Genomic DNA, 71,268 nt, shown 5'->3' on the forward strand with positions numbered 1-71,268 from the left:
GCAGAATCTGCCACCTTTTCGAGCATTATCCGCACACCCCTAGCTGAGACACTGCATGCTGACACAGCTTATCCTGACCGAAACTATTTCTTGACCGAACGGAAGGGGAATACACGATTTCTTCCCCAGCAAATATGACGCCACTTACATGCATGCCGCGCTGTCTGCACGACTCCATGATCCAACCAGTTACCTAACTCCTGACCTACATGTAAGTCCTTGGCCTTGCAGACTGCAGACAGAGAGTGCAGAGTCTGTCTGTGTCACGTACATGAGTCATCAGAATTCAGATGGATAGCAGTCAGCAGCGCAGGGGAACATGTAGATCTACCTGGGCTAGGCTAGAGCCCTTTTCTTGTGCAGGCATTTTTGGGTTGAGCGTGCAGGGACGGACCGGTATTCCCCAGGCATGCAGCGGATCGGCTAGATTTGTTTGCCTCGTGCACAACGCAATGATGCCCGCGGTAGCTGCAGCGGATAGGCTAGATTTGTTTGCCTCGTGCACAACGCAATGATGACATTGTGACTTTCTTGTTTCGTTCCTTGCTCGCTTTCGCTGTCAGGTCAGTAATCAGCTCGAAGCAAGCTACGAGTCGCTCGCTCGTACACCCTAGCTAGGTAGCTGATGTGAGTGATGAGGTCAGAATCGTCAGCGACGTAGCAGGTGCCCTGGCCTGGCCTGGGCAAGCGATTTTCTCATCTGCGCTAGTGCGAAAGCCGTAATAATTATGTCGTCCTTGGAATAAAACGCTGCACAGACTAGGAGGTTACACGGACATTTGTTGCAGTGTTATCAACGTCTGGAGCAGCAACTAGGACACGGATCGCTATGTCCTCTTCTCAGAAGAAATGCAGACCGCAGGCGGCTAAGAAAGCTGAGTCTGGATGATCAATGGTTGAAGAAGGTGCTGGTGCAGAAATATCGCATGGATTCGTTCCGACCAAATTAGCAGCTGACATCAAAGAATCCAGGTGTACACGGCCAATTGCCTGTGTTCAGAATTGCTGGACCGATATATTGGATGAAGTCACGAAGGGAACCGGCGATGTGGCTTCAATCATTGACAGATTGAAGGAGTTCGGGTTCTTTGAGTTAGCAGTAGGGTCGGAGCATGAAGCTACCCAATGTTACCTGAAGGCAAGCCATAAGCAAGACACTAGGATCGATCATATGCGTATCTTGCTGGGACAAGTGGAGGAGAAGACCCAAAAGCTGATCGAAACGGACGGTGAGAATGCGTATAGTAGCAAGAGTCCACTTGTGATCTTCCTAGCTGTGCTGTACAGATGTCATTTTGACGGTCTCGCACGACGTCTACAGTCTGCCATTACAGAACCCCATAATTGCCTTACTGAGCATCCTGCTCTTGCTGCTGCTACTACTGCTGCCAAGCAGCACTCCAAAGCTGACGAATTAGTGTTACTGAGCGACCCAGAGTTTAAGAGCATAGTGCTGGAGACGATGAGAAAATTGAGAGACCACCCACCAAACCTCAGCAACGCACGGGAAATAACCGTTCTCATTGAAGGTGGTGACCTCGGAACGGGACGGTGCGAACCGGCGATCAAGAAGAGAACGAAGAGAGCACTATATTCGCTGCTGAGGGAGAGAAGCATTTTGGAAACAGGTGAAAAGAATGGCAATTTGCACTGTTACAAGTTGGCCCTAGATAATTGAACCGAACAAGTCAATAATACTTGTGTAAGTGGCTGCGTTGGAGTTTGCGGACAATTGGAAAAATCAATAATAGTCAATAATATTGTGCCATACAACATTAGACAAGTTACATGTGCAGCATTCATTTTTATTTTGCTCGGCTAAGTACTGCACGCTTGATTGTGTATTTGACCACTGGATAGTTACTTGTTCAGAGTTAGTGAGGTCCTCAGCCGCTGAGGACATGTAAAACTAGAATTGGAATCAACGGCTACTGTACTTGACAATGCGTAATAGTTGCAGCAATTCAGAAGTAGCGTTTTGCTGGACTTCATGCCACTCATTCGGTTGCTTATGACAAGCAGTTACATGCATCTGCTACCTGCTACGTATCTAATATTGACTGAGTACAAGGCCTTTATTTCGTATACTGATCAAGTACGAAGTCAATATTAGATTTATCACGACAAACAGCCGGTATTTCAAATTCCAGAACGATTACCTCATGAATCCTGGTTTTATGATTGCACAACGGTTGCACCATCACCATGATCACCCTGATCACCTACTCTGAGTACTCATACAGTGACCATGCTGCAGGCACCGTTCAACTGCGCAACCCATGAGCAGTCAAATATAAGAAGTAAAAATTTAATATAGCCCTAAGGAGTGAAATATGCAGGAATATTTGACTGCTTAGGTATACAAATATACAAATTTTCGGCAGCTATTTAATTTCGGCTTTATTCGGCACCGACCCAAAACGCCTAAATTAAAACGCCGATGAATTTTTTCACAGCATCTGTCGCACTATACCATGCCCTCTACCCCACGCCGAAAATAAATCGCCGCCGAAATGCCAAAAATCGTGAAGCGCCGACATTTTGTATATTTACAGTAGCGAAAATCAATGGGAGTCTATACTAAGAGAGTGATAAATTTGTATAATATTTTGATCACTTTGTACTGAGTTTGTAGTCAAGTACATTTTGGATACCAGGCTAAAAATAGTGGCGGTCAATTCATCAGCCTTGCAAGCTGTAGAATGGTGCGATCCCAGCACAAGTTGCTATGTCTAACATAGCTGTTCGCTATCATCGCTTCCGCGATGGGCAGGTCTGAGGTCTGAGGTGGTGTGTGTGTGTGTGTGTGCGTGTGTGTGTGCATGCGTGTCCGTGTATGCGTGTATGCGCGAGTACAGTTGAAAGTGTGAACACATTCTGTAGTGCTGGCCTGATTGCCATGACACATTCTGCACATACTGGTACACGTACACATTCATTCTAGGTGGGTGAAAAGACTTTCTGCTACCTGCCTGGTAGAACATCTGACCACGGAGCGAGATTCCCGATGGAAACATGGGTTCTTAGTAAACACAGCCTACTCTGGCTGGAGCATGTTACTTGCTGTGACGGGTGCGGAGTGGTCTCAGCAATGAGTTCTCCTTGTTGGTATGCTGCCGTGCCTCAACTACACCGTCAGTTAAACTGAGGTTAAGACGCACTGCTCGGAATCATTGTTGACAACCTGAGCTAAAAAGCATTCCGCTCAAGACAAGTTGGATGGCCTGCGGCATGACATAGAGAAGTGACAGCGGCTCATATCCAGGAAGCAATGCCCACTTCCCGCTCCTGAAAAGTCTGCACAGAAGCAACCCCCATTATATCCATACATCCTCACAGCACTCTACTACTCTACTACGGTCCGCATGCCGGGTTACAACAATTAATTGTAACTCAAAGGAAAAAAAAGGTGCTCGTATACTCTAGGTTTGTGCAGTATTGTGGGCTGAGTGCAAAGAGAATTGAAGTAAATGAAATGTTGTGCTCTTGTTGTGAATGTCATTTTCCATTCTAGGGAATTTGAAAGCAACATGTTGGTATCCAATATGCGTACGCTCTTGGGGTTTTGAATACAACTAAGAACACAACTATGAACAGTTTCACATGCCACCTCATGAATACATGTATGTGCATACATGTAAGCAAGGATGCCGGTCTTGTGTTTCCAAGAATGTTTTCTTGCGATATCCGTCCGTTGGAATAAATCACAAATTCGCAATCAAAAAACGAATCACAACGGAAACGTCCTCAGGAAACAGAAGACCATCCTTGCTCACTTTTGCACATTTTTATGAGGGCACATTTGTTTCTGTTCATAGTCTTATTCAAATGATTGTTTCCATGCCATTTTTTATAAGGATTTAGCTAGCTTCGGACAAATAGTGAAACCCATACAGATCAAACTGCATGTACTGCACACATGTCTGAACGGTGTAGTTATCAGTTTTACACTGTGCAGCATTGTAAAAGGATCCTCAGTGTACAGAAAGGCATGCACAAAGGTGTGCACACCTTTGTGGAGTGCATCCACTATTCTAATGTCATGACTCCGCCATGAAAGAGTAGTAAAATTACAATTGAGCAGGCTTGAAACGAATCCAAGGCCCTGTACGCATAATCAAAGCATAGCAAGATTACGACTGAGCCGGGCTTGAGTCATTTGATTTGACCCTTGATGGGAACTTTGCTGACTGGTCATCTCCTGAACAATGATGTTGACCTCATTCTAGAAAGGTGTACATGGTGTGAGGGGCATACAGAGAATACTGTAGGCGCGATGAGAGAGTGAACAAAAAGGTGTTGCCTTCCCCTCCAAAGTATCATCCAAGCCGCCACACAAGCTTCAGAGTTCAGAGTTCAGAGTTCAGAGTTCAGAGTGACGACAGCATTACCCTTACACTAGTTTAAAGTGTATAACGAAAATGTTTGGCAATTTAAAACTACTTGGATCGTCCTGCTGATCGTTCTGCTGCATCGACACATGAGTGAATGGGACAGGAATGTAACATTCACCTTCTCTTTTTTTTTACTTCAGGTACAATGGGCATATACATGTATATGATGAAGTTCTTGAACTTCACAACTTCGGAAGAAGCAGATGTGAAGCCATGTCGAATAATATTTCGACAAGGCGGATGGCTTGAATCTAAAGAGGAGTATATCTTCATGCTGTGAGTGGAAAAATAGTCCAGAGTCATAGGCGGAGCAGCGTTATCACCAGCAATGAACGGATCTTGCTTGGTACAATCACGTCTGTGTTTCATGGTGGACGTGAAGTCTTTCCCATTGTTGGCAGAGCAAACGAGCAAAAAGCGAGACTGGGATGTGCTGAACAGTGTGTAATGTGCCCACAATCCATGTTCATCACCAGTCATCACATATCTCAGAATTTGTTGCAGGTATGAGATCCATTGCCTCAGGGCTAGGTGATTGACAGTGTGCAGGTGTAGACGTCACTGCCTCGCGCACCTCACCAAGATCAACGTCACCCGAGCAGGCATCGTCCACAGCTGCAAGTGCAGTGTCAGGCACTGGTATATCCACCTGACCAGGATCACTGGCAACAGGGGACTCGGACTGTTGCAAAGCGGCTTGAGCATGATCCTCCACTGCTGCCTCAGCATTTCCATTCTGATTGCCAAGCTCTTCGGCAGGCTGCTCAACATGGTGAGTCACATCCGGTGGCTCACAGGAGTTGCAAGGTTCAATATCGTCTTCAGTTCCGTTGGCCTCTGCTTCCTGAAGAGAGTCATGGAATTGGTTTGTGAGGGACAGAGATCGCGAGTGATTCTCATTCTCCGATGACTCGGTGTTTGTGGTGCTAGTGTTTGAAGCATCTGTTACAATTAGCAGGGGAATATTGCCAGCTCCTCCGCTGACCACTTCAGCTACTGTTGCTGCTGCTTCGTCGTTTAAGGTGTCCTCGGTATCTTCAGACAAAGCAGTTGGTGCACTTTCAGAAGTTGCTGGAAATAATCTAAGAGCACCCAAAAGAAGCAAAAGAAGCGATAGAATGTAGAATTCAGTACTGCGGCGCCGCTAGGGTTATAACGCTCCCTGCAGAGAGCTTGAAAAACCCAGCACAAGCAGTACAAACAGCAAGCAAACCCTACACCAGTCAAACGTCTTTTTTTGCCTTTGACGATGGAGTGAAAATAACGGGGACTGTTTTCTCGATATGTCCAATACATGTAGATTGGATCTGATTGGATTGGTCGGATAGCATAGATTCTCACGAACAGTTCCAAGCTTTTTGCTTTGGAATTGTGATCCTACATGCGATAGAACACATCACCGATTATAAAATCGAAAGTTCCTACCACAAGCACATCCACGAGGGTTCACGGTTTACCGGCTGGATGGTCATCTTTACGGTCTCCATCTCACTTGACTAAGGTAGTGGTTTCCCTAGTGATTCCTACCATTCATTCTGCGCGTCCCTGGGCACAAGTTATGGGCATATGGGCGCAAGCTTAAACCACCCTTGCCCTATCAGGATCTTATCTTTCCTAGGTAGAGATATGCTTGGAACAGGGTTAGTCACACATGGTTCAACCAGTACAACCATGGCTGTACCACTTTTCGTCCAGGACGGTCCACCCAGCCCGCCAGAGTGCCTGAACCTAGAGTGCTCAGTAAACGCGCCCTGTTGGCCAAATATTCGTTTTTTTCCCTGAGGGATACCCTGCCCCCCCCCCCCCCTCCCCCAACCCCAGTTGTACAACTCCCCTCTGCCTGATGACACCCCCGTGGAAGCAAGTCAGATCAGTCTGTAATGATATCATGAACTGCGTACGGAACACCCTGCAATCCCAGAGCAAAGCGCTCAGAGTTGTTAGTGTATGGGGATCCGTGTAACCGTGCAATCCAGCCAAACCAATCCCAATCACAATCCCTATTCAGCAAATCGAGATAATTTTCGTTTGTGGCTAGTACTGCGATTTTCCATTACACCTTCCCATGGCGGCAAGAGTACATAACCCCCTAGAGTGTGCAACTCCAGCTATGGGGTCTGCGATGGCAGAACTTCACATCGCGTCGTGATGAACCTGTACACATTGTTTGCACTCTGTGCATGATAGATACAGGGTTAACTCTCTTGTGGTCACTTTGCACTGTTTCCACTCTGTGCATGATAGATACAGGGTTAACTCTCTTGTGGTCACTTTGCACTGTTTCCACTCTGTGCATGATAGATACAGGGTTAACTCTCTTGTGGTCACTTTGCACTGTTTCCACTCTGTGCATGATAGATACAGGGTTAACTCTCTTGTGGTCACTTTGCACTGTTTCCAGCATAACCTTTTGAACCATGTCACGTGATGTGAAGTTCTGCCGTCGCAGCACAGCATAGAGGCTGTGCAGGCAGTTGCACACACTTGGGGGATATGTACTCTTGATGGCGGCCAGGATATAGTGTCCAATGTAGCCTACGGTGTGGAGAGGGGGGGGGGGGGGGGGGGGCGATAGGCAACAATGGTAAACATAACATGAATAGAAGAATACAACAGATACACAGAGGCAATAGGCTTAGGTGCTGCGAATAGAACAGACGGATATCGAAACATGATGGTTATCTCCCCCATTTCCTTGCCCACATAGTTGCTGTTAAGGTCACTTCACTATTTCTTGTATGAGCCCATGATGAGAAAGGAACGTAAACGTTTGGTTCCTTAATAAATATATTTTGTGTGTTCTTTTAGACTGGTTTGGACGGCGTGGATGCATAGACTTCATTAGAGGATTAGTTGATTGTTTGGAATTATCGATCAACTACTGAGTAGGCGGTGTGGAGATAACAATCTTAGCATAGCGATGAACCGTGAATATCAAATACACACTCGTATCACAAGCATTGCAACCAAAATAGTTTTAAGTGTCCAGAACGTTTTCTTGTCACAATCATCAGTGGCATAGGTTGTTTCCTCTTTCCCTTTAAAGGGGAAGTACATCGATTTTTCGAGTATGGTCCAGAAGAAAGACAATTTGATATCGGTTCGAATGGCATATCTCTCGCTTCCATACGATAAGCCAAACTTGCCAAATCGCCAATTGTATACTCGCGTTGCCATAGCGACCAGCGCAGTGATGACGTACGAAAGGCTTAGCTCCACCACAGAGAAGGTCGATCACTGCAGAATTTGGTCATTTTCAATTGGTTTATTGTATTCACGAAGTGAAAGAAGGGCTGTGTTCAATGCTGTTAGTGCAGTGAACTGTTTGTTAGTAGTCCTCTCGATTGTGTACTGGGACGTGACACCGATAGGAGAAAGCTGGAGTGCGGAGACACCAGCAGACAAGCGAAAATAGTGACGAACAAAATGCTGAAATCTTGGTTGGGACAAATCAGACGTTCAGCATTTCCCCCAACCAAGGACCATGCCGTTTGCTCTTTCCACTTCCTGAAGATGAATGTGATGCTTCCTGGCGACTCTCCTATCTCTCGTAACATCTTCTGAAGCCAGGTGAGACGACGGATGGTGGAGATTGACGAATGAAATAATGTCGTAGGTTTGAAAGTTTGCTGAAAATGTCTCAGGAGAGATGCCGAATTCCAAGCATCTTGTCCTGGAGGAAACCATTTCCTAGGCACAGTCAGCCTAGGAAAATGCATGAGAAGGGCGATAAACAGTTCACGGCACTAACAGCATTGAACACAGCACTTCTTTCACATCATGAATACAATAAGACAATTGAAAATGACCAATTTCTGCAGTGATCGACCTTCTCTGTGGAGGAGCTAAGCCTTTCATACGTCATCACTGCGCTGGTCGCTATGGCAACGTGAGCATACAATTGGTGATTTGGCAAGTTTGGCTTATCGTATGGAAGCGAGAGATATGCCATTCGAACCGATATCAAATTGTCTTTCTTCTGGACCCTACTCGAAAAATCGATGCACTTCCCCTTTAATCACGATGTGCCACTGATGATTGACAAGAAAACGTTCTGGACATTAAAGGGGAAGTTAAGGCAAAAATTAAAATTTCACCAGTTGTAGTCTTCGGGGTGCTGAGTCGAATGGTCTTGGTCCGAGAAAGCTGAGACGCTCCCTTCCTACTTGAATCCCAATCGAACTCGCGCACTTCCACCGAAACTGGGTGACTGCGCCCTACTAGATGGGGATTTGTATGCAAAATGTCACTAAAAGCGCCATTTCGTTCTTATAAAAGCACGGATGACCGCGATTGGCCCATATGTTGTAGTCTTTTGGACGCTGAGTCGACTGGTTTTGGTCCGAAAAAGCTGCGATGCAGCGTTCCTCCTTTATTCCCAATCGAACATGGTTGAACAAGTGGTCACGTGCTCCTGGGTGCCCAAATCACCTGGTCACCACGCCAGCAGGCGACAACTTTCACACCAAGGTTCAACTCGAGTGACAGGACTGCACCCAAAAAAGGTCAAACAGGCTAGTAAGTTGTACCCTGCAGGCACGGTGACCAGCTGACTGGTGTACGCAGGAGCACGTGACCGCTTCTTCAACCATGTTCGATTGGGAATAAAGGAGGAACGCTGCATCGCAGCCTTTTCGGACCAAAACCAGTCGACGCAGCGTCCAAAAGACTACAACATATGAGCCAATCGCGGTCATCCGTGCTTTTATAAGAACGAAACGGCGCTTTTAGTGACATTTTGCATACAAATCCCCATCTAGTAGGGCGCAGTCACCCAGTTTCGGTGGAAGTGCGCGAGTTCGATTGGGATTCAAGTAGGAAGGGAGCGTCTCAGCTTTCTCGGACCAAGACCATTCGACTCAGCACCCCGAAGACTACAACTGGTGAAATTTTAATTTTTGCCTTAACTTCCCCTTTAAACTATTTTTGTTGCAATTACCGAGTAATCCGTACAATCGTTTCAGCCCTATACTTGGCATGAAGAGAGATTTCGGAGCATTATACATGATGTACACAATTGTGAACATAACAGGGTACAATGTACTTACTCAGCTTGCTTGTAGCCATTCTCCTCATACTTCGCTCCCTTTGCTATTTCTATGAGGGTCACTGCTTGATCTTTGCTCTCGTCTTCAGTCTTCATGACGTTCATGTCACTGGAATCGGCGACCAGAGGAGTGTCCACGTCATATTCTTTGCAGTTCCCCTGGTCGCTGCGTGGTTGCTGACACTCTGGGTTGGTAGCATGTGTTCTCTCCACACAGACACCAGCAGAAGTCATGCCGTGGCCGCCGCTGTCTTGCGCTCCCGGTCCCTCACCCTCTACGCTGCCCGTACCCGTCGTTGCTCCCACGTTGCAGCTAGAACTTGAAGCCGAGGTGGACGGACTATGCTTCGGTCGAGGACTGTTGCTATCTCTACCGCCAGTTCCAGTATCATTATCACCACCAGCAGCAGCAGCTGTCCCTATGTCAACCATGCCACTGGCAGTGGGGCTACTGGCGCTGGCAGTGTGGTCCAAAGTTAGACTGCCGTGACGCTTTGACAAGCAGTTCCCCATTGCTACCAATTTTAGTACTGATACTAACGTTCGAGTTTGTCACCGTGTCACAATGTGTTACAGTATGCGATCTGATCGCGGTCCTTGGCCGAAGAGTCGGCGAGGACCGTGGCAGCTAGGCCTCTCACACAGCACAGTAGCAGGACGTAACGTCGTTTCGTCGCAGTGCTTTGAAACGTTGCACTATCGAACTCAATCAGGCTTTTCGACTTTTGGCAGCGGAGAGGAAGAGGTTGGCAGACTTTCAGACTTTTTCTCGTTCCCGCTCATGCAGGTAAGCTGACGACACTAGAGCGAAAGGCTTGAAACAGCCCAAAACAAGCCTTGCAGGCCGTACGTTTGAAGGCTGGTCAATATCTTCAGTTATCTTCACACAGGCAGCAGACTTCGCTAGTGCTCTTGTGTGACCGTTCAAAACGACAAAAGCGGGCCCGTGTAGTGCATTGTGGGGCAAAAGCAAGGACAAGAAAGAGCTAGTACTAGTAGTCCAGCACAGTGCCTGCGGTGGGTATGCACCAAGCCAGACTATGCAGCGGGGAAGCACGTCGTTGCTGCAGTATTGTGCAGGTCAGTTCCATCCTGAACTAGGCTGAAGTGATCGCCGACACTGGGCCCTAATCATGGCAAAAAACCTCGCCCAACGCACCTTTGAACTGCTGGCCTCCACGACCCCAGTGGCCCCATGGGTGCATGCAGGCCAAGGTTTGGCACCGGAAGTACACGAACATGACATGCACCGTGGACGAGTGATGCGTGCCCTGCGCTCCAGGCATGCATGAGCTAAGGACTTAGGTCTTCGTAGCTGGCCTGGATGATTACTGTCGAGTGTCGTGCGGAACTCTCTATTCTGCAAGCACAAACAGACTGATCTCCTCTTGTCAAGTCTCGTCTTGATCTGGTAAGTAAGTAAGTAATTAGTTAGTTCAATAAAGAGTATCTACTGCACGACTGCACGTGTAAATTTTACCCTTACTTTTGCCTGCCCGCTAGGGCCCTGGTTCCTATGGAAATACTCAAATAGCAAACTGTCTAAAGCGGCCTGCGTGGAAATGTACATGTACATGTACATGTACATGTACAATGTACACGACAATGGTGACGGAGCGAGAAAATAAAATGTGACCTACCGTAATGATTGGCTGCTTAGCTCTCTTCATTCAGCAACCCAGAACAGAATATTATACAGTGATACTGCACGTAGCAAAGAGACTAGAATTGATAGTGAATCGTGGGTTGCAACAGATTGACATGAACGTCTGAGTTGCAACAGATTGAGAATATTCCCCGTTCCCATTGTGGCACTTGAAGTTGGGCTGTTTTCGTGATGCAAATTAGTAACATCTGGAGATGATGGCCACTGCCCTCCAGGATAATATTACATCACCACCACACTCAGCCATGCCTACTCATATTATATTATACGAGTAGGCATGGCTGAGTGTGGTGGCGATGTCAGCACTACCTTGGCAAGTGAGGAAGTGTTGGCATTATGATGGTGTTTTTCTGAGTTCTGTCGTGTACTTGTATGATTTACCAGCGCTTGGCTTTGGGTCCCAAAATTCAGTTGCGTTTTTGGGCACATTTCTAGGTATCCCCAGTTCCAAGGTGTCCGCAAGTAAGCTGTGCAACGAATCTGTTGCATGGTTGTTGCATAAGTAGTAGCAGAAGATAGAATTATGTCAATCCAAAATGATTCAATCTTCCTGCAAATTTGAGGAAAATCGGAGAGATTAACGAGCCACCTTTGCAGTTTCCCAGTTTTCTCCGTAATCAGTTGAGATTGCACGGTATTGGCCAGTGACATGCAGATGTAACATATTGTGCTATGCCGGACGGTGTGACACTACGAAGCACCTTCTAAAAGTCGTGCAGATACCCCTAGAGCTTGAAAGTGTTACATAACAGCCAGCTGGGAGTCATGACAACGATGATTTTTGTATCCACATTGATCCAGTTTTTGTATGGATCAATACACGTTTGGGTGGTTCAAATTCCTTCACAGCAGGGTGATACATCCGCCTGTAGTGACTGGACTGGGCCCTCCCTGTCAGGGACCCACTCCTGGTACAGAAACACCACACAAGGGGCCCACCCACCACACCCTGTACTTCGCCATGGGCGGAGTGGATTCATATGTCCGTATTTGTCATTTAATTTATTATTGATGAATTTAGATTTTGACTTCTGACGTCATAGCTTTTGAGCCCAAATATAATTGCCGATGGCAATGATGGCGATCATTTGTTGTGTACGTTCATTCACTATCCAGCCTGTACAGCCAATTGGTTCTGGGCCTTGACAGATTATGCTAATATTTTCATGAAATTATGCTTTTCGCATTGCTGAAAAAATTGCAGAATTATGCTCTTTTATGCTAAAAGTCATCATATTATGCCGCATTATGCTCACATATGCTGCTAATGTACATGTATAATGGTTCTGTGCAAAATAACAGGGGAATTTTTTGTAGAGGGCGTTGTACTGCAGTAGCAAAAGTTCAACGGGGTCAACGCACCGTCCGACCTAGCTACGACCATCACTGATTGTAGTGGGCTGGACATGTTTTCAAGGGAGTCGTAAACCTACGACTTCCTGGTGCATCTACTTGTACTTGTAGAACATTGTACAACTGTATGGAATTTGATGCGAACAGGCGGATTATTCCAATTTTATGCGATACGTATGCAATTTGCCTCGAATTATGCGAGTATTCGATTTTGGTAGGAATTATGCGAAGAATTATGCTAGCATAATCTGTCAAGGCCTAATTGGTTCCAAGTTCTGTCATGTGGTACTCTGGCATGGCAGTGTGGGCCAGTCATGGGTATCCTGACCTGCGATATCCAGCCCAGTCATGGGTATCATGACCTGTGATATCCAGCCCCGTGATTAGCCCTTTCCCAAAGGTGCTCTTTTAATTCGCACTTAGTGCTTTTCGCGTTCCTCAAAATAATTATGCTGAAAAAGTGCTCTTTTTTCAGTAAAAAACAGGCAAAAGTGCTCTTTTTTCAGTGAAGCATACTTAGCATAGCCATGATACATGTACATGTTCAGATACATGTATGAACCCAACCTGAGAAATGAATACGAACTCTTCCATTTATGGGTCCACGAAAGGCAAAACAGGAAGTAAAGTTCAAAAACCCCAGCATTGTGTACACCGGGTACAAGCTTCACCACTTTGTTACTTGTTGCCCCCCAAAAATGCGGCGTGCCAAGGCCCATCGAGCACTCGAAAACTGTGATCGCATGCATGAGCAAACAGATTTTAGCACTTTTTCAGCTCAAAAAGCTCAAAAGGGCGATATTCACCAAATAACGCAATAAAGGACGAAAGAAACGGGCCTTTCCAAAAAGGGCGAAAAAGGGGCGAGGACCTTTGCTTTGGGAAAGAAAGGGCTACCTGTGATATCCACTATAATACAGACCAGTAGTATACAGACCAGTGTTAGAACGTTGCCTACGGCCGCGTACGGAGGCCATGTGAGCCTCTGCACGCACGCACGGTCTGGATATTACAGGCTGTGCACAACTGGAGGATTATGGAACAAACCGGCAGAGTGCACAGCGTACAGTGACTACAGTCCCACCACTGGCACCAGGTAATGGCAAGTTCAAACTAAGATTAAGAATTCTTCTTATAGATAACGTTTTTATAATGTGCATGTAGTGCAATATGTGCGAGACTGTCCTATAATATTCATTGGCTCGTATAAGCTTACCATTATTGACGTACAGTAAGTTCATGCACAGTCAGAAGAAGTAGAGTTGCTCTCACAGTCACAGTCTCAGGACATACATGTGCATTGTACATGTATGAGGCTGGCATTCCGTCATACACTCTCAGTATCCATTCCAGGTATCCTCACTGACACTGACACTGACAAGTGATACTGCCACGCAGACCTGTGTGAGGTACACCAACAGGTACATGTACTTGACTCGAAGCTCTATACACACCAAAAATAGCAATAGGTACAATGGTTCACAAAGCCAATTGTGCGGAATCATGAGCCTCAGTGAGAACCAAAACAGCTACCGACTGCTAGCGTTACAGGTTTTGTAACGCTAGCAGTCGGTAGCTGCTTTGGTTCTCACTGAGGCTCATGATTCCGCACAATTGGCTTTGTGAACAAACCCGTTCTCAAACAGAGTCTGTAGCACAGGTTGAGCTGCTAACTAGCAACAGTAACTTACCGGCAGACACTTCCTTTGCTCCAAACTAAAAGGACCAAAGACGGCAAGAGTGACCAAGTAGTCGACGATGGCAGTACCCAGTAGTCTCTAGCACCATCTACCACTGATGAGTGATGTACACCGCGTACCGCCTGTGCTCCTCCTAACCCCTTACTCCCTTACTAGCTGACTGGCCTTAGTACTAGTAGTAGGCCTTACAGTAGTCAGTACACCATGCATGCATGGTGTACTGACTCACTTCACATACACATGATACAGCCTATTTAGGCTTACACTAGTGCACTGTTTACAGCTACCTGCTGCAGTCGTAGCGACCAAAGCCACAAGTAACCTTGGTAACATTCTCAGAACCGCTTTTATTTGTGCAACGATGAGAAAAAAGCAAAGCAAAGAAACACAGTACAACTAACTCAACTAACTCGAAAAGCAAGCCTTCAAACCTTACAGGCCTTTCAGCTCTTACATACAATCATGTACTGTACTACCTACATGTACATGATAGTACTGCAGAATGCAACATACTACTAGTTGATATCCAGCCCTGCCCTAGCTTCTCCTGCTTTTCAGTTCCCCTTTCATTCTTTTTCTTTCTCCCCTCTAGCTCTATTACCGCCATGGCTGGCTATCGCCCACATCACCATTTCATTGGCTAGTGCCACGTGATTGTGAATAAATAAATAAATAGTACATGGTATTATTATACATGTAACAACCTAATACATGACATTGTACTACTACTACTAGTACTAGTTCAGAACTAGTAGTATTAGATAAACCTTGTTATAGTTCACGCATATTGTTAGATTGACAGCAGTGTCCTCTGTGACCTCCACCTTGTTTCATGCTGTCAATCTAACAATAATTATGATAGTACATGGACAATGTACATCGATGTATGTGCTTGCGGAACACCGTCCATAACGAGTTTGAAGGACCCTAGTGTGTAGCCTGATTTAGATAGTTTTAGATTCCCTAAAGCAAGTGCCGTAAAACCTGCGTTTGCCGGACCCTGTACCAAGCGGAATCCTTTATTGACCGGACAGATTTGCATGCACCAACGTGCTGTGGATCAAAAGTGCCTCCTTGAATCAATTATTATTCTTTTATTCCACGATGGCGTGACGCCAATTGTAGTGACTACACAGTCACCAGCACACTCAGTCCATTACCACTCGGATGTCTCGTTTAGACAAAGAACCATGAAACTAAAGATGAACAGCAAGATATCCATGCATGCCAGAGAGGCAAGGTGACCAAGCCATTACGGGCACCAAGTAGGCCCAGTTAGGGTAACCAGGTCATGCACTCTGGATGTGCGGGTAACCCCATACGGGTAATGTGTATACTAAATAAGGTGAGTGCATAAAGCATCACTACATCTCCCTTCTGAGACAAAAGGCTCATACAAAGTAACCTAAAAGAAGAAAGAGGGAAAGGAGAAGAGAAAGGTAGGTGCAACAAAACAAATAATGTAGGTAGTCGGAATGATACATGTGCAATAGGTTGTCTATGTGCACAGTAGCCGGGATACGTCAGCTGTAGAGAGTCAACACTCTTCGATGAGACGCCGCGCTGGCTGGCCACGATTGTGACGAATTGGTCGATCTGGCTCGGCTGCATTTGGCTGGGCATTACACACAGGGCCATCAGTGTCGACCGGTGGTGCTGATGGTTGCTGGATCAAATGGTGCCGATTCCTTCGAAGCGTTGCTCCCGAAGACCCGATGCGTACACGATACGAGCGGTCACTGAGCTGTTCCAGCACAGTGCCTTCCGCACCAGTGTCAGCTAGCCAAACCTTGTCTCCTGGTTGCAACACAGGGAGGGGGAGTGTTGCATGCCTCCGATCAAAGTCTGCTTTCTGACGGTCTTGTTGAGTTGCTTCTTTCTCAGCGACGGCGGTCAGATCAGGCCATTCCGGTTTTAGCTGCTCTGCAGTGACTGGCAGTGTTGTCCGGAGGCGGCGACCGAATAGAAGCTGAGCTGGTGCGAACCCGTTTGCTAATGGCGTAGCACGGTAAGCGAGGAGTGCGTCTGCTAAGCTGGTATTCTTCTCCAGAAGACCCTTGGCGGTGCGTACAGCTCGTTCCGCTTCGCCGTTAGATTGCGGGTACTGCGGGCTTGACGTTCGGTGTGTGAAACCATACGATGTGGCAAAACTTCGAAATTCGGCACTGCCGAATTGCGGCCCGTTGTCGGAGACCACTGTGTCTGGAATCCCGTGAACGGCAAATAGACTGTGCAAGTGTGCGATGACACGAGCAGATGTGGTGGACGTCATGGGGATTACGTCTAGGTAGCGAGATAGGTAGTCAACGACGACAAGGTACGACTTTCCTCTGTGCTCCATGAGGTCACAGCCAATCGTGCTCCAGGGCAGAGCTGGGCGTGGAACCGGCTTGAGGGGCTCCCGGTGCTGTGTGCGGTGTTTCGTGCAGGTGGGGCACGTGGCAACCATGTTCTCAATCTGCTTGCTGAGGCCAGACCACCAGATGGAATCTTTGGCGCGTGCCTTGCATTTGGACACTCCCAGATGCCCGTCATGCAGGGAAGCGAGAACAGCGGAGCGCATGCTGGGTGGAATGACGATACGTGGGCCATGGTAGACCACTCCGTCCACACACGACAACAACTGACGTTCGTGGTAGTACGGCTGTATGTCCTGCTCGAGACCTTTCGCTGAGCTAGGCCATCCGGTGCGGATGTACTGCAGGACACGGTTCAGGACTGGGTCGGCAGCAGTGGCAGAGGCAATCTCCCGGGACTTTCCGGATGACACGATGGATTGAATGGAAGCCGCAACGTTGATCGTAATCTCGGCATCGAGTGACGGTGTCTCCGTGCATGGCTCAGGTGATCGTGACAGAGCATCCGCCACAACGAGGTTCTTCCCTGGTATGTGGACTGCTGTGGGGTTGTATGCCATCAGTCTCATCAGCAGACGTTGGCAGCGGAGTGGAACTCTGTTGAGGTCACGGGTATTAATCAACGGAATCAACGGCTTGTGGTCCGTATGCACGACGAGAGATGGACACCCGTATACGAAGCTGTGGAAACGCTCACATGCCCACACGACTGCCAGACATTCTTTCTCTATCTGGGCGTACTCGCGTTCGGTATCGGTGAGAGAACGAGATGCATAGGCAACTGCTCGGTAGTCTGTACCGTGTTGCTGAAGCAGAACTGCGCCAAGGCCATAGCTGCTTGCGTCGGCACTGACAACTGTTGGGCGGCTTGGGTCATAGAACGCCAGACACGGGGCCTCTGTGGCCAACTGCTTCAGACGATTGAATGCTTCCTGCTGTGGCTCGGCCCAATTCCAGACAGTGTCGTCGCGAAGTAAGGTCCGCAGAGGAGAGCTCACCTCGGAAAGGTTGGGTATGAAACGGGCCAGGAAATTGAACATTCCAAGCAGGCGTCTCAGGTCAGAGACATCTTTGGGTGGCTTTAGGCTGGTGATAGCTGAGATCTTGGCAGGGTTCGGCAATACTCCCTTGTTGGTGATCAGGTGACCCAGGAACTTCACTTGGCTCTGTCTGAACCGGCACTTCTCCTTGTTGAGCGTAATGTGTGCGGCATCCAGAACCCGCATGACTTCTGCCAAGTGACGGTCATGTTCCTCCATTGTGCGGCCGTAGACGATGATGTCATCCATGTACACTGACACGCCGGGGAGACCATCCAGGAGACCGGAGACTCGGGCCTGGAAAATCTCGGGCGCTGATGTTATGCCGAATGGCAACCGGTTGAAGTGGTACCTTCCAAAAGGCGTAATGAACGTCGTTAGCTTGGCAGAGTCCGACGACAGTGGAATCTGCCAAAACCCATTGGCTGTGTCAAGAGTGGTAAATACGGTCGAGTTCGACAGCGTGGCCAATGTGTCCTCAATGGTCGGTAGCTGGAACGCTTCCCGCTTCACGGATGCATTTAGCCGTTTCAGGTCGACGCATATCCGAACCTTTCCATTCGGCTTCAGTACCGGAACCATTGGCGAGCACCATTCTGTGGGCTCCTTGACTTTTGTTATGATGCCACCATCCTCCATTCTCGCGAGCTCTTCGCGCACCTTACCAAAAAGGTGGTGTGGGACTCGTCGGGCTGTCACACAACGGTATGGCGTCGCATCGGACTGCAGGTGGATATGTGCAGGCGGTCCCTCCATGCATCCGACCAGCGGCTTTCCAGATGGAGGTTGGACCTGAGCACGGGTGGCACTCACGCGCTTGACAAGTCCAAGTTCATCACATGCAGAGCGGCTGAGTAGGCAACCACTTGCACGCTCCAACACGTACATTCGAACATCGGTGGCCTTGCCCTTGTACTTCAGGCTAGCTGAAAAAACGCCACACACAGGTAGAAGCTGGTCATCGGCACCACGCAATTGTACCTTTGTTGATTGGAGTGTGGGTTGTGGACTAATGCTGAGCCATACAGTCTTGGACATCGTTGACACATCCGCCCCTGTGTCCAGCTTGAAGCGTACCATCGTTGTGCCAACTTGCAACTCTGCAAACCAAGGCGAGGTGTCTGAGTTGTCCGCAGCGGTAGTGCCAACAAAAAACTGCTCTGGGTCGTCAGATTCGTCCGGTGCAAAGCCAACTGAGTTCATGCCGACGGCAGACGATTGATGGGTCGCCCTGCAAACTTTCGCAAAATGGTTTTTCTTTCCACACGACCGGCACGACTTGCCTCGAGCTGGACATCGATCTCTTGGATGCGTCCTACCGCCGCAGTTGGGGCAGCACGATGAGGATGGAGCAGCATGCGTTTCTTGTTCGCGATGCCATTGCCTGCTGTCGGGTCGTTTCTTTTGGTGTACACCAGCAGCTGCGAGTCCACCAGGTCCAACAGAGGATGCACCACGACTATCTGACGACTGCTCTGCAACCTGCTGTGCAACACGCTCTGCCTGTCGTGCAAACTCGAGAGACTTGGCAAGTGTTTGCTCCGAGGGGGCTTTCATCTGCAATTCTCGGCTGACACGTTTGTCACGCATGTGTGCGATCAGTCGATCTCGAATCCGGTTGTCTGTTTCTGCTTGAAACGCACAATGCTCCGCACCTTTATACAAGGCACGCACAAACTCGTCAAGACTCTGGCCGGGCTGCTGGATAATTTGCTCGAACTTGGAGCGTTCGTGAACTATGTTGACGGATGGGGTGAAGTACGTGTCGAACGCCTTCAAAACTTCATCAAAATCCTTCTTCTGGTCGTCCGATAGTCCAAGCTGGTGCTCAAACACCTGATCAGCGTCCATGCCCATGGTGTACACTAGAGTAGCTACCTGTACCTCATCCGAGGACTCGTCTAGTTTGCTGGCGATTCGAAACCGATTGAATCGCAGCTTCCACGCAGTCCATTGCCCAGGATGGGTAAAGTCGAACGCAGAAGGTGGGGAAAAACGCAAAGCCGCCATGAGGACTTATCGTCTGCCACTTCTGACACCATGTAGTGACTACACAGTCACCAGCACACTCAGTCCATTACCACTCGGATGTGTCGTTTAGACAAAGAACCATGAAACTAAAGATGAACAGCAAGATATCCATGCATGCCAGAGAGGCAAGGTGACCAAGCCATTACGGGCACCAAGTAGGCCCAGTTAGGGTAACCAGGTCATGCACTCTGGATGTGCGGGTAACCCCATACGGGTAATGTGTATACTAAATAAGGTGAGTGCATAAAGCATCACTACACCAATAAGGACGATTGATAAGTGTGATAGAACTGATACTAGCCAGAAACAGCTAGATGGAAATTAACCGGGGAAGCAAGAAGCAATGAATCATGAAAAACAAGCGGGGGCAATAACGTTAGCAGGGGTGATCGAGATAGTTATGTACACGTTCGAGATATCAGAAACCAGGGGGGGGGGGTGCGCGGAGCAGGAACAGGTACTGCTCAAAAGAAGACTGGATGCATTGTTTCGGAAAGAACTTCTACGAGGTTGGGTTGTGATGTCGATAGGGAGTGAGTTGTAGAGGGTGGGGGCACTGTTGATGGGGGAATCTCGGTGCCTGTTTTGTGTGTGTGTGTGTCCGATGGAGTAGGTCCTTGTCTGTCGAAGGGTGTATGGCTGGTGTTGACGTTGTGGTGCAAGATGTGGTTGTTGCAGGTGTGGTGGGGAGGTTTGGTGGTGAATGTCCCATACTAGTAGGACTTGTTTAACAAGGAGTTGTGAGCTAAGGGTGGGAAGCTTTGCGTAATGGAGGAGGGAACTGTGGTGAACTGGTGCAAAGAGGGGAATCCGAAGGCAGATGCGTATAGCACTGATGCTTGAGTTTAATACTGCAAAGAAGCTGTTGAGTCATCCATGGTCGCATCAAGCGGAATCCTGTCATAGCAGGACAGTTTCCGCTGCACACAGGCATCCGGACGGGTAGAGCACGTATTACAGATAGTATGTACATGTACATGTATGTTACAAGTGTGTAGTGCAAAAATGGACCTAGAAAGCTGTGGAGCTAGGCCATACGACAGTGTGAAACCAAAACTTAATACCCGTATGCCGACAATACTAGTCTTGCCATGACCGGTCACCTGGTCACGCAGCTAGCAGCACACACATCCAATTACTTTTTAAAAACAAAATTGTGAGTTAAGCAAAAGCAATCACCAGATACCTAGTACTGTAGCAGGCCTTGTACTTTTCATATTCCGCGGCGCCCACGGCGGTACGGGTCTTGTGTAAACTAGCCTATTTCGAACTACTAGCTGGTACACTGTACATGAGCATAACGTTACTACGGTTTACTGTTTACTGTTAGTATACTAAACTATTAAAAGGTTTCCTCCCCTATTAAAAGGTAAAAACAAAAAAAGGTCGGCATAAATCACTTGTTCGTGAGCACGCCCTCTACCGCGCTCCATGAACGGTCAATCTATGACAACGTGTCAAACCAGTCGTGATTCTGTGCTTGAATGACAAGTGCTGCTGAGCATGTCCGTGCTACCAAACCGAAGTCGTCATTCAAACAGGGCGATATAAAGTTGAAGAGATCTCGACTTCTTGTTATAGCATCGAAAAAGGCTGGAGACGTCCCTGCGGATACTTTTTCGCTGAGTCGGCGTGTGTTTGAAGAGGAACTGCTGCTGCTGCTGTCCTATTCATGCGACTCGCAAAATGACTTTAGTCGTTTCCGCGCACACAGTCATCACTGCTTGTGTGATCTGTGCTATACGTCTTGGCAGTGGAGTAAACAGTGAATCAGGTACAAGCCCTTCGATCGGATTTGAGAACCTCCCTGCCGGATTCAGCCGGCCCCAGGAGCAGCTTAACATCCATGGTTCTATTCCGAAATGGCTGAGTGGTTCGTTTTACAGCAATGGCCCAGGGTATTGGAAAGAAGGTGATCATTGGTTCGTTGGCCAGTCCTTTCTCAAGGTGTTTACTTTCTCCAACGGGGTAGTATCTTTCATGGCACGCTTCACCAACACATCTGAGTTCCATCGAGTCCCGCAACCTACGGCCGAGCCCATTAAGCAGTCGGCTGATGGAGCATCGCTGGCTACTAGCATGCCGCAGTCTGTGAACACCCAGATTGGCGTGCTTCGCATTGATGATAGCCTGGTATTAACTACTACGTATACATCAGTGAGTGAAGTGTGCCCAGTGACCGGAGAGACTTTGCAAGCACAATTCCTCTTTGATGACGACATCCCTAACACCCTCCCCTGCGCATCCATTCACCAAGTTGATGCCAGTGGAAACATCTACAATTTCCACTACGTACTCGGAGAGATGCCAGGCTACCAACTGTACCGCATTGCTAAAAGCACGAGGAAGAGAGTAGCGCTCGGTCCGGTGCTACCAAGTCGTTCTGATGCACAGTCACCATTCTTTGTCAACAGCTTTGGTCTAACAGAGAATTACATTGTAGTTCCTGAGACTCCAAGCCTAGTTGATGCGGACTTTTCAGGGACATTCTTGAAGGATCTTGGTACGCGCTGGTATGTACTTAATGGCACAACTGGCGGGCTAGTGAAAACATTTGATAGTCCTGCATTCTTCTGCTTCCACGTACTAAATGCCTATGAAGATGAGGATGCTCAGGGCAATGCTGAAATTGTGATCGATCTCCCTACCTACCCTGACATCGACATTCTGCTTGCCCTGAAGATTGACTTGTTGCGTGGCGACAGTCCAGACGCAATGAATGCTGTCAGTGATAGTGAAACACATCGCTATAGGCTCTCTCTTAGCAGCACACGAACATCTGACGCTGCGCAAACCCAGGTCTATGGGCAAGTGCTGAGCAAGCCAACTATCGAAATACCCACCATAGATTACGAGCGTTTCAACAGCCGCAAGTATCGTTTCGCCTATGGATTATCCAGTACTGATGGCCAGTCTATCTTCCTGGACAAGATTGTCAAATTGGACATGGGCGCAGCTAACCTACAAGAGAATGGCGCTAGGTCTGTGGTATGGTCGGGTACGAATCTCTACCCGAGTGAGCCCATGTTTGTTCCCAGGACATCAGACGGTGATGAGGATGACGGCGTTTTGCTAAGTATAGTACTGGATGCTGCAGCCAAGCACTCTTTCCTCCTCGTACTAGATGCACCATCATTCGCTGAGCTTGCACGCGTCCCCATTGACTTCGCAATTCCAATCGGATTTCATGCTAGATTCTTCCGGAGCGGAACATTCAAACCACTGTCCATCAAATCTGATCCCAAAACAATGCCGAATCATGTAGAACTGTAGTTTGACTTTCTTGGTAAGGAGGGAGGGAAGTCCGTTGCAACTCCGAGTTTCACGCTCGGACAGGATCATCACGTATTATACCGGTACTCAATTGTAGCAACCGAAGCTAAATATCCTGCCAAACATGAAGTTCGAATCAGTGAGTGTGTGTGTGTGTGTGTGTGTGTGTTTTGTGTGCGTGCGTGTGTCCCTGTATGTGTGCGTGTGTGTGCGAGAGGGGGAGAGAGAGAAAGAGAGAGACCCTAGGAGAGGAAGAGACTGTGGTATCAAGAGTTTAGTTGTCAGTCTTTCTTTGATAGTTTTACTACTATTTTTAATGATATGAATGTTTTCAATTGCCCCCATGGCCCATATGTTTAGAGTTGAGAAACGGTGTTACTAATCTTCGCCCATCACTTGCATATCATGGTCCAACATCAAATGTCGTCACTATTTCCAAGTAATTTGTTCCCTTTTGAATTCGCCATTTTTGTATTTTCATCACAAGAATTGCCATGTTTCAGTTGCCTGTTCAGTTCACAAACGTTCATGGGTGAAACACTGAAATTTATGAACTGAGCCCAAATGTTTGAATGCCCGAATGTCTAAACACCCAAATTACCTGGATGCCTGAATATCCGAATGTTTGGATGCCCTGTGTACAGGTAAAACGTGGTTTCACCAATCACTGGTAGCTATAAACTGGAATATGATGGGCATTCTGTAAGAAGATCTTACATGTACTTGTAGGGTCTGTTGGGAATGCCCAGGTATAATAATACATCCAAGAAAAAGAGAAAACAAACGCAAGTGAGTTGTCTGTGTGTCCAATGCACATTCTACACGTTTCATTCCAAAGAGTACTGGTCTTGCCTGAGAGAAGGGGATTGTCGAAAGCAGGTGGTCTCATCGCCGTGTGTTGCCTAATATGCCTGGAACCCATAGGGAATTATGACCTCAGCGCTGCCCCATTTGTCTTAGGGTGTGTGCGAAGGCACAATCATGAACTGACTACGCGTCTAGATAGCGGCGACTGGTGGTGCATGTGGTCTTTCCGTATCGCAGCCAGCACAAGAACTCACTGCCGTACGTCCAGTACGACTTTGTGACAGCTCCAATAGACACAGTGTCTCAGCTTGACTCAAGGTCGTAAGTACAGACAGTCTACTACTGTACTAGGTCCACCTGAATAGCATTATACAATCATGTACATGTACACGGACCGCCCATCCAGAAATCGACTTGCATAACTAAACCATTAGGCTACCATACTGATTATATAATTATTGGTTTGCTTCGAACAATATTGGTTCTCTCTCGGCACGCAAGGTTCTAGTATCGTTACCACCAGTCCTGCGCGCATGGTCTGGGGCACTATGGACAGGCTTTGTTCGTTTTACTCTGCACGGACTGTGGCAGGCATACTTCTCATATTGCTCTTGTCTATAGAAGAGTACGGCATAGAGGCTTCTCAGCTGTCGCCTAATGCCGCCAGCCCGGCAATAGGCTTTCAAAACCTACCAGACAACTTCACGGAGACCAAGGAAAACCTGAAGGTACGTGGCTCCCTTCCAAATTGGATCAATGGCTCGTTCTACAGCAACGGTGGTGGCTGGTGGAACACTGAACTGTTTCACTGGTTTTTGGGTCTTTCAGTGGTCAAAGTATTTACTATTTCCAATGGCAGCGTGGCAATGCATGCACGCTTTCTCAATTCATCCGTATTTCGTCAGTTTGTTCATATCAATCACTCTCACGGGTTAGATTCAGATCGAGTCGGGCACCATCGCCCCCACCAGCGCTCTTCCATTGATCCAGAGCGACAGAGAGTGCAGCATAACATTGTGCAGTCGATAAACACTGCAAGTGGAGTGACAAGAGTTGGTAGAAACCTATTGCTCATGGGCTCCAGTACTTCACTGAATGAAATATCACCAGCAACGGGCGACACCTTACAAGCACCGTTCATGTTCGAAGACAGCCTGCCAGCAGCGCTGGACAGTCCATCTCACTGGCAGAGAGACCCCGACGGGAATATTGTACACTATTACTTTGTGGACGGTGACACCCCTGGCTATCAATTTTACCATATACCCAGCGAGACGGGCAAGAGAAGTCTTCTTGGGCCGGTGCTGAGAAGTCGATCAGAGGCAAAGACACCATTCTTTACTGACAGCTTCGGCTTAACCGACAAGTACATCCTTGTCGCCGAGCAGCCTGCCCTCATCTATCAGAATTTCTCCGGCAGGTTTCTGAAAGATCTCGGTACTCGCTGGCATGTGCTTAGCCGTACAAGTGGCGAGGAATTGACCATTTTCGACAGTCCGGCATTTTTCTTCTTTCATTTCATCAACGCTTATGAAGACACAGACGATGAAGGCCACACCATGATTGTTGTTGATATTCAGACCTATCCAAATATGGACGTGCAATCAGCTATGGACATTAGGCAATTACGAAACGATAGCCGCGCCGTGATGCATGCCTTTAGCCAAGGTGCACCCCATCGTTACAGACTGCCACTGTCGCAAGCTAGAGGAACGGTGGTGAAAGGCGAGCGACTATCCGAGCATTCCATTGAAGTTCCCACGATATCATATGACTTGTTCAATACTCGCAAGTACCGCTATGTCTACGGTATTTCGGGAACAGAGGAGAAGTCTGTATGGTTTGATAGGCTGATAAAACTCGACCTGAATACACCGAATCCCCATGGTGAAGGTTGCTTGTCCGTGCACTGGACGGGGAAGGACCTGTATCCAGCTGAACCAGTATTCGTTCCCCGAAGTTCGAAAGGTGCAGAGGACGACGGCGTGGTGCTCAGTATCGTGCTCGATGCTGCTGCTAAGCACTCTTTTCTTTTGGTGCTGGATGCTTCTAAGTTTATAGAAATTGCTAGCGTTCCCCTGAAATTTGTAATTCCGCATGGTTTTCACGGCAGATTTTTCCACAATGCCACATTTCCTGCAATGAGTAGTTCCAGCTCAGAACCCTAGGCTCTAGCTGATCATAAAGGTTGTTTCCAACCATAAACACCTGGGAATAATGCTTGATGATCGTCTCTCTTGGTCTTACCATATTGATGTTCTTTGCAGCCGTTCAAGCTCTGCCCTAGGTGTTATACGTCCCCATTGTTTCCATCTTCCTGTCAAATGCAAAATTTTGTTTTACAAACTCAGTACATCCTCAGACCTGCCTCTTTTCATCTACGCTACTGTTAGCTGGTGTGGCTTGTGCTCGGTTCTCGCTGAGCGTCTCGAAATCCACCATAGAACACTTCTTCGTATCCTGTTTAGTCTACCCCCTCTCTACTCTTCTGCTTCCCTGTATGTCCTTGCAAATGCTTGCCCACTGTCGACCCACCGTCAAAAATTAAGTTGCACTTTTGCTCACAAATTTAAACTAGCTCTACATCCTCCTCATCTTAGCGTGTATAACTGGTTCCGAATCAGAGATGGCTCCCAGACAAGATGCTCTGTTGCCCTCCCCTTGGCTAAAACGTCCTCCCTTGTACACTCTCCACTCTTTGTTGCCTACTCTGCTTGGCTTGCGCTGCCCGCTACTACGCGCAATGCCAGTACCCTGGACGCATTTAAATCTGCTCACTAGATTCGCCATCACCTGTCCCTCCCATGCTTCTCCGTCTTGACCATTACTTTTCTTCTTTTCTTCTTTTCACCATGGTTGGTTAACACCCACATCTCCCGTACTGGCTGATTTTCTTTTCATGCCATGAGGTGTTGTCTATAATAATAATAATAATAATAATAGAAATAATAATAATAATAATAATCTTCCAACAATACATACATTACATGACTGTAAATAACTGTGCAGACTCATGTACAAACATACATGAGTATGTACAATGTAGTACTGAAATATACCATGCATGGTTTGTGTTGAAGCTTCCTACTGTGAACGAACGGGTTGCTTTTTTTATTTCATCTGCCATGTCTTTTGTTTCGGCTCTTGATATTATGATACTGTTCGTCTCAGATATTGAAGAAAGTGTTTGTCTCGATACCGTATGTTCCATATCTCATCTCTGTCGACACTAACAGACTTGAAGTCTTCTACTGAGAATACATCTACAATGAACAAACGCACAAGAATGCAATATACTTCATGTACTAGTAATCGTCGATGTGACTGTGAGTCATGTGACTGTGTTCCAGTATCTCACCAAATGCCCACAGCCCACGAATAACGCTGGCAATTCTAAAGAGCGTGAGTACATGCTGTACCAGTACTTGTCCTGTAAATTCTCACAAGCAATGTCACAGTGTTACACTGCTGCCATAATTATTACTTCCCCCCCCCCCTTATGCACTGTCCTAGTACATGTACATGTACATGTATATGTTAACTCACCTCAGTCGGTAGAGATGGAGATGACAGAAGGCTCTAATAATGAAATACACAATCAGTTTTCAGCGAACAATTCTGATAGTTCGGAAGAGTTCTGCAGGAAACTAGAAATGCAGCGGCTTTTATAGCTACCGGTAAGTATAGCAGAGGAAGGCAGGGAACTAAGGAAAGGTTACAATAGAATAGAAGAGCGAATGATTACGAAATCATCTTTCTTGACTAGTGGAGGAGGTAAACCTACATGTAGATCATCAGTGCTAAATAACAACGAGCATTGCATTACATACTAGTACACTATACAGGTATGACTAATAGAGAGATTCTAGAAGGAGAGATACATGCACATGTATCTGTATCTACTATCTACTATCTAGCTACTATCTACACAATCTACTATCTACTACCTACTCAATCTGCGGACAGAACAGTTTCGTCCTTTGTGGACTCATCAGCGCGGCACAGAGGAAATGAGGCCAAACCTGATAGGAATGAAAAATAAATTGTATCTGCATCTACATGTACATGTACATGTATAAGATGCAATTGAGTTGAGTCACAAACCCTATTCATCTCATAATGACGTGGAAGGTATGGAACAGTCCGGAACTACTATAAGTATAACTAAAAGGAAGTGGTGAGAACTACTAGTTCTAGAAGTGATGACAACATGCATGGGAGATCTACTAAGCTGATGAAGACCTTACATCACTAGTGATGTACTAGTGATGTAATCAAGTCATGTACTGTACATGTATGCATTCCTAACATATCGTATTTTTCGGAGTATAGTGCGCACCTTTGTATAACGCGCATCCCTAATCTTCATTGTGGGTGCGCACTTCAATCTGCATTGAAGTACATGCATTTCATATTCGGAGCATAGTGCGCACCTGCGATTTAGGGTCTAAAATAGCACATCTAAAGTGCGCACTATACTCCGGAAAATACGGTATCACAATATCAGGGTTGTAGCCAGGGGGGGGGGGGGGGGGGGCTGCAGCCCCCCATGGAAAAAGTGCCGCCCCTCCCCCTACTCATTTCCAATTTTTTTTGTTTTTTATGCCATTCAACGAAAATACAGTTGAAAGCCACTACGGCACTAGCAGAGGTTTCAAAAGGCACACTTGCCTGGGGTAAAGTCGGGATATAGCATTTTGTAGAATGGATTGATGTTCAGGCTGTTCAGCTATCAATGTTTTTCTTAACGAAACCAGTCTCCTCGAACCACCCACTCATGCATGTGGAAAAGCCTCTTGTACTCGTACGGGCAAAGCAGCAAATGTGCTTACATATGACACAATATCTCAATACAAAAAAAATGATCAAAACACCAACTTAATGCCAATAATCTGAAACGTTAATGCCATGACCGAAACTTTCTCGTTTGTGTAAACATACTTGTGATCGTTTGCACGTGTGTCCCACGAGCGGTATCGATGCCTGGCTGGACTCAGCCATTGCCAAGACAGATCACAGAGGTGTAAACCATGTGTGAGATGACGATCACGTCACGACCGGAACTTGAGGGAGTTTAGTGTTGTGTATGTGCCATACAATCCAGCATATACCGTAGAGATCCTATTGTATGTGAATACGGCCAGCAAAACGAGGGCCCATCACCCGAAGCTCTCTTCGACGACTCGTTGCACCTTCAAGAATAGCTACTACACCAGTACGAATAGTCTATATAAACCATGAATACGCAAAGTTGAACTCGAATGGTGAATATGCAACAGTAATTTCTTCTTTTTTGGGTCCGCACAAAGAAAGAAAAGAAATGTATTACAAGTCAAAGATTTATCTCAGTAAGAGGAATTCAAGTTATTCTCAGATAAGCATGTGTTAATTTGTGTGCATTAAGCATGGGGGAGGGGGCTAAGCAGGGTATTTCTGGTGTGCAAGCTCCACCGTGGTTGTGATGCTGTAAGATGGATCAATTCTATGCATGGTAGTAAAAACAGGAAGACTTGCATCCTACTCATCATCACACAGCCTCCAAGCCTCAATAAAGCTCTGTACTGAATCTGCATCATCAATAGTTGTTTTTAAGCCAGATATAGCACATTTCATTCACTTGCTGTAGCTGTGGTGTTGAAATAATGGCGGCCATGAAAACCAAACGGTACAGCATAGGTCAGTGGAACGGTTGCAATTTCTGTAAAGCTTTTGCCATCTAAAACAAGCAAAAAGGAGTGTTCTTCAGCAGCATTAAGGACGAGGCTTAGGATAACACCATCATCTTCAGCAGCACTCTGAGATCTGGAGACAAAGACGGGTTCGCCTGGGTAGCAGTTATCAGCTTCCCATGATGCAGATAAAGCACCATTGCTATTGCCCTGCCGGCTGGCGGCGTCCACGTCGACTTTTACAAGCCTGTCAACGAATACTGATTTCCCTTCGGTGGCAGATATACCATAGAAGTATGTGTATTTCTTAGTGTTGTACTGTTCATAGGCGATAGTCGGTAGCTCTATAGGACCATCCCACAACTTCTCACCTTGAACTAGTGTGCCACGCTTCTCCGGACTTAGTGGCAGCCGGTAGCGATGAGGCGCCCCTCGGTAGAACGAGTCCATGAGCTCTTCTGGTCTATTTATCAGTGAATCAATGAACATGGCCTGAAGAGAGTCCATATCAGGAAAGGAAGCGACATCTACAACAATCTCGGCTTCCCCATTCTCGTTGATGTCCTCATATGCATTGATATGGTGGTACATCATGAATCCAGCACTTTCAAGCTGAATATCGAGCTCCTCTCCGGTTTGACGATTCACAATGCGCCACTTTGCATTCCATGTTGGAAAGAACTTGGCTTGGTGGAAGTCCATAGCGAGGAAAGCTGGGATTTCCGAAAGTATAGCATAGTGTTCAGTCAGAGCGAAGCTATGCATGAAGACCGGAGCATTAGCGGCATTGTTAACTTGAAGAGGTGCACCGAGGCGCTGTCGACTCATTGTACCTGCGGCTATTGTGTAGAACTGATATGCTGGTTGAGGCCCATCGATGTAATAGAAATGAACAATAGTGCCATCCAGGTCTGTATGGGCATGTGATGAGCTACGAAACAGTTGCATGTCATCTTGGAATGAGAATGGAGCATGCAGGGTGCTAAGATCTTCAGCATGGAATTCATTGCTGCTCATACTGCCTGCATTAGCCAGCAAATGACCAGCAACACGTCGAATTGTCACGGCGGTGTTGATAGACTCAGGCTCCGACTTTTCGCCTCTGTTGCACTCTTGTTTGGCCGGCTGCGTGCCCTCATCCTGGGACATCATGTGACTCTGTGAAGGATGTTGCTGCTCATCTGAGCACTGGTCCGAAACCAAGAACTGGTTGTACACAGACGTACGCAGATACTGGTTACGATAGGAAATCTTCCCATCAGATATATGAAATGCATGCACCATAGCCAGGCCAAAGAACCAGTGGTTTAGACGTTGTTCATTCCACCAAGCTGGCCCATTGCGATACAGAGATCCGTTTAACCATCTTGGAAGCTCACCATGTACATCCATGCTGGCGATCGGTGCACTAAAGTCTGCAGGCAAATTTCCATAACCAATGGCTGCTGGGTTTTTGGCCTTGCTCCCTGCTGGAGTGTCCGTCTCCAAAGTGTCTGCACTCGCCGCTTCACTGCAGGACATCGCGAGTACCAGTGTCACAGTCAACACTAGCTGCAGCGACGAACGCCACGGGCACTTCTGCCAGTTCAAGGTCCCTGTGTGCCGGGACATTACGACGATTCCTAGAATTTATTTCAAGATTGGCATAAACTCAGCATTGGGCTGCTCTGCCGATCTAAATACTTGTTATGTTTGCCTCTCGTGGGCTCAAGTCGACGCTATTTGTAGGATTTGTAGTTGTACCCAATTTTCTGTCGAGCACTATGTATGCCTAATGGTACGAGTACCGGCATGAAAGAAAGTGAAAGAAACGTCGCGCTGTAGTTGTAACGTTAGCATGCACTATCTTGCGCAAGTAGATTCTACGCAACTCGTTCTATCTTGTGTGCTGGCTCCTAGATGTGGATCCTGCACGTGTGACCAAGCCAAGGCATGCATTGTATAGTAAGTAACAGTACTGTTATAATAGTTTGTAAACACTCTTGTCAGTCCGTTCCTGATCAGGCTGATGTCCTGTGCAGCTAGCTACATTGTATCTAGCTGTGCATGTACATCATTACATGTACATGTGCTCGTCCGGAGACATGCAATGACGATTGACGTAGTACTATTATATTGGCAGTATTGCGTAATGTAAGTATTGCGCAATTCATGTATTGTGATTTCCCAATTCACTTCGTGGAAACTGGCTAATATAACTAGAGAGAGAGAGTCATCGGATTACAGAATCTAGCAAAGTGACCTTCAGGTTCAGTGCTCTGGTTGATTGATTGAATGCATTCACGGGATATTTTGGTTCAACATTCTAAAAAACATGACTGTGCAGACAGAAGTCACAGTGTTTCGCCCTTCAATCATCACTGACATCACTGACCGATCAGTGCATGGGCACAGAATGAGGCCGGGCCTGATAGCAACTAACTTACTTGTATCACAGTGTGGGCCTGACTTGTTTTATAATTATCATAGAGCATGTGTCAGACATCCTAAGGTCAGTCAGTGTGAGCATCACTCAGCAGACAAAGAATTGATAGCTTGCAATAAGTGAATATGGTGGTAAAGACACACCTGGCAATATGGCGGTAAACACACTTGCAAATACTTAAGTGCTTAATAATAAAAACGCAATTGGGTTATTATTTTTACACAGTTGCGCGTAATGCAACATTAATATTTTGCAACACTAATGTTCGGTCCACTGCTGTCTGTTGATGAATCTTTCCATTGTTCCAGTTCAGCCTAGTCAATAGTTGTAGATCATCATGCGCTCTCCTAACCAGTGCTTACATGTACATGATCAACTAAGTTACTTTATTATTATAAACTAAATTAGTATGGTACGCTGTACGGTACGCTGTACGGTACGCTGTACGGTACGCTTCTCAAGTCGTATACTTCAAGTACATTATAATTATCGTACACATTTTGTAATTGCACAAATTCGTGATCGGGAGATTGTATTTGTCGGTTTCAATCAGGAAGTCGTAAAATACCGGTATTTTACGACTCCCCACTTACATAGGCCTCTCACACGACGGTACGTGTTCACGATTGCACGCTTCTATGGTTCTACGATGCGCGGCATGACACTTCACACGCGCGACGACTAGCTCTGCCCGGCGACACATTGCACACAAACCAGTATAGGAAATGCGAAATAAAATCGAAAACGCACAAACTGGGGTCAGGGTGTCGTGGACAGGGCTACGGTTCTGCGATTCAGATTTCCCATTGATCCTCACGCTAGGCAGAGACGACTGCATGACTTTTTTTCGTCGGGTGAAAGCCCTACAGGTCAGACCTCGCTATAACGTAATCTCTGGGGTATGGCAATTTGTATGTTATAGCGAGGTTTATGTTATAGTGAGTTGGGTCCACCAATAATGGCATTATGCAACAATACATACAATGTACGTATTGTCATCAGCAAGCAAAGAGCGTCATTTTGACATATCATGTCAAAATGACGCTCTTTGCTTCTCAGCCGGTTACAACTGTAGCACTAATGATCCACTCTGATCGACTCACTTACTCAGCCGGGACTGAGTGGGTGTATGTACAATGTACATGTAGATCTACACTGTATGTTCTAGTGTGTCTGCCGCATGTGTTGACAACACTACTTCAAAGTACACATCATGTGACCAAGTCCACACAACTAGTGGCGACTGTAGACTAGTGTAGTGTTGACTGTAGTGTCAACTGTTGCTTGAATGCCAGTACATGTACATGTACAGTAGAGTCGTGTGCTGAAGAACGTGGAACCTGGAACTTACTAAGAACGCCACAGCCTAAAGTTAAGAACGACGGTGTTGGTTTTCTGGCAGCTTGTGGGATACATATGATCCAATACGGATAGAACGTGCCGTATAAGAACACAGCCAGATCACCGAAAAAATAAGAACGTCCCAGGCTAAGCCCTTGGAAACAATGTTCCTGGGGTTCTGTCGTTATTCGCGAATTGTCGTTATATCCGCAGTCGTTATTAGCGGCGAAGTTGCCATGCGGACTGGCTCCGATGGCACATGGCAGGCCATGGGTGCCGTGTCGAAGGGCTTTCCGCAGGTGCAGTGGCGGAGACGGCAACCGGGGAGGGGTCCAACCGTATCCCGAAAGCCAGCCTTGTGGATGGTGAACTGGAACCTGCGAGATGGCCGACTCAGTAGTGAGCCAACTGGAGGCATCTTTCTCTGCGGCGAGATCAAGCGTCCGCCTGTGGTCATCACTCAGGGTATCCCTGGGGCAGGAGACTCAGAGGGCCATTGCCTGACTTTTTCTTGACGATTAGCAGTACCGGTATGTTGGGCCACCTTGGCTGCCGCAGTTTGGTGGCAGCAACAACTTCCTCTGGAAGCTGGATTCCTTCTGTCAAAGGAGATGCTCGCTTCTATGCACTCGAGTCGTGCTGTACTCCTTTCCGGAGAACCAATGAGTCGTACAATTACGACTCCCGGAGGAAAACATTGTACTTTCGAATTTTTGTACAACATCACGTCAGTCAAGATAATTATTATATTTTTATTCATTTCATGAGTATTTTGATATACCATGTCGATGTAAAGATATTGTGGTGCGCTGAACTGAGGCTTACCTTGTCAGTTCCGAAGAGGCGAGTAAATACATGATAAGGATTCGCAACGTAGATCTAGGACGCCTCGAATAGCAGTCCGTGTGGCGTGTGTAAAACTAAGTAATAGTTACATGTACTTTGTTTGTTCAACATTGGATCAGAGATTAAGCACTGTACTGTTAAAGCAGTATTCTCATGTGGAGTGGTGGCATCTTACCTCCTTGGAGTCATCGTCTTGCTCAGTAGTCAACAGTCCATCAGCCTCAATCGGGTTTGGGACGCACAGACCGAACCTAGCTCAAGTACAGTGCAATTTATCTTGTTGCACCTGCTACGATTCGATTAGGACTACTAGTTTCGTTGGACAGAATCTGGGGAATCCTTGACATGGCTGAACCTATTCACTCTGCCTCAACTGCTGCGAGTGGCACAGATGCATTGTACGTCGCCCCTGAGTACATACAGGCCCTGGCAACAATGTCAGCTGGCGTACTTCCAGTAAGTGCTAGCTAGTGGGGAGGCTGAGTATGGAGTGAACCTGCTGATTTTCAACGACTATGCTCTGAAAAACATGTCATTTTAAATAGTAAAAATAATTGATTATGGCTGTATCAGGATGTACCGTATTTGATACTGACGGGGTCTTGTAACTATCATGCATAAGTAGTGTAGCTGGAGACATTAGAAATGCACCCATGAGTATGGCTTGTGCAGGATGGGAGATGGCAAACTTCGCAACAATTTGATGCATTGCAATACTTTTCGAAATGCGTGTATTTTCATATTCGGAGCATAGTGTGCATCTGCGATTTGGAGCCTGAAATAGTCCATCTAAAGTGCGCACTATACTCCGGCAAATACGGTATATTCATGTATCAGGATGTATGGATAATATTGATTGGCTACAGTTGAGCCTTGAGTTAGAAGAAGCGCAGATAAATTCTTGGTTTTGCCAATGAGATACTTGCACTGCTGCTCGGTTCCATTTACTGTATCGGTTCACCGAATTTCTTCTAGAAGTGTGTGTGTGTGTGTGTGTGTGTGTGTGTGTAACACAGCTAGAAGGACGAGCTTTAGTACTGCTGTCAAATCTCTTCAAGCTACCACTGATGTTCATTTGACAAGAATAACTTTTGTACAAATATGTTCTGGTATAGCACCACTGCAAGTTGAAGCCATCTCCCTCTGAAGTTTACTTTGTTTGTCAGGTCAGTGCCTGAACACTCAGGCAGCAGCTGCAGCAATCTGAACATGAATATTCTCTTCTTTCCAGGGTCTGCAGTCGTTTTCAGGGGGTGGTGGCATCCGCCTTCCATTACAGTCCAGTGATATTGCCATTGAAGAGGAACCTCTCTATGTTAATGCCAAGCAGTACTCAAGAATACTGAAACGACGCCAGGCACGAGCTAAGCTTGAGCAAGAGGGGCGACTGCCGAAGCAGCGGAAGGTGGGTGGTCTTGGAAAAAGTGCATGCTTTGTGTGTGTGTGGGGGGGGGGGGGGGGGGGTCATGTGTGTGTATACGTGTGGGCATAATTTGGGACAATATTTCAATAATTATTTCAAAATTTTAGACCATCACTGATTCCCAGTTTTCCGAAGAGTGCTTGAGCTGAGGTACGCAGCAGTAGGCAGAGTGCACATTTAGAAAATTCTAATTTCACTCGCTGGTGGTGATCATGGTGATGGAATTCCGTCATGTCGGCCTCCTTGGAAAGCTGCCGGTCTCCTCTTTCTGGACATTGCCACTAGGCTCTCAGCAGCAATAACAACGTCACCTTCACGCCTTTTGAGTGCTGCTATGGCCCCTGAACTAGAAATTGTGTCCACCTCCACAAATTCCATCGGTTTGCAGGTTTTACTTCTTGGTTTTAGACCTGTTGGGGATGGGGACCTAACGGAAGTATACCTGTCTTCAGGAATACAGCTTGTTTCCTCATGATGAGAGTTGTCTTGTAATTGGTCCTCCAAGGGTTAATGCACACTCATCTTCATGCTGGACCGGATGTTTTGTGTGTGTTTGCCCAAGTTGTGTACATGTCTTATCGGAGACTCTGCAACCAGTCAAAATCACATTCCCGCACCTTCACTCTTTGCATGGAGGATAGTGTGCTTTCCAGAGTCCTACTTTCTAAACGGTCACCCGGTAACACCTGTCTTAGTAGAGTGTGTACTAAAGGAATTCGACTCTGTGGCCGTGTTGTTGGATTGCAGCCATACCTGCATGAGTCACGGCACAGGCATGCTATGAATCGTAACCGTGGTGATGGAGGACGCTTTAACAAGAATCGTCAGAAAGAGCGTGGTAAAGCACAGTCGTCAGGAGCGACTGCGTCATCTTCAGTATCAACAGGACAACAGCAGCAGCAGCACCACCACCACCAGGCACAGCAACAGCGGAATGGCTTGAGTTCAGCTACATCTCACTTGACACCTCTGAGTGCTAGTGTAACAGAAGATCTGCGACTGGATGTGCACTCCGCTGCAGGTGGTATTCTCGTCAATCAACTGCCATCCTCACTGTCCATCCCTGCTCTTGATCCGGAACGTGTGGACACACACGGAATAGCAGCGTTGGGAATTCCTGACCCTATTCCGAGTATCTATCAATCACTTCCCAGGACCAGTGGTCATTAGAAAGATCACACAGTGTTGGGGCAAGGCTCTCCTCTTCTCATGCTCTCTGCTCTGCACGCTTTTGTATATTTCTGACTTTTCTGTACATGCTGTCGATATCTACTCTACAGCCTTACTTTTCGTACCGTTTATGCTGCTGCTGCTGCTGTAAATATATTTGGCTGTCTTGTGTTGATGCCACGCACGGGTGTAATATTTCCGACTATTCTGCACATAAGTACTGTACAGACTTGCTTTTCATGCTGTTTATACTGCTGCTGCTGCTGCTTCTGCTGCCGATGTAAATACCTTCGACTATTCTTCTTGTCGACCAATCAAGTTAGTTTTCCTCTGGTGTGGAGTTGTAAGTTGTTACCCCCCCCCCCCCCCCCCTTCTTCTATCCTGTTCCCATGGACCTACAAAACGTGTGAGTGCACACAAGCAACGTGCGTTGGGATAGCATGGCCGTGCATCACGGATCAATGCAGAATCCTTTCATACAGCGTGTGCACATAGACATTGTGTGCATCGCAAGCACACTGTCACCCAAGCCAGCCAGCCAGCCAGCCATAACAACTGTACACATGTACATTGTATACTGTATTATTATGTATTCATAGTCACACTACTCCTGCTATTCCCATCTTATTCTCTTTTCTAGCAAGCAATGCTGCACATATGCCACGTTGTCACGGGTTGCAGCATCATTTTAATCTTATTCTACAGTGCTCTATTCATAGTAACAGTTCATGTCATAACTTGTTGTCTGGTGAAAATGATGTCTCGACCCGCCGATGACTATGTACCTCTATTGCTTTGCGTAGTGTGTACACAGCTGTAGTTGCTACTAAGGAGTGTTTGGCTGGGTGTGTTTGGGAGGGGGGGGGGAGAGAGAGAGAGAAAGAGAGAGAGAGAGAGAGAGAGAGAGAGAGAGAGAGAGAGAGAGAGAGAGAGAGAGAGAGAAAATAGTTGATGGACTGATGGAGACTGTTCATACTACAATATACTTGTACACACAGAGTGAAGTGAAAAAAGAAGGAAACATTGATGGCTTGTGCATTCAGATGAAGCATTCATGGTTTTGAAGATCATAAGAGGCTTTTGCTAGTGTGGCATCGTCAGGCTTGGTAGTCGGTCAACACTAAATATTACAAGCAATCAGCAACGGTTGATTATCTGTAGTGTGCATTCCAATGATGGCTTTGAGACCAAAACAGTGGTTACAGACCAACGGAAATCGAGTCACTGTCCTGCCCATCACCTGTACGCAACACGCACATATAGCTTGGGGCTGACTTTGCTGCACATGCTGATAGATGCAGGTCACGGCCTATCTGGAAGGCATCGATAGGGTGAGGTACCCACTCGGCTACAGCACGCTCGTTGCTACTCTCACAGAATAAGGTCATCTGTTGATTGTCCACGGCAAACGGTGGATCAGAGCGCACGGAAACGCCAAGGTTCACGTCTGCACCAACGACAACACACAGGAAATCGGAACTCAACGACGTTTGAATGGTATCATAATATTTGGTATTCTCGTATTCCAGAGCAGAGCAGTAGAGCAAGTAGAACAAGGCTATACTGATTATGGTACTCTGGTACTCTGGTACTAGTGTTATTCAGAGTGTGAAATACTATGATTGTGATGCCGCACTCACTCCAATGGTATAACTTCAAACATGCAGGTCATAGCTGAAAAGCTCACAGTAGCATTGCATTTGTGAATGATTGCTCCTGGTAAGGGATCACTACTAAACACGACAGCATACATTTGTGAATGATTGCTCCTGGTAAGGGATCACTACTAAACACGACAGCACACATTTGTGAATGATTGCTCCTGGTAAGAGATCACTACTAAACACGACAGCCATTTGTGAATGATTGCTCCTGGTAAGGGATCACTACTAAACACGACAGCATACATTTGTGAATGATTGCTCCTGGTAAGGGATCACTACTAAACACGACAGCATACATTTGTGAATGATTGCTCCTGGTAAGGGATCACTACTAAACACGACAGCATACATTTGTGAATGATTGCTCCTGGTAAGGGATCACTACTAAACACGACAGCATACATTTGAAAATGGTAACTTACCGCTAGGTGATGTGCACTGTGCCCTGTCCGTAATCCGTGGTAGATTGTTGCATTGCAGTTCTCCACTATTGCACAGGCACTCCTGACACAGTGGTCGTACTCGTTCAGCTGACAGCTGCTCAGACAGGCACGCCGACAGTGCTGCTAGGAAACCCGGCCGTCTGCCAGCGTTACGCACACTCAGCACATCAAACACACAGCCACCAGTGTCTTGCGCCAGTTCAACGTAATCTTGCTCCGTTGTTCCAAAGCCAGAGTCTCGGATAGGACCACCCGTACCAGGAGGTGTGAGCTCAAACTCTTGTCCACCTCCAGCAATGATGAATGTCTGGCCCTTGCTGTCCAAGCCGTATGCATCTTGTCCGGTGACAAAGTTACGGTACTGCTGCTTCACGATGGCTGAGAAGCGCGCGTTAGCCGTGCGCAGACTCTGCACTATTGTGCTGTACGTGAAGCTCTCTCCAACACCTCTCAGAACATCCCTGTCCTCATCTGTCATGATCAGTATCATGAGCTGGGAGTTTGGACCAGTGTCGCACTGCGTTGCATCCTGCAAAGCCACATTGATACCCGAGTAGCCATCCTCTGTTCTACCATCTCGTCCAAGAGTACTGGCCAGCGCACCAACCTCAGCTGCTCCGCCACAGATACCATTACCAACAGGAATGTACTTTCCACCGGGAGCGGCACTGCCTGCAAAGCCCACTAGGGAATACTTATTCTCAATGCTGACACCAAAGCCAGCTGCCATTAGAGCAGTGTCAAGACCAGTGATTATATCCGGAAGTGCTCCTCGCTCCGTCAGCATGGTGCGGGATTCGTCAAAAACAATCACCAAGTGCATGTTGTCAGCAGGGATAGATGCATCTGGGCTGAACTGGCGGCGCCACGAGTTGTGATGAATATTACCTGGACATGATGCTGGATTAGCAGCAGCACACCATCAAAACACAGCACACCATCAAAACACAAGGAAATCGTTTAGAATTTCAACACCCAACGGTGCCACATGAGAACACTGTAATCCACACTCCACACTTTGACACTTTGACGCATATAGAATTTGCTGATACACAAAATAAGACTCGGTGGAGTGCTCAATGTTCATGAGGACAGAGCTATCTTACACACCAGTCGCAGAACACCATGTGTCTTCTTCGAATTTGCTGAAAAATAGAAGGCACACCCACAACCCAAAGGTCCAACTGAACAAAAGAATAAAGTTTGAATGGCAGTATTTCAGTTAGTACAGGGCCTACAGGCATTGCAAAGCATTCGGGTGGATTACTTACCAAAGACATTGACACACTTTGTGTCTTCCCCAGATCCCAAGCGATTCTCTGAATTGCAGGTCACGCACGCAGTAGCTTGCAGATTATCACACGATACTGTATTGCCACTGACCACACAATCACTACTGTTCACTGTTAGAGTGATGCGAGGCTCTGGATAGCCACTGGATGTGCAGGTAAATGTGGCACAGCCGCCTGTGTTTGTTGATTGTGGCTGGGTAAGCTCCGGGACTGGTATAACTCCTGCAGGTGGACAGAGAGAGAGAGAGAGAGAGAGAGAGAGAGAGAGAGAGAGAGAGAGAGAGAGAGAGAGAGAGAGAGAGAGAGAGAGGGGGGGGGGGAGGGAGGACACACACACACGAACAGACGGATAGAGAGACAGACAGAGGCAGAGAGAAGACATTTCCATTTCTGTAGGCCAGCAAGTCTAACAAATGGGCTTGCACTGCATTGCACTGCACACGAAAATGTCACACCAAAGTAGCCAGTACTAGCCACAGAACCGTACAATAAAAACACTAGCATTACACAGAGTAGGCTACGTGGCCACTTGGGGAGACGCAATGCCTAGCAGCTAAGACCCAGTGACATGGAACATACTTGAAATGCAAGGTAAAGCTAGACAACCATTTGTCGCTGTGTCCATTGCGAGAAAGTGCACATCACATGGGGTTTTATAGGCTACTAACAACCAAAAATTCATCTTAGCTGAGTTTCGGCCACTCGGGAATCGGCTTTTAGATTATCTCATCTGAGTTCACCATGCCCAACCAAGTATATGATGTATACTTGGTCTGATGTACAATGTATAGAGGATGATGTTTGGCTTTGGGATCTTGAAAATACTAGTTTGTCGATCTTTTTTGATAGTTCCTCTTAGCTCAGGAACGTCATCTCGTCAGTGTTTCGCTGTAGATATACTTTGAAGTATGTTGTTGAAACGTTATAATTATGTGATTTGAAGTGTGTTGTTGAAACGTTATAATTATGTGAGCAGCACCCCTCACCTCAGATGAAGCTAGAGTATCCGGACTCACCTCAACGTAACCTAGGCTAGTGGGTTTAGATGTTGTCTTTGTTTCTACTTCGAAGTACTAAAGAACAAGAAACCGGATACCGTAATGTCGCATATAAAAGCAGGTTCTTCCGCCCGTATAAGCCGGGGTTCAAAACATGCTTCTATTCAAAACATGCTTCTATGTCAACATCATCAGTCTGCACTGTGCAGTACATACTGCCATGCATGTACGCGCACATGTACTTTGCGGGGAGCGGCTTCTATGCAAACCATGCTTCTGTGTCATGGCGCGCTTCAAAGAATCGGCTTCTATGCGAGTCATGCTTCTATACAGGTCCTGCTTCTATACAGGTCATGCTTCTATTCAGGTCATGCTTCTATACAGGTCATTCTTCTATACAGGTCATGCTTCTATACAGGTCATGCTTCTATACGCGACACTACAGTATGCATGTATCTTATCAGACACTACCAGTATACATGTAGATAAAATGGTTGGATTCTTCACAGACCTTGCACCTCCACGCATCCCATTGCCTCGTTCTCCCCTAGGCGCCCGCCATCGGCAACACAGGTGAAGCAGTTCCTTTCGGTAACACTGCGGATGTTGAGGCGGTCACCAGAGCCAGAGGGAGTGACGCCAGGAGGCAGGTTAGTAGATCCATCAGGTCTCTGCCATGCAATCGTTGGTGCAGGATGGCCACTGGCTATACATCTCAGTGTGCCACTGTCTCCTAGGAACACAGTGGCTGGCTCAGCTACAACGACAGCCTGGGGTGGGAAATCTAGTAAGGAAGTAACATACACACACATACAATACGAAACACAGGCACAGCGGGTTGTGTCAGTAAGAGCTATGCAATTGTGTACTATTATAGGAGCACTCTACAGTGAGACAACAACAATCACAACATGAACCCAAACTGTTATTTCCCACCAGATAAACAAGAGCCGGAGAAGAAGACGAAGAGCTCTAGTTTAGGGGCTGCTTAGGCTTGTACCTGCCCATGACTTTTAAGTTCATTTTTCATGAATTCTCATCACACTCATTCTCATCACACTCATTCTCATCACACTCATTCCCATCACACTCATTCTCATCACACTCATTCTCATCACACTCATTCTCAACACACTCATTCCCATCACACTCATTCCCATCACACTCATTATCATCACACTCATTCCCATCACACTCATTCCCATCACACTCATTCCCATCACACTCATTCTCATCACACTCATTCCCATCACACTCATTCCCATCACACTCATTCCCATCACACTCATTCTCATCACACTCATTCCCATCACACTCATTCTCATCACACTCATTCTCATCACACTCATTCCCTATGTAAACAGTTACTTAGCACAACTAGCCCAGTGTACATGCTTTAATTATAGGGAGAGGGGGAGAAGATGTAGAAGAAAAGAGAAAGGAGGGGTGGGGGGGGGGGGGGAGAAGACGTAGAAGAAAAGAGAAAGGAGGGGGGGGGAGAGAAGACGTAGAAGAAAAGAGAGAGGAAGGGATGGACTGAGAAGATATTTCCCTGGTGGCACTCACCTTCATCACATCGTCTACAGTCCACTTGCCCAGCAAAGGTACATCGACATCGCTGGCATGAATACCTCTGCAGGTCACGCATACGTAACTGCGCAAGTATGTTACTGAATGTGGCTGCCGCCTGGACACGATCTGCGCTACCCACGTCCGTGATCTCTATGACATTGAAAGCACTACCTCCAGTGGCCCAGGCCAGCTGTACATAAGCAGTGTGTGTGTTCTTGTTACCACTGCGTAATCTAGCATAGCCAGCCCATGGAACAACCTGAAACTCTTCCACCGAGTGCTTGATGATGCTATGCTTCTCTGCATCCATGCCAAACGCATGACGATGGAATGGTCGCCGGCCACAATGAGGTCTCATTCCCGATGCAAAGCGCTCATGAACTGCTACGTGCAGCACACACTTCTTAGAGTTGAGCTCAGAGACCATGAGATCGTAGTTGAGATCTTCAGCCAAGTTGTCTCGCCCTTCATCCGTTAACATCAAGAGGATGCAGTGAGCATTGGGACGCAAGTCATACGCTCTTAGCGCTAGTTGAATTGCTGCATGAACACACGTATAATTCAAAACAACATGCGCGTATGTGTGTACATTTACGGGAGTGTGTGTGTGTGTGTCCGTGTGTGTGTGTCCGTGTGTGTGTGTGTGTGTGTGTGTGTGTGTGTGTGTCCGTGTGTGTGTGTGTGTGTCCGTGTGTGTCCGTGTGTGTGTGTGTGTGTGTGTGTGTGTGTCCGTGTGTGTGTGTGTGTGTGTGTGTGTGTGTCCGTGTGTGTGTGTGTGTGTGTCCGTGTGTGTGTGTGTGTGTGTGTGTGTGTGTCCGTGTGTGTGTGTGTGTGTGTGTGTGTGTGTGTGTCCGTGTGTGTGTGTGTGTGTGTCCGTGTGTGTGTGTGTGTGTGTGTGTCCGTGTGTGTGTGTGTGTGTCCGTGTGTGTGTGTGTGTGTGTGTGTGTGTGTGTCCGTGTGTGTGTGTGTGTGTGTCCGTGTGTGTGTGTGTGTGTGTGTGTGTGTGTGTCCGTGTGTGTGTGTGAGAAGTGCCTTGAAACATTCTGCACGGTTGCCTCTTCCTTTGGCCTCTGCGTCAACGCTGCTAAAACGAAATTTCTTGTGGCAGGTAGCCAAGTCAACATGCCTGATAGAGCTGATATGAACGTCAACGGTGATACTGTGGAGCACGTTCCATCCTTCATTTATCTGGGGTCCGTCGTGACACCGGATGCCCGCTCCTCTACTGACGTCAGTCGCCGCATAGCTGAGGCTTCCAAAGCCTTTGGAGCTCTTCTTCCAGTCTTGTCGGATCGCTCGCTGTCATTAGTCAGTAAGCGAAAGCTATACGTGGCCTGTGTCTTGTCCATTTTGCTGTACGGCAGTGAGTGCTGGACGCCCTTGAAAGCTGATAGTAGACGTTTGGATGCCTTTCATCATCGCTGCATCCGCACAATATTAGCCATCCCTCGCAGTCAGCAGCAATCCGATCGCATCACGTCTGCGCAGTTACGTCGTCACTGGGGTGACCCAGTGCCACTCTCTGTTAAGATGCGCCATCGTCGTTTAGAGTGGCTTGGTCATGTGGCTCGGATGTCGGAGGACCGTGTCCCATTGCAGCTGTTGTTTGGTCGTTTGTTGGCTGCGCGCCCCTTCTGCGGTCCCAGGCGTAGGTGGAGAGACGTTGTGGCTACTGACACGAAGTCCATTCCAAACTGGTTTGATTGCGCACAAGACCGGTCAGCTTGGCGAGAGCAGGTTCTGGTTTTTCAGCCTCCTCGGGCAGTAGAGAAATCCGTACTCTGCTCATCTTGCAACCGGGCTTTCTCTCGTCCTCAAGACAAGGCACGGCACAAGTGTTTGGCTGAGCGCCAACTTCCCGTCCACCAACAGCGTGGTTGAGCACAGTGCGTCAGTTGCTGCCGATGGTTCCGTAGTAAGGGTGGGCTTGCAGTTCATCGCTGCCAGCCTGCACTCCCTGAACATGCAGATACGGCATTGACGGCGTCTCTCGCTAGTTGCTGCTTCCAGCATTGTCAACGCTGCAATCGCTGCTTCAAGTCCCGGGCTGGTTTTAACCGCCATAACTGCAACCGTGGAAAACGTCTTGCTGCAGCCGATAGGGAATCACTGCCGCTGATCTGCATGCATTGCCCGAAACGTTTCCGACGACAGCAAGATTTGACGAGGCACCAGAAGTCCTGCCAATGACGGTGCACTCCAAACTCTGGCCCCCTCCCGGGGGTGACATTGCCCAATGGGCAGTCATGCTATAGTAGTAGTAGTAGTAGTGTGTGTGTGTGTGTGTGTGTGTCCGTGTGTGTGTGTGTGTGTCCGTGTGTGTGTGTGTGTGTGTGTGTGTGTGTCCGTGTGTGTGTGTGTGTGTGTGTGTGTGTGTCCGTGTGTGTGTGTGTGTGTGTGTGTGTGTGTGTCCGTGTGTGTGTGTGTGTGTGTGTGTGTGTGTGTGTGTGTGTGTGTGTGTGTGTGTGTGTGTGTGTGTGTGGTGTACGTGTGGTGTGTGTGTTCGTTTGAAGGAGCAGTTTGTGTACAATGTGCAGGGACATGTAGCCATTGGTACTTCGGTGCAGGGACATGTAGCCGGTGGTACTTCGGTGCAGGGACATGTAGCCGGTGGTACTTCGGTGCATGGACATGTAGCCGGTGGTACTTCGGTGCATGGACATGTAGCCGGTGGTACTTCGGTGCATGGACATGTAGCCGGTGGTACTTCGGTGCATGGACATGTAGCCGGTGGTACTTCACCTGCAATGGTGTAGAGTGTAAGTTACCACTAACAAGCATCGATATTGTTGTGCAGGAGCGCTGTTAGGCAGCACTTCAAGCTGATTGCACCATATTGTACGTGTGGGCCTGTGGGTGGGTAATTGTGTGAAAACCCATATCCATGAGGTTATGTGCAAACATGGTAGCAGCACCATCAACAGAACACGCAGTGGATTCAAACAAGGTACTTTATTGCTGTCTGAGGAGCGCCAACAGTATTGGTAAGAACACCGTAGGTCACTTCTTTACACGGTAAAAACAGGTTGCAAGCCGCTGTGAGATTCTTGACCTATACCCCCATTATCGCCACTACTCTCACTTCTGTAACTACTACCCAAACGGCACTGCCTCAGCACATACCTGCATAGCCATCTTCTCTGGAGCCTCGCGAGGTCAAGCCTTGGAAGGCAGTCTGGAGGTCCTCTGCACTGCCAAGCAGTTGACCAGCACCACCCACTTCGATAGTGGTGGCTGGTCCACCTTGATCCTGTCCAAAGCCCACCATACCAAACTGATTGTTGGAGAAGCCAAGACCAGTCAGAGCCGTGTCCAGCTTGCCAGCAAAATCAGCTTGTCTCAGCCAGCTAAGCCAAACATGTCAGAATTGCAGGAGTGCAACACAAAAGGCGGCGATTAGAACAAACCCAGTAATTATCATGAAGGTTATGGCATACCGTATGGCTATGTGCAAACACAATGTTAACGCACACCATCAATCTTGTAAGTAACCACCCTCGACCAGGGATCAGCGGCAAGGTTTTGTTAACCGTGAGTTATTGTTATTTGTATGCTTGAAAATATTCAGTTGAATGGTTACTAGGTCTGAAGACAGTGTCACTATTCGCGAGCAGTTGCCACAACCGAGCTTGTAATCCACGCCACAAACACATGTCTCCTATGGCCCAATGCCATGGCCTTTGTTGCCATACGTATACAGTATACGTGGAGAGTGTGCACATGCCTGCTCAGGATGTTAGGGAAGAATAGATCTTCCCCTTCGCCTCTCTCTCTCTCTCTCTCTCTCACCTGTGCAAGCGGCGGATACGGCTTGATCCTGATTGGTCGACCAAGAAGATGATGTCATTGCCACCTCTTGTGGAGCGTGGATCGGAGGCGTCTGGGCTGAAAAACTCATGAGTTTGTCCCAAGCTGATTTGCTCATTCTGATGGTTACATCCTACGTACACATACAATAGATCAGTATAATCATCTGTACAGTCATGTATCATCATCTGTACAGTCATGTATCATGACATCATCTGTACAGTCATGTATCATGACATCATCTGTACAGTCATGTATCATCATCTGTACATGTGTATCATCATCTGTACATGTGTATCATCATCAGGATTACAGGATTACTACCCCATCCAAACTGGTATCAATGATGCACGGCATCAGTGCATGTGCATGTTAACGCACATGCACTGACGAATAGGCTATTGTGTATAGCTATGCACATGTTTTGCTTTTATATATACTTTGTGGATTTCTGATCATTACCAGCCTATGGGTGGGGATACTTTGTGGATTTCTGATCATTACCAGCCTATGGGTGGGGTAGCTGGGTGAAGAGATCCTCTAAGGCCATGTGGGTATCATGCTCACATGAAATGTGTACTATTAGTACTCACCTAGAGACACTGCTTGACTGGTCTGCAATAATAGTAATCCAAACACACACACAACCACCGCCAACACCATCCATTGAAGCAATGGAACATGTACAGATGCACCGAACACGCACACACTCGCATGCACGCACACATACAGACAGACAGACACACACATACACACAACACATGCACACAAACAAACAGACGCAGCTGTTATTTGTAGCACTTAAAAAATCCAGTGGCCGCATTGTACCAATTTCAATTTCCATACTCTTCGCAAGTCTAATGAACAGTGCGTGGTTGGAAGTACAGGCAACCAGTTACCTCATGAAAACAATCAAGGATATTGATGACAACTCATGAACAAAGACCGTGACTATCTTCAGACCTAGTTACCAATTCTCTGCATGCCTTCAACCCACCGCTAATAATGAGGTCAGGCAACACAACAAGAAACGATAAAGATGTGATCATGCGTACCGGGAATGAAGAAATGATTTGTCGGGAATTCAATTCCTGTGTTTGCCGTGTGTTGCCAGCCATTGGAATAGCAGGGTTCTGACGACGTCGGGTGGAAAATACACCTTGAAGCCGGTTCATCTGCAGCATACCAATCAAACAGCATGGCTCAGCACGGCTCAGGTAAGACAACTTGATAATACAGATTCCCATGCAATGCTATAATTATAGTACATGCCACTCATCTCCATTGCACTTTCTTAAATTAGAATACAAATTGCAAAATCCATCAAGGAGTAGTATATATGTATACAGATGTGCACATACTGCACTGGTAAGTACTGGTACTACTATCCAAAAACCAGTGATAGCGCAGGCAACCCAACATGGCTAGTGGAGATCCGCCTGAAGTAGTACCCTACCCCACCCCACCCAAATCAACAACAACAACAACAACAACAACAACATGTAGTATCAATCAGCTCCGCCAATAATATGCAAGCGGGCAACCCAAAGTCAATTCTTAAGAGCAAGAGAGTATTCAACAATGGAGCGTAGAGAAAAAGAAGAGAAGATAGTCCTTGTACTTCACTGAGAAGGCCCGTGGGGTAACGACTGCCCCTTATGAGAAATTGACCAAGCCAAAGAAAAATCACACGTAAATGTACACACTGAACAAATTCACGGTTGGACCCGCAAGACCCAGTCAGATTGATTTTTCTTATAATTATGTATTTGGAAGCAACCACCCTCAAGCGCCTGAAGGCCGCACAGATGCAGCTCCTAAAGCGGTGTCTGTAGATGGGTGAGTCTGTGGGTTGGTGGGGGTATGGGGGGGGGGGGGGGGGGGGGGGAGTAGATCAAAACCACCATACAAAGTGGTCAAAGACTGAAATCCCGTTGCCTTCATGTTCCCCTCCTGCCAGACATTTGAGTTCCGAATTAACGGTGGGTCGCAGCACCGTTGGAAAAATAATTCCGTTTCCAAGCAGGACTTGAATCTGGTACACTCTGCTTCTCAGTTATGGTCTTAGACCGTGCCACTTTCAAGGGTCGCGACCTGCCTGCATATATAAAGATACTGGCATTACTGCATTACGGCAGCACTATGCTACTGAGTAGAAGCGGCATTACCTGGTCCAGAGTGATAGGCAGTGTTTGCGACATGACCAGCCATGTTACATCTTCAGAACATTTGGGCCAGCTGAATGATCCACTGTAGGTATAGTAGTCTGAGATACTCAGTGGCAGCAACTGACGCAGGTTGATGCCATCCAGACCAAAGCTGTTTCCTGCAGAAGACAATCAAAGAGAGTATTTTAACACTCCGGTCATGCATGCGGGCACACACTTGTAGCTTTTCTCCTTCCTCAAGCCGCACTGTAGACCAGGCATTGACCGCCGATCCAGTCACTGCTCGTGCTCACTGCCAACGTTCCGTAAAACCTGAAAATAAGTTTTCTACAGTCCATTCAGAAAGGTTGGAATGGATTCATTCGGCAAATGTGGAGTGTTCCATAAGAGCATTGAAAATGCACTGCAGGTTACAAAATTATATGGGCCTCAACCAGCGAAAACAGCCCTTAGGGTCAACATTTTCAAAATACCTTTTTGATTAGAAATTTGTTGAAACACATCTTCTGAAGGACCTCAGCAAAGAAAAAGTTCAATATTCCGATTCTAAACGGGTGTATACACCAATATACAAGATGTACTCCAAATTGGTGCAATGTATGTATACGATGTATGTGTACAATGAATATTCAGCATTCTAAGGTGGGTAGGCAGCTTGAATACTTTTTGAAATAGTGCAGTAAGCAGCTATAATGACAAAGAATAGCTAGCTGAGCAGTGCGGAGAAATGATGGACATATTCGCAGCTGCATCCTGCGTGGAGTCGTTCCGCAATCTACTCTTCCATTTCTTCCTCCGCAGCTGAAGACACGACGTCGCTGCCTTCACTAGCCCCAGACTCAGAATTTTCCTCGGACGACTCCTCATCTTCCGACTCTGACGAGTCATCGGCCACCTTGAGCCGCATCGCAGCAGGAGATGACGGCTGCGACTCCGCCTCGCTGTCGACATTGATGTCGGAACCAAAGAACGTCTCATCCTCACTCTGAACTTCAGCGGCTACTTCAGCATCCACACCCCACCAGGCTCGAGCTAGCTGTACACAATGACTGCCGTGTGTGCTCTGCGAACAGCTCTGGCGTCCGCAGCCATCGCAACAAGATCAAGGAACACTGGAGTCGCCACACGACACCACTTCAACTTCAAATAAATTACTTCAAGCAAGGAGTTCAAGAAGTCTGTTTGCAGCGCGATCAAAAAATCGTTGAACGTCACAAATCGACCTTTTTCTCGAAAAAATTACGAAATCTCTAAGGGTCGTTTTCGCTGATTGCGGCTCATATTGCATTCATGGCCCCTCTCACTTCGAAAGAGTACTTGACGCATTTCTTCTGCTCATATGTGTCGCAAATTTTTGTCTGAATGTTTTCTCCAAAATAGACCAACGTCTCTTGTAGTATATTTCCAGCATACGAGCTGTACTACTGGTGTCCCACTCATGATCAAAGGAAATTCTCTATCACCTGCACTTATTGCTCACTGGTGACCATTGGACCATTGGACGCCCATCGCCAGAGGCGATGCCATAGCGATGCTACAGCAGAAGCCATAGCAGCCTGTGCTGGAATTGCACCATTCAACAGCTTGCAAGGCTGAAGAATTGACCACCACTATTCAGCCTGGTCTACACCACACAGCTATGAAGTGGCTTTTTCTGGCCAGTGAATCCCTACTTTTGGTCTTTTTTCATTTTTTCTTCTTTTTTTCACGCACACACATCACACCACATACTTCGGCATGCACTGGCTGTTGGTAACCACCTAGGAGAATGAAAGAAAAGTCAGGAGGAGTCTGAGAAAGAGAAGAAAGACGTGTGTGACCATAATCGTCGGGAATCGAACCCGCAACCTATCGATTGGAAATTGCTGCACATACCACTGCACCATATGGGACACTTGAACCCGTTAGACTTCAAGCGACAGCTTTTCTATAATCCTCCACTGACCTTCGTACGTGACTTCTGACGCCACTGTATCCAAGAACATGTTCAAATCAACGTTGTTGCTGGCATCGCCTAGCTGCATACAATAACATAGTCATCAATCCGGCAAACATACACACAGTGACACACACACACACACGCGCGCGCACGAGACAGTCTGCATGGCAACTTGAAGACGCCTCTTGAATATACATTACAAGGCTGATGTTTCACAGTACATGTACAGTCGACCTACCCTTATAACGATAACCCCTATATCGATATTACCCTTATAACGATATTTTTCTGTCAAACCAAATCACTCCATTGACTTTCGTATACAATGCCTTACCTCTATAACAATATTGCTATAACGATATTACCCCTATAACAATTTAAAATGGACTGACCAATCGACATTTTCCATTTTATAACAATATCCAGCAGGGAATATGTACAGTCCACTGTCAAGGTAGGGCGAGCTTCACTTGATAAGTCGCTGGGACATGACGAAATGCAATGGGGGCACCCGTGGGCACCTTGCCGTGTACATAATGTGCATGTACATGTACATTCGTTTTTGACTCTATAAAGAGTGCAAAAAATGAACTAAATTCATAGCATTATGACGTATGGGTAGGAATGATCTAGTTACCCTTATAACAATATTACCCTTATAACAATATTACCCTTATAACAATATTTCTTGGTCGGACGCAAATATCGTTATAAGGGTAGGTCTACTGTAATACATAAAGACCAGCATGGCATAAAGACCAGCATGGCATAAAGACCAGCATGGCATAAAGACCAGCATGGCATAAAGACCAGCATGGCATAAAGACCAGCATGGCATAAAGACCAGCATGGCATAAAGACCAGCATGGCATAAAGACCAGCATGGCATAAAGACCAGCATGGCATAAAGACCAGCATGGCATAAAGACCAGCATGGCATAAAGACCAGCATGGCATAAAGACCAGCATGGCATAAAGACCAGCATGGCATAAAGACCAGCATGGCATAAAGACCAGCATGGCATAAAGACCAGCATGGCATAAAGACCAGCATGGCATAAAGACCAGCATGGCATAAAGACCAGCATGGCATAAAGACCAGCATGGCATAAAGACCAGCATGGCATAAAGACCAGCATGGCATAAAGACCAGCATGGCATAAAGACCAGCATGGCATAAAGACCAGCATGGCATAAAGACCAGCATGGCATAAAGACCAGCATGGCATAAAGACCAGCATGGCATAAAGACCAGCATGGCATAAAGACCAGCATGGCATAAAGACCAGCATGGCATAAAGACCAGCATGGCATAAAGACCAGCATGGCATAAAGACCAGCATGGCATAAAGACCAGCATGGCATAAAGACCAGCATGGCATAAAGACCAGCATGGCATAAAGACCAGCATGGCATAAAGACCAGCATGGCATAAAGACCAGCATGGCATAAAGACCAGCATGGCATAAAGACCAGCATGGCATAAAGACCAGCATGGCATAAAGACCAGCATGGCATAAAGACCAGCATGGCATAAAGACCAGCATGGCATAAAGACCAGCATGGCATAAAGACCAGCATGGCATAAAGACCAGCATGGCATAAAGACCAGCATGGCATAAAGACCAGCATGGCATAAAGACCAGCATGGCATAAAGACCAGCATGGCATAAAGACCAGCATGGCATAAAGACCAGCATGGCATAAAGACCAGCATGGCATAAAGACCAGCATGGACTGCCCCCACTCACAGTACTGTCGGTTACCCAAGACTGGCCCAAGAACTGGGAGCCGGTCAGCCTCCTAGCCTGCTGGACCGTTCATATTTTCATGTACAGTGAAACCTCGTTAGGAAGAACCGTGACTGATAAGACAAATGTTTGCCTAAGAAGAACTAGTATTCGTAACTGTATTGGATAAAACCCTGTGTATTCACTGGGTAAAACATATGGATAAGAAGAACTCCCGTTATTGCGAACAAATATCATCGGTCCCTTGATGTTCGTCCTAAAGAGGTTTGACTGTATTACAGTCTATGTGTCGTCGAGTCACCGTGTATACATCGGTATGCTGTGCTTGGTAAAGTTCCAGCCTGGTCGTTCTTCGGCGCTCCATTTTCCGGCGCCCGACAGTACGGTAGTAAGTGAAGAGAAAAGGTAAATGGAGCCCATGGTCAAATCGGACCACAGCGTGGTTGTGTGTCCACTGAAAGGGTACTGTGAAGGTCCGTGCGCACCTGAAACAGGCATCTCCCTTCATTCGCAAACACTGTCTGTTGTATTTGAGCTTAGTCCGATATACACGTTGCCCCAAACATGTACCCCCCCCCCCCCCCTCACTAACTCCGCTCCTCTGTGCACTTCCACTCTCATGTACAGTAGGTATGTTCCTGCACTTTACAATGCTGTAGTTACAATGCTGTAGTTACAATGCTGTAGTTACTACAGCATTGTTTTTATTACTACAATGCTGTAGTAATAAAAACAACCGTGTACAGTACACCATGTTCAAATCAGGATCGTAGTTTCATTCGTCTGCCAAAGTCCAGACACCGCCTTAAAGATAGTGTCGGCGCAAGCACTGAATTTCACTATACAGTGTAGTAGTAATTCAACGAGAACTTAAAAGTGCACACTGGCAAGAATGAACTTTGAGCCATTGAACACTGGCAAGAATGAACTTTGAGCCATTGAACATCGGCCTGGGTAATCATACTGGGTAACAGATCATGTTATGCAGAAGCACACTGATCCTGTCGTGGACATGAAAATCTGGTCGGAGGTCAAGCGGCCCCAGGGCGCTGGCCATGCAGCCGTGAGTACGCATACGGTACACACATTCATTTACCGGTATGCGCTGCAGCGCTGGTCCACTGCAACGTTCTGTACGCACTGAGGGTACCGGTACCGGTCATTTGACCAGATTTCCATGTCCACGACAGTAGCATGAGCTGCGATTGGACTTATCAGTCTGTTTTCTCTTGATCACCCCTTCTAGATAGTATGGCATGTGTAGTACTGCAAAAAGTGCACCTTGCATAGATGCCAGCCCCAGAGTTGGGCTAGATTGCTTACCTCAAAAAGTACTGAGACAATCGCTACAGCTCCAGGTTGTGTAAGCGCCACTTTCATGCTTGGATACATAGTGTTGAAGGCAATGAATTGGAGCTGTTGGGCACAGCACATACACACGCGCGTGCGCGCGCACACGCACACAAACACACACGAGGAAAAAAATAATTACACAGAAAATATGTGGCTGATAAATAGGGCTTGAAAAGGAGGACGCCAGAAGTCAATGAGCCGGTGACTAATTCGAGTCCGGCAAACTGCATCCACTCGCTGAGCACAGAACAGTATGTGTAAAGTGTAAAGTGTATGCTGGTGGTGAAACTTCCCATGTCCCATGCAGGTATAGCCTTTGCTCAGCACCAAGACCTGCCGATTAGCTCCAGTATTGACCACCACCGATATTGACCACCACCGGTATTGACCACCAGTATTCACAGGTATGGATGCTTACCTCAGCAGCATATGAATTGCCATCGACCAAGTGGTCAGAGCCACGGACGACAGCTCCATCGACAACCACACCGAAGTGGAATCTTGCCTCCACTATACTGAAGAGTGTCTGGTCACTGTACAGTGGTCCACCGCTGAGGAAGCCGAGCACCTCCAGGCCATTGCCACGGATAACTACATGGTGCCCATCATTGTGGAGCATTACACTGACACCGCTCTCCGCTGTGTCGATGGCCAGGGATGAGAAGTCAGGGTGAAATGCTGTAGAGATGGTCTCGATGTTAATGCCAGACTGGCTGTTACCAGTGCAGTGTGTATCCGGCCAATTGTCCTGGTCTATCAGGAAAAACAGTCACCAAATACAACAGAAAAGACTTTGGTTAGCATGAGGACTGTGATGACAGCATCAACATAGCAATGTACTGGTACATGTATCGTGCCCCCGCGGATTCATGATACACACACATACACACATGCACACGCATACGTCCGCATGTGAACTCCCCCCCCCCCCCCCCCCCCCACACACACACATACACAACCGGGCAGACACAGCTCTAAATAGTTAGAGCTGCAAACGCAACGTTACATGCCACTGACTCACCAGCATATGACCACTCTGTACATGGCAGCTGGGCATGCTCAGCTGATATACCTGAATGCACACAACATACCAGTACATACCAGTCAACAACTATTAAGTAAAAGGTTCTACAGGATTTTCCAGCAAAGACTATAATCTCAGCTCAATTATCACCATCACAGGACTGAGCTGTGTCTTGGGTTCTGCCTGCTGGCTTGATCTATCATCATTCTCACAGTGCTGCTGCTCCTGATGCAGTGCATGTACGCGGGGAACACTAGTGCGCTTGTTTTGACTTCCTTTAGTCTGCCTGTCTTTCTTTCTTTCTTCAGGTTATTGGCTTGCACTGCAGCAGCAGCAGCAGTATTCTGTTCCTTGGCTGTTGGTCAGAGGTTGTCGATGTGTCCCAGCCACCAACCTTCTGCAAATCACTCAGTATTATTAGAGTGACTCGCATGATGCCGGTATTTTGCAGGTCACTCTTAGGTAACTTAGTAACTACCTAAACAACACCAAGGTCAATAATAATTATTATACTGTCAATCCCCCTGTGGGTGCAGGGAGCGGGGGGGGGGGGGGGGGGGGGGATAATAGTCACTTAATGTCTACTATTAACCAATCTGTGCAACACTGGGCAGCTTTATGATGACCAAGGCTCATTCCTATGCGACATGATCTTGTGTCAGGCTCTCAGAAATCGGCCCTCTTTGTGTAGCTCACAATAAGCAAAGGGTAAAAGTGTGGCGCATAATGTACTCAGTGACTTCAAAGACACCATTAGGTGTGACACATGCATACTGCACTAGTGAAGCACCCCTTGAAGGGGTGATGCATGGTAAGTGCCAGTGCCAGGGAATTGCAAACCTGGAGAACAACACAGCCTGCTATAGTCCATTCAGAAAAACTTGATATCCTAGCTTTTGGCCATAAACGGGTCAAATTTTGAGTTTTCGTTACAATGTTTGGCAATCCCCCATGGAATGCTCTTCCAATTGTGTTTTTGAAGTCGATTTCTCCAAAAAGCAAGCCATAACAAGAATAGGATTTCGGCCAGGTTTCGCCCCCAAAGCACTGAATTGGGTAAAAACCATGAAAATCCAGGCCGTTCACTCCACTTGCATAACAGTACATTTGAGGTTCGAACCCCAGTTGAGGTGCCTTTTTTGACCCTTTCTCAAGTTTCGAATCGCGCAGCACTGCACAGTGTCAGTGTACCACAAAATCGCCAAACACGGGAGCTCTCCAGAGCCAGCGCTCATCTTTAGCTGAATGGACTGTAGTGTAGGTACTAGGTAGGTACCCTGACTGTAGTGTAGGTAGGTACCCTGACTGTAGTCTGCACTGTATGTAGTGACCTTCATGTACCTCTGGCCCAGATCGCTTGGAGTGGCTCAGTGTGGCTTTTCCCACTTCCACATGTTGGCATTCTTGCACAAATCTCCTCAGTGGAGTAGCTACAAGTTTTAGGGTTTATGAGGAGCAGAACATGAGCAGCAGGGGCAGGTGCAGCGGCATTACGTAATGACCCTTGCCAATTAATGACATTAATGCCATTAGCTCTTTATGGACACTTAGACGGGAGACAAAGTTGAAGTAGATAATTATGTGCAGTGCCGTCCTTCAGACATGTAAGCCAACATTGACACGGTGTGTACTGCCTCTTTCCCAAAGGGTCTCTGAGACATAAACTGATCATGAGTGGGTTGCCACGTGGTCAACAATCATGTCACTTCACCACCAGAACTACAACTCAGTTGTACAAGTGATCAATCCCAGTACTGCTGCAGTAGTACGAAATACATGTAGTGCCTTGTTTACTTCATCCAGCTAAACGTAACGTTCTTGAGACCATCGGCTACTAGCAGCTACTCATGCACAGTTGTGTTGCGAATTGCGGCAGGTACGATCGACCTTGGTCCGAAAAGACAGTTCGTTCCCGCTACTTGACACTATCTCGCATGCTGCAAAGGCAACAGTTATAATAATAATAACAGCTAACAGCTATGGAACTACAACTAGTACAAGTAACATTATGTGCATGTACATGTACCTTGGTTGAAATGCTCTTTCGCAGCAGCAGCAGCAGCAGGGCATTTTTAGCGAAGCCGTCGGACTCCTCAATACTAGTATACCGGTAGGCCATTGCAAAAAAAGAACACTAAACCAACTGTTACTTGCCAACTACATGTACCTCTATGTATCTCCTAACTGGACCGGGATGAAGTTGCTGTGCTACCTTTCCTCAATACTGACGAGTGACATCCAGCTACATGACATGTATTTATGTCTTCCTTCCCACATTCCGCTAATCCCGCTAACGACTTGCAAGAGCACTTCACCTGTCAGAAACGGATCGTTCGTCCAGGAAATACTTCGTAACTAATTGCTGACAATAAAACGAAAAAGTGTGACCATACGCCTCCAGGCTCAGCTCAGGCCGGCCAAGACAAAAATAAATTAATTATTGGCTTTACTTCAGAACAGAAGTAGCTTTTATAAGCAGGATGTTTAGCTTTACTGCTTTATTTAGTCATGTGGCCGTGGCCGGGGCGGGGCGTGGAGCCCCGGGGTCAAGTCATTTACTGCAGAAATCATGCGCTGACATGACGTGATACAAAAGTGTCATGATCAGCACGCGTGATCATGGTGATGAGTCTGATGACGATGAAGCTTGCAAGCTTGTACGAGTAGTAGATCTACCGGTACTACCAAGACTAGAGTACATAACAGTTGATGTACTCTTGGTACATGTACTAGATCTACAGGACTCAGTAGATCTGATATCGAGTGTCCGGGTGTTACGCGAATACGTGGCCCGAGGCGAAACTGCACTGCTAGTGTTGAGGCGAGGAAATCGAACCGCAATGTTGTGTCAAGCTTCAGGAATCAGGATGAGCCGCATCTGTGACCTGGGGGTTCATTTCCCTTAGCACATGCTACTGTGTCACGCAAGACTGAAGAGGGATACCGGTAGTGAGGTAAAATGGACTGGATTCGTCACCATTGCTTTCTTTGTTTGCCCTCTTTGAGCTCTTCATCCCGTGCATCATCCAGTTTCCGACAACCAGTTTGAGTCAAATAAAGGCAAACTTCTCGACAATCCTCATGTACAGTCCAATGACTCGTCTATGAGTATAGCATGAGTATGATTACAATTGGGACAGGCGTAGTGCGATGCGAAACTCAGTTAAATATCAGTAATAATTATCGTGAGTAGCATACCCACTTTCATTTCACGTGTCACATACCTCCTTCCCCACAAACATATTCAGCCAGCCCGGCAGCGGCGACATCTTTCCCACAAATCCGCACGACAGTGACAAAATCCAGCAAGGAATTGTGCCGTCAGGAAATCTGATAATTGGGTGTGTATTAAGTTGCTCTGATTGCGTGAGTCTGTGGTTTTATTACTGGCCGCCGAGAACCTCTTCGTCAATTGACAGCATGTATTGTAGGGAAAATGGGGAAAGCAAGGCGGCAACTACTGTACATGGGTACTTGCCTACTACTTGGTGATGCAAATGAGAAGGAACGTCCACAAGGAATGTCACCAACTACTGACTAGGTCAAATGGTGTCTAGGGGGTATTTGCAGGGAGTGCAGCATCAACTGGTCGTTCAGTTCGGCGGGTACTCGTTTACATAAGGACCTCGCTAGGCACTGAAAACAACCACCATGCATGCACTGCAGTGGGACAACTAACTTCGGCGACTTCTTGCAGGAGAGGCTAACACGCCATGTACATGTACATGTAAAGGTGGCAAGAGGAGGTGAGAGGAGGCAAGAGGAATGAATCCAAAGCTGTAGAAGGATGAGCGACTCAAACCATGCTGGGTTTATGAGCGCGTGACCACCCATTACTGCCCTTGGGCGTGCAGTAGGCCTTGGCGGACAATGCTCGAAAAGAAGTAAAATTGGCAGGATCATACTAAGCTTATGGCAAGCAATTCCTCGAATTCCGCTATCTTCTTTACCCAGATACCAACAAATGTATAATAATATTATTTAATAATATTATTATGAATGAAACATTCCAGAAAAAGTACTAAATTCTGGAAATTCTGCTGGCGATTATTCTGCCACCATTATCCACCAAGGGCTATGAGGACGTGAAATAATTGCAGGGATCACGCTACTGGGATCACGCTACTGATCACGCTACTGCAGTACTGGACTGATATGAAGTATGAGCTCAAGGCTGGAAGGTGTGGTTCGCGCTGCAAGGATATGCTGATCCTACATGTATGTTGCTGGCCTGGGCCTCACCAAACTGCACACTGCACACTGCACAGTGCACACAGCACCACGTAATCACCAAACTGCACGACGTAATCATCATAAGGGATGAACATTTCAAAAGAAGAGCCTAGACTAGTATTAGTTGATTGTACAATAATAATAATATTACTCATGGCTGTGAGCACATTACCTGTTACAATTACTCATGGCTGTGAGCACATTACAATTACTCATGGCTGTGAGCACACTACAATTACTCATGGCTGTGAGCACATTACAATTACTCATGGCTGTGAGCACATTACCTGTTACAATGACAAGACTGAACAGCAGGAGGTGGACAGATTCGCCTGTTCTTGTCATGTTGACAATAGCGGGCACGTCGCTCGTTGTCTAGCTGATATGCTGCTGCTCAACAATGGACCACGATTTCATTGGCACACTTGATAGTCCGTGATCGCCTTCTTTCCTGCTCAGCCTCGGGACAAAGCAACTACTGTGCAACACTATTTCAGGCACGTCTACAAGACTGGTGGGAGATATCGTCCACGGTTGGACGCGCGCACACACTCTCTCGCCCCAATCCTCTGCACACGGATCTGTATTACCACAAGCCACTTGCTAATAATCCAGGTATAATTTAGGATAGGTTCTAGTTGGATATAGCTGCTTTGCGTGACTCACCCTACTCTTACCTAGCCTGCAAGCCAATTGAAAACGCAATCATCACCTGTGAGGCTTATATTTTCAAACCTATCCGATTCAGGTGCAGACCATTGACACCTGCAATCGCCTACCACTATCACTATGCATATCACCAGTGTCTGGGCCAGTTCAGCGACGTTTATGAGGAGAATCGTTGGGCCTGCCCCTGCAGCATGACAACAACGAGCAGCAATATCACTCGGTGAGGCAGGATGGTTGCAAGCCACAGTCAGTCAGACAGCGCTCGAGCTCTACGATCGATACGATAGCTAGACAAATAGAACGAAAAGATCAGCATAATAGACCATGGCCTGGATGTACCCGAGTGCTACACTTAGTAGACTTACTGCTGAGAGTATGACTATGAGAGTGACAGTGATGATAGTGTCAGGGACATTGTCATGTGCCCATTCACCCACCGCACAGTTTATAATGTTGTTGTCATCGGAATATGCTAGCTGCTGCACCAGCGCCGGCAGCAGGCGTCCTCAAAGATGCCGACACGCTGCTCGTCCGAAATCCTGCAAGTCACCTGACACGTGGAGCAGCCAGTTATGTAGCCAGTCTGCAGTAGGCAATGGTATACACTGTACTGCCTTTATTTACCGCACGAAGGGGAGCAGCCGTGTACTGGCTGGCATGATAGGTAGCTAGCCAGCTAGTCAACCACCGTGAAAACAATACTTTACCCAAACATATTGTTCATGTGTCTCAGGAGAGTTTGCCTGGCTGTGCAGTTGAGGGACCGCTTGCATCTTCCTCGGGCATACATCTTGCCTCTTGGCCGGCTAAAGGAGTAAAGCACCACTCACTGTCACGGAATGTTTGTAGGGGTGGCGCGGAGCGTGGTGTGAGAGTAAAATGGTGAATAGCGAGCAGCGTGGCGCGAGGAGTATAATTATGTGATACGCAACCTGTCTAGAACTTGGGTAGCGACACGTCTATCACCTTGCCTTGCCCGCAGGTGCTTGGAGGAGGTCTTGAATGACTCTTTGAGAACTATCCCATGTCTGTTGTCGGTTGACGACCGGCAGGTCATAGTGCAGTGTACTGGGTAAAACAACTGCGACTCAAGTAACTTTAACTCTTTCCCTCAAACCAGTTAAAACTTTAAAATAGTTCTCTCGTGCAGCCTGCGTTCGTGACATACTGTGTTCAAGACCAGCTGACTGTGTTCAAGACCAGCTGACTGTGTTCAAGACCAGCTGACTGTGTTCAAGACCAGCTGACTGTGTTTCAACTCAGAACTGGACCTGGCACGTTATATTTGCCTGAATCAAACTAACTTTTCTGGTGTTGCTCACCGCAGACAAAGATACTACTAGTACTGTGCGGAATTGCAATACAATCATGTACATTGTGCTGCAGGTGCAGGTGTGGGTCAGGTGTGGGTGATGAATGAACCATTGCCAGGTGTGGGTGATGAATGAACCGTTGGCGTTGGCATTGGTCCTACGGGAGAGAACTGGTTGAGAATTGTAAACACTTTGGGTGAAAACGTCTTTGCCGGTTGCCTGTGTGATGGTGAGGTGATGGAAACCAGGAATGTGTTGTGGTGCACGCCATCATGCATAGCTAGTACTGTAGACTAGTGTAGTAGAGCTGGTACAGTGTCAGTGGTAGTACATGTACTAGCCTCCTCGGTTTCCGGAATGGGCCAGCATGTACATGTAGCTGAAGTGCTGAACGTCGTGTGTATCTACAAAAAGGAAGAGAGCGATAGACACCGAGAGACACATACAGACACACGCATAGCGTTACACTCAAACACCGACACAGATACAGATAGAGACAGATAGAGACAGACAGAGAGCAGGCAGCAAATTCCTAAATTACCGTTTCTCCTCCCAATGGACGTGATGATAAGAACTTGGGTGGGCTTTTCGCATTTCCATGTTATCAGATTTTGTGCAGGAGGCACTGACCAGCAAGACACTGGACCAGCAGCGTAGAGATGACAGTTTTGACGAGCGGAGTGGCATCGATTGTCTGAGGACACCATTCAAACGAAGCGATAATAATAATGACAGCGACATGCCATCTTCACCCTCCACCATCTCTAGAGATGTTGTTGATGTGGCACAGTGCAGACAGACCAGGCAGTTGTGTTGGAGGAGCTACTAGTACTACTACAATGTAGTACTACAGCTACTTGATGATGCTGGTGTATTTAGCCTGTTATACTACAGGGGGATTTTGCCCATTTCGAATGTCTACTTGTTATCGAGACTTTTCCGTCCAGTTTTCAGCACTTCAATAGTCACCTTCTAGTTGTACCTTTTCTTTTTTTTCTTTTCCTTCTTCCTCATTTCTTCCTATTTATATTTCTTTACGTTCTTCAGCTGTGGTTGGCTTTCACCCACTCCCCTTTGGTTGGCAACTAGTCTACATGAAGTACATGTTAGGGGACGTGGAACAAATAAATAAATAATCGCCGCCCCCCCCCCCCATCATCCAGGTACCTTGAAAACTACTGTTTCTCAAATTCATAAACTTATCTTCGTGAACTTCTAAACTCTTAAGTCATAAGAACATTTCAAAACAACAAATCTCAAAGTGGGGTAGATCAGTTACGTGCCGTGTCCTGATTTCCTGATTGCCAGAGGCATATCCTACAGTGTACATGTATGTGCCATGATGTAATGCAGGTGAAGAATATAATGAGCAAACGAACAAATACATGTACAACAATCGCAATCACTGACTACATGTACTACAGTTTCCTAATGTACCAACACTCCAACACCCGAACTTGTCATCGCTTTTATCTATCACAAAACAGGAAAACCAGAGGATGACAGGTGTGTGGTGGGTAGTCGCGATCGTTCTCTCTCCCCTTTTCTCTCTCTCTCCGCCTACATGTACATGTATATTAATCTCTCTCTCTCTCTCTCTTTCTCTCTCTCTCTCTCTCTCTCTCTCTCTCTCTCTCTCTCTCTCTCTCTCTCTCTCTCTCTCTCTCTCTCTCTCTCTCTCTCTCTCTCTCTTTCTTTCTTTCTCTCTTTCTCTCTCCCTCCCTCCCCCTCTGCACTGCCCAGCACATTACGTTCCATAGCACAGACACTAGTGAAAAACGTCAAAAGCACACTTTGCGTTATTGAATAATATTATACTGTACTTCAAAGGGAGTGAAGAAGAGGTTGGTGCGACTTCGGCGAAATTAGGAGAAGAGCGTGTTGCTCCCTACATGGGAGCTCGCGGTTTTCCTGCCGACTTGAATTCTCACTGGACTGACTCACGACTGCCATAGAGAGCACACGAGAAGTCCATCAAACCGTCCACTCTGCAAACCTGCAAGAAAGCACCACTCCCTGCTCAATACACAGTGTTTCGGGGAATTCAGCACCTCCATGAGCGACACTGACTCACGCTGCTACCTGGTGTTCACGAGGTGTTTGTCGCGCTGGAAACGGAGCGTCTCTGTAAGTTTGTATCCCTGGTGATGTTTATGCCTGGAGAGCACTATACTAGTATACATGTAAGTGGTGCTCTTCAGACACAATCTTCCTCAGCCTACTCAAGCCGCTCAACTGTTATGGGGTGAATTCCCCGAAACATTGTGTATTGAGCAGGGAGTGGTGCTTTCTTGCAGGTTTTCCGAGTGGACGGTTCGATGGACTTCTCGTATGCTCTGGATGGCAGTCGCGAGTCAGTCAAGTGAGAATTCAAGTTCAAAGGGAGTGACAAAGTATTGGCACGGTCCCTTCAGCTTAGTAGATCTACCACTCTGAACGTCCGCCTTTTAGAGCCATTTCCATGTGCGTCACAATAGACACGCTGCTACACCTAACTACTTTTCTGACTAGCATGTTCACGCTACACACTGCACGCCAGGAGTCCATAACCATGATGATGTGGGGTGGTGGCTAGCCCTTTCCCAAAGGTGCTCGCCCATTTTTTCGCCCTTTTGGCCCTTTTTGGAAAAGCCCGTTTCTTTCGCCCTTTATTGCGTTTTTGGTGAATATCGCCCTTTTTGAGCTTTTTTAGCTGAAAAAGTGCTAAAAGCTGTTTGCTCATGCATGCCATCACAGTTTCCGAGTGCTCGATCGATCGATGGGCCTTGGCACGCCGCTTTTTTGGGGGGCAGCAAGTTGGTGAATCTTATACCCGGACCCGGTGTACACAATGCTGTAAAAAGTGGTTTTTTTTTAACTATACTTCCTGATTTGCCTTTCGTGGACCCATAAGAGTGGAAGAGTGCGTATTCATTTCTCAGCTTGGGTTCATATCTGAACATGTATCATGGCTATGCTTCACTGAAAAGAGCACTTTTTGCCTGTTTTCACTGAAAAAAGAGCACTTTTTCAGCATATTTTGAGGGACGCGAAAAGCACTAAGTGCGAATTAAAAGAGCACCTTTGGGAAAGGGCTAGTGGTGGCATCATGGCTACCCGGTCTTGTCTTATATAAAGTACCGGGGTGGCCCAGGTGGTGGTGGTGGGGGGGGGGGGTGATCTTACGGGGCAAACAGTTCCTGAGGGGCTGAATTTGTAGGGAAAAAAGAGTTGAACAACCCTGTCAACTCGACGATAGACATACATAATCAAGAGTAGATAAACAAGAGTGTGCAACTCCGGATCTCTCCTGCACAATCTGCAGATACCCCGCGCCCACGGCGGAATTTTTGGTTTACGTCACCTTTTTTCAGAGAAACGCGGATTTTGCCGCAGAGCAGTGTGAGAGCACGTGCTGGGCACCGACCTTGTAGTGTAAAGCCCAGCCAAGTGCACGAGGGGAAAACTCTCCAAAAGGCTCGCAGCGCGTGCGTCGTCGAAAAGATTACGTCAACAAAAAATTCCGCCGTGGGCCAACCCATCCGCGAGTTGCACACTCTTGTTTATCTACTCTTGACATAATGCATGTACATAATCATTGACGTGCCTACTCAGGCCACGTTCTGTATCCAAGACAACAGCACCTTGTTGCTAAGTGAAAGTATGCATGCACGCGCGTGGCAAGTGTGCGTGCGTGTGTATGTGTCTCTCCTCGGATGGTCTTGCCTGTGCTGATGTCCGCTCTCGCCTTGCGAAAGCCTCAGCTGTGTTCGGAGCCCTCAAAGCTCCTGTCTTTGATAACCAGACCCTGTCGCTTCGCAGCAAGAGGCGTGTCTATGAGGCTGTCGTCCTCACGACCCTCTTGTATGGTGCGGAGACGTGGACCACCAAGGCAGGCCACCTCCAGAAGCTAAACACGTTTCACCATCAGTGTGTTCGGTCCATTGTGGGTATCGGTCGTCGTCAACAGTGGGATGATCGTATCTCAACGGCCACATTAGCAGCTACATTCGGTGTTGACCCTGATATCACCCGCATCATCCGTCGCCACCGGCTTCGTTGGCTGGGTCACGTCGGCAGGATGGACGACTCACGCGCACCGAAGCAATTGCTGTTCGGCGAGCTGCCTGCCCCCCGTCCTCGTCACGGCCCGAAGAAGAGGTGGCGAGATGTGGTGTCGACTGACCTGGCGGACCTCGGCGTGACCACCTGGCTTGAGAGTTGCCAAGATCGTCCCGGCTGGAGACGAGTTGCGAGTAGCACCCCACCGCCACGGCCCGCTCCTGATCCTTTTCTATGTGTCTGTGGACGCCCATTTCGTCGACCAGGAGACCTGAAACGACATGCCAAGTTCTGCGCTCGTGTTCTCACTTGAACTTTCCGACATTCGCTATCATTGCGTACGCAATGGGCAAGATCAAGGTCAAGGTCAAGGTGTGTGTCATGAGTATTTCACACCAAGGTTCAACTCGAGTGACAGGACTGCACCCAAAAAAGGTCAAAACAGGCTGTAAGTTGTACCCTGCAGGCACGGTGACCAGCTGACTGGTGTACGCAGGAGCACGTGACCGCTTGTACAACCATGTTCGATTGGGAATTAGGGGCGAACGCTGCATCGCAGCCTTTTCGGACCAACACCAGTCGACTCAGCGTCCAAAAGACTACAACATATGGGCCAATCGCGGTCATCCGTGCTTTTATAAGAACGAAATGGCGCTTTTAGTGACATTTTGCATACAAATCCCCATCTCGTAGGGCGCAGTCACCCAGTTTCGGTGGAAGTGCGCGAGTTCGATTGGGATTCAAGTAGGAAGGGAGCGTCTCAGCTTTCTCGGACCAAGACCATTCGACTCAGCACCCCGAAGACTACAACTGGTGAAATTTTGATTTTTGCCTTAAAGGGGAAGTTAAGGCAAAAATTAAAATTTCACCAGTTGTAGTCTTCGGGGTGCTGAGTCGAATGGTCTTGGTCCGAGAAAGCTGAGACGCTCCCTTCCTACTTGAATCCCAATCGAACTCGCGCACTTCCACCGAAACTGGGTGACTGCGCCCTACTAGATGGGGATTTGTATGCAAAATGTCACTAAAAGCGCCATTTCGTTCTTATAAAAGCACGGATGACCGCGATTGGCCCATATGTTGTAGTCTTTTGGACGCTGAGTCGACTGGTTTTGGTCCGAAAAGGCTGCGATGCAGCGTTCCTCCTTTATTCCCAATCGAACATGGTTGAACAAGCGGTCACGTGCTCCTGCGTACACCAGTCACCTGGTCACCGTGCCTGCAGGGTACAACTTACTAGCCTGTTTGACCTTTTTTGGGTGCACTCCTGTCACTCGAGTTGAACCTTGGTGTGAAATTTGTCGCCTGCTGGCGTGGTGACCAGGTGATTTGGGCACCCAGGAGCACGTGACCGCTTGTTCAACCATGTTCGATTGGGAATAAAGGAGGAACGCTGCATCGCAGCCTTTTCGGACCAACACCAGTCGACTCAGCGTCCAAAAGACTACAACATATGGGCCAATCGCGGTCATCCGTGCTTTTATAAGAACGAAATGGCGCTTTTAGTGACATTTTGCATACAAATCCCCATCTAGTAGGGCGCAGTCACCCAGTTTCGGTGGAAGTGCGCGAGTTCGATTGGGATTCAAGTAGGAAGGGAGCGTCTCAGCTTTCTCGGACCAAGACCATTCGACTCAGCACCCCGAAGACTACAACTGGTGAAATTTAATTTTTGCCTTAAGGTAGCAGTACTGGAATATGCCATTCGCAAACACACGAAACTATATTTGGTTATAACTTTGGTGTTTGTGATTCTTTTCCCAAGAAATTTTGGAAACAGATTCATGATATATGCCATCACCTAATAAAAGTTCTACCTTGAACTTATCTACTTCGCATCAACTCAAAAGTTCACTGCACTGGAGAGTAAAAAAATACCGTCATCTCAGATTTTTGGTACATGCTTGCAGCAACATAATATCAGTTGAAATGATAAAAATGCATCACAAGAGACCATATACAACAGTAGCAGATGCTGAATAGAACAGATAGGAGATAGGACACAAATAGCACCACTCAGTCCACATCATCTGAGAAGACGCCCGTACGCGTCGAAAAAGATTATTACTACTGAGGCAGCTAACATCCGCCAAACAAACAACAATGGCTTCATAAATATATTCAGCATCTGGGAAATTTTCCACTGATCAATCTACATATAAGGTTTATTGGGCTGTGATGAACCAATCTGGAGATACAGTGTACCAAAGTTTTGCCGGGAGGCCAAAAAAGACTAACTTTTGGCACTCTCAGAACCCTCCAGCAGTGTATGTGATACCCTCTACTTGCTGTGTCGCGTCAGCAAATCCCTTTCGAATGGCTCTTCTTTTCTTCCTGGCTGACTTCTGCTCCTCACTGGACCTTCTTCTCCTGTGATACTCCTTCTCTTCATCCAACTTGAGAAGAAGGGAGCTGGTAAGTGAACCCTTAGAGCAGCTCATCATTTCTAGCACAGCCGAAAGCTTTTGGTGGCCATCGTTGAACTTTATTACCGCTAGGTAAACAGCTGTTTCAACCGTGGCTCTATTGCAGAACGACTCTTTCGGACACATTTTCCATATCATACCATTGAAGGACTCATTGATGTTTTGGGTAGCTCCCCTGGAACAGCGCTCAAGAAGCTGCCTATCGGCCAGACGGCGATACACCGGCTTCAGCACTTCCAATATCGCTGGTGGTATAGGATCATGGTGTGTGTAGGGCACATCAGAACCAGCTTTGACGCGCTGCCAACCACACCATGAGCTTAGGCCAGGAGGGCAAAAGTCATGGAGTGGCTTTTCATCACTTGACGCACGATGGCAGAGGGACGCCCATATAGCGCGCGCCATCTCTGTGACGTTTCCACCGTGAGCTTTCACAGCATCACCGTAATAGTTTTGCAGGCTGTCCATCAGCTTTTCTGTGAGTCGACCCCTCCCTGATATTGACTTGCCATCACTTAGTTTCTGGCTGCCAAGACGCTGCTTCAAGTCCCTCAGGTTCTTGCCAAGCCGTTTTCGCACATGACCGACGCATTCTTCCTTTTCGATGTTCACTTCTCCATACGGCTTGGCAGCAGAGACGGCATTGAAACCTTTGCTATCTCCATCTCCGATGTAGGAAGTATACATCAGCTTCGTCTTCATAACCGAGCGTTGCCACAGATTCAGTACAGCTTCCATTTCCATAGCAGGTGAGGATGCAGCAGTATTGACAAGACATGACGTTTTATGGTCACATTTCCATTGTTCGTACTCAGCATTAGACATTTTTCCTGCTTGCCACCTGTTCTTCCATGTTTCACACCCACTGCAGTGCTTGGATAGCACCTCCACGTCCAGAACCTTTCCAGTCTCATAGGACACAACAGTTTGCACACCAAACATTGATGAGAAGCCGCGCTTCATCCACGTTCCATCGGTGCTAACTGCAACATGCTCGGGGTGGGACTGCTGTTCTGTTGTTCGCCGAACAAGAAGACGCTCTGCAGCATGCTTCATGCTGTCCCTGGCAACAGTTTCCGCAGCAGTGTGCAGTGCATCGCTGTGCCCAGAATAATTGGACTTGCTAATAGGAGGCGGCATGTCCAATATCCCACAGATACTGTTGAGACCTTCTCGTCCTCTACCAACAAGGCGCATGGCAAGCACACTGCGGCGGTTTACATCATATAACTTAGCAGGTGGGTGTCTTTCTGCCAGGGCTGCACTGGTTGATGACCCGCACGATTCGCACTGCAAACTCATTGTTGAGGCTAGGCCATGACGAAAATCCTCGTTGATAGTCAGCTTGCCCTCTTGACAATTGCTACATACACACGCTGACGTCACCAATTGCTGTAAGCTCTCCATGTGCACAATTCGATTTCCTGAAGGAATATCATCGCAATCCTCTTCAGACTCATCTCCTTCGTTATCACACGAGGCATCACTGGATGAACAATCAACCGGAAGAGCAGTGTCATCTTCTACGCGCTCACCAGCTTCGTCAGACTGCGACTCGTGCTCGCTTTCACTCCCTTCAAATAATTCAGGATTTGAAATTGGCTTGGACGTAACTCCTGCAAATTTGCGTTTCCTTGGCCTGCTGAGCGACCTTCGTTTGCGTTTATCACCCATCTCCTACCTCCTGACCAAGTACGCCAGCACAACAACTCAAGCGCAGAGCTTCAACGCCGATGACATGTGTCGACAATATGACAATATCTGTTCGTCGCACTGCACTGGCAAACAATTTTTTTTTATTTGCGTGGGTTGAGAACCATGCCAAGCGCTGGCAGTGCAGGGTGCTGCACGCTGGCTGGTGCCGCCAACAGCCTAGCCCAGCTCTGTTGCTAAACCGCTGCCTACGGTTTTAGCTGGACACACAGAGTGAATCAGGCTCTAGATTGGCCAGGATGCGCAGAAATCCTCTCCAAATAGATTGACATCGATCAGCTGATCAGTGCAATTTTGAAATTTTGAATTTTGAATGGTATCTCCAGTTTTTGCAGGGCCATATCTCTGCTTTGGCTGGTTCAAACGCCAAAAAAATTCATTTGTAAAGCCTTTGGCATTCCTTCTTTCAGAAAAATCACACTTGAAGCAGTTCCGGTGAAATCCATATTTTGGCCAAATCTGACACCCATTTTCCAGTACTGCTACCTTAAGGTGGCAGTCTGGGTTCAGAGGGTCAAAAAACAAAGTTTCGATTTTCTGTATTTTTTCACTGGCAGCGTCTTGTGTATGGTCCAAAGGGTTTATCCTGAAAATTTGAGCGTAATCGGGTGCTTCCTTCCGGAGATATAGCCGCGCAAAGTCTGCACAATTGTTTTTGAAATACTGAAATATCAGCAAATTTCTACAAAATTTAGGTTTGCACACTATTCCGATTTTTACCGTCAATCTTTGAGCGATTTCATTAAAATTTTCTGGAGCGACTCCTTGTACTCCTCTGCGCTGCAGACTGACAGCCGCGCACGATGTTTGTCACCATGGCAACCAAGATAACTTTTGCGCATGCGCAAATTCAAAAAAAAATTCAAACTCATGATCTCAGCTGATCGCTCTGCTGTTGAAACTTTTGGAGTAATTGTTTTGGAGTAATTGTTTCTTGGAGCTAACCCCTTCGTTGGCTACTATGGGGAAGTCTAGAGCCAAGGGAAAGCCCGGACGATCTAAGAAAAGGAAAAGAACGTTCTATGGAGTGTCTCAGGCGCCGAAGGCTCCCTCTGGTAAAATTTCGCCTGCAGAACAAATTCCTGACTTGCCACTGTCTGATGACGACCTTGAAGTGTCAGCTGAAGCCACGTCTTCAAGCAGCGATAGTGATGGAAGTGGCGGTGAAGTCGACAGCAGTTCCTCCGACAGTGACTTGGATGAAGAGTGTGAGGAAGGGGCGCATGGATTTCGCCTGATTGATCTCGAGTGCCTTCAGCAGCTTTTGTCAGCTGCAGTTTGTTGCAGTGGCTGTAATGGCGCAGTCACGATCAGCGAATCGCAACGGGGAGGCCTTGCATCATGCCTGGAGCTTTCCTGTGTTAACTGCGGCGACATAGCAAGCGAATTTATGTCCAAGAAGTTCAATCGGGTCTGGGAGGTGAACAGACGAGCAGTATTCGGAATGCGACTGATTGGCCGTGGACGTCAATCAATGGTAAAGCTGGCGGGTGCACTGAATATGCCATCACCTATGAGTCGGTCGACATTTTACAGCCATGCTAAAGGCCTGCATTCCGCGTCCAAGAGCGTCGCTGAGCGTAGCATGACTGAGGCAGCTGAGAAAGCAGTGTCCGCAGCAGATGGGGGTAGCGATATCGCTGCTTCCTATGACGGTACCTGGATGCGCCGAGGATTCGCATCGCTCTTCGGAGCCTTCACTATAATTGCATATGATGTCGGCAAAGTGGTGGACTGCGAAGTGCTTTCAAAGTTTTGCCACAAGTGCACGCACTTGGCGTCTAGAAAAGAGAAGGGAGAGCTAACCAAAGATGACTATGATCGACAGATTGCCGAACACGATTGCTCAGTCAACACCACTGTATCAGCTCCTGCCATGGAGAGTGCAGCCGCCAAGACTCTGTGGGCCAGGTCCTTTGAGAGCCGCAAGCTGAGGTACACCACCTACATTGGTGATGGAGATACCAAGAGTTTTAAGGCTGTGCGTGACGCTTGTCCGTATGGGCCCCAGGTGCCTGTAGTCAAGGAGGAATGTGTCGGCCACGTTCAAAAACGCATCGGTACCAGCCTAAGAAAGCTGAAGAAAAACCTTGCGGGCAAGAAGCTTGCTGATGGGCGCACTATAGGCGGACGTGGTCGCCTCACGGATGCCATGATCGACAAGCTGCAAGCCTACTATGGCATGGCTGTGCGGAACAACAGCGGAGACTTGCAAGCCATGGCCAGGGCCATATGGGCATCCCTCATGCATCGTGCATCCAGCGACAGTAAACCTCAGCACCAGTATTGTCCGCCTGGAATTAACAGCTGGTGTAGATGGCA

The 71,268-nt window shown here is 47.3% G+C and overlaps 6 protein-coding genes across 6 annotated transcripts; 2 read left to right on the forward strand and 4 right to left on the reverse strand.

The window, feature by feature from the left end:
• Window positions 1–3,897: 3,897 nt before the first annotated feature.
• Window positions 3,898–11,013, reverse strand: LOC135822943 (uncharacterized). Its single transcript, XM_065335786.1, has 2 exons — window positions 9,443–11,013; window positions 3,898–5,476 (listed from the first exon to the last, which is right to left on the reverse strand). The coding sequence occupies exons 1-2, from the start codon at window positions 9,952–9,954 to the stop codon at window positions 4,864–4,866; spliced, it is 1,125 nt and encodes a 374-aa protein (XP_065191858.1). The 5' UTR covers window positions 9,955–11,013; the 3' UTR covers window positions 3,898–4,863.
• A 4,684-nt stretch (window positions 11,014–15,697) lies between these two features.
• LOC135827848 (uncharacterized protein K02A2.6-like) lies at window positions 15,698–19,567 on the reverse strand. The gene has a single exon (XM_065340316.1). The coding sequence runs from the start codon at window positions 19,565–19,567 to the stop codon at window positions 15,698–15,700; it is 3,870 nt and encodes a 1,289-aa protein (XP_065196388.1).
• Window positions 19,568–21,111: 1,544 nt separating this feature from the next.
• On the forward strand, window positions 21,112–26,871 carry LOC135827934 (uncharacterized). The gene is made up of 2 exons (XM_065340405.1): window positions 21,112–22,857; window positions 24,132–26,871. Exons 1-2 carry the CDS (start codon window positions 21,275–21,277, stop codon window positions 25,834–25,836), a joined length of 3,288 nt encoding a protein of 1,095 aa, XP_065196477.1. The 5' UTR covers window positions 21,112–21,274; the 3' UTR covers window positions 25,837–26,871.
• Window positions 26,872–28,933: 2,062 nt separating this feature from the next.
• Window positions 28,934–31,141, reverse strand: LOC135822953 (carotenoid-cleaving dioxygenase, mitochondrial-like). The gene has a single exon (XM_065335797.1). The coding sequence runs from the start codon at window positions 30,946–30,948 to the stop codon at window positions 29,278–29,280; it is 1,671 nt and encodes a 556-aa protein (XP_065191869.1). The 5' UTR covers window positions 30,949–31,141; the 3' UTR covers window positions 28,934–29,277.
• A 2,738-nt stretch (window positions 31,142–33,879) lies between these two features.
• LOC135822971 (uncharacterized) lies at window positions 33,880–37,333 on the forward strand. Its single transcript, XM_065335812.1, has 3 exons — window positions 33,880–34,405; window positions 35,181–35,354; window positions 36,120–37,333. The coding sequence occupies exons 1-3, from the start codon at window positions 34,295–34,297 to the stop codon at window positions 36,540–36,542; spliced, it is 708 nt and encodes a 235-aa protein (XP_065191884.1). The 5' UTR covers window positions 33,880–34,294; the 3' UTR covers window positions 36,543–37,333.
• Window positions 37,334–37,543: 210 nt separating this feature from the next.
• LOC135822963 (uncharacterized) lies at window positions 37,544–59,655 on the reverse strand. The gene is made up of 15 exons (XM_065335804.1): window positions 59,075–59,655; window positions 54,552–54,602; window positions 53,949–54,283; window positions 53,501–53,593; window positions 50,433–50,505; window positions 48,488–48,645; window positions 47,375–47,494; window positions 46,913–46,934; window positions 46,302–46,452; window positions 45,636–45,859; window positions 42,507–43,052; window positions 41,452–41,724; window positions 39,922–40,164; window positions 38,630–39,550; window positions 37,544–37,990 (listed from the first exon to the last, which is right to left on the reverse strand). The coding sequence occupies exons 1-15, from the start codon at window positions 59,130–59,132 to the stop codon at window positions 37,743–37,745; spliced, it is 3,516 nt and encodes a 1,171-aa protein (XP_065191876.1). The 5' UTR covers window positions 59,133–59,655; the 3' UTR covers window positions 37,544–37,742.
• Between the last annotated feature and the right edge of the window lie 11,613 nt (window positions 59,656–71,268).

Source organism: Sycon ciliatum, chromosome 1 (assembly GCF_964019385.1).
Source record: "Sycon ciliatum chromosome 1, ocSycCili1.1, whole genome shotgun sequence".
Taxonomy (NCBI): Eukaryota; Metazoa; Porifera; class Calcarea; order Leucosolenida; family Sycettidae; genus Sycon; species Sycon ciliatum.

Excerpts from the sequence above, each read along its gene's own strand:
- LOC135822943 (XM_065335786.1), bottom strand. The coding sequence starts at position 9,954 with ATGGGGAACTGCTTGTCAAAGCGTCACGGCAGTCTAACTTTGGACCAC. Across the intron at positions 5,477-9,442 it reads AATGGCTACAAGCAAGCTGA|ATTATTTCCAGCAACTTCTG; the intron begins GTAAGTACATTG and ends GGGTGCTCTTAG.
- LOC135827848 (XM_065340316.1), bottom strand. The coding sequence starts at position 19,567 with ATGGCGGCTTTGCGTTTTTCCCCACCTTCTGCGTTCGACTTTACCCAT.
- LOC135827934 (XM_065340405.1), top strand. The coding sequence starts at position 21,275 with ATGACTTTAGTCGTTTCCGCGCACACAGTCATCACTGCTTGTGTGATC. Across the intron at positions 22,858-24,131 it reads ATGCCGAATCATGTAGAACT|TTGCTTCGAACAATATTGGT; the intron begins GTAGTTTGACTT and ends ATAATTATTGGT.
- LOC135822953 (XM_065335797.1), bottom strand. The coding sequence starts at position 30,948 with ATGTCCCGGCACACAGGGACCTTGAACTGGCAGAAGTGCCCGTGGCGT.
- LOC135822971 (XM_065335812.1), top strand. The coding sequence starts at position 34,295 with ATGGCTGAACCTATTCACTCTGCCTCAACTGCTGCGAGTGGCACAGAT. Across the intron at positions 34,406-35,180 it reads TGTCAGCTGGCGTACTTCCA|GGTCTGCAGTCGTTTTCAGG; the intron begins GTAAGTGCTAGC and ends TCTTCTTTCCAG. Across the intron at positions 35,355-36,119 it reads GACTGCCGAAGCAGCGGAAG|CCATACCTGCATGAGTCACG; the intron begins GTGGGTGGTCTT and ends GTTGGATTGCAG.
- LOC135822963 (XM_065335804.1), bottom strand. The coding sequence starts at position 59,132 with ATGACAAGAACAGGCGAATCTGTCCACCTCCTGCTGTTCAGTCTTGTC. Across the intron at positions 41,725-42,506 it reads CTGTAGACGATGTGATGAAG|ATTTCCCACCCCAGGCTGTC; the intron begins GTGAGTGCCACC and ends CTTCCTTACTAG. Across the intron at positions 39,551-39,921 it reads AAAGTGTGTCAATGTCTTTG|CATCATGTCCAGGTAATATT; the intron begins GTAAGTAATCCA and ends CTGCTAATCCAG.